The sequence below is a fragment of the Nicotiana tabacum genome, chromosome 15 (assembly GCF_000715075.1).
Source record: "Nicotiana tabacum cultivar K326 chromosome 15, ASM71507v2, whole genome shotgun sequence".
In the NCBI taxonomy this organism is placed as follows: domain Eukaryota; kingdom Viridiplantae; phylum Streptophyta; class Magnoliopsida; order Solanales; family Solanaceae; genus Nicotiana; species Nicotiana tabacum.
This window is the reverse complement of record NC_134094.1, coordinates 124,464,519-124,518,260: the sequence shown is the minus strand read 5'-3', so window position 1 is coordinate 124,518,260 and position 53,742 is coordinate 124,464,519. Positions and strand designations below refer to the sequence as shown.

At 40.7% G+C, this 53,742-nt stretch overlaps 1 protein-coding gene and 1 long non-coding RNA gene across 3 annotated transcripts; one reads left to right on the top strand and one right to left on the bottom strand.

Annotated features, from left to right (window-relative positions):
• Nucleotides 1–37,016: 37,016 nt before the first annotated feature.
• Nucleotides 37,017–37,778, bottom strand: LOC142169847 (uncharacterized). The gene has a single exon (XM_075231773.1). It carries the CDS (start codon nt 37,776–37,778, stop codon nt 37,017–37,019), a length of 762 nt encoding a protein of 253 aa, XP_075087874.1.
• A 2,279-nt stretch (nt 37,779–40,057) lies between these two features.
• Nucleotides 40,058–44,842, top strand: LOC142169496 (uncharacterized). 2 transcript variants are annotated; one of them, XR_012699446.1, is made up of 2 exons: nt 40,058–42,267; nt 44,463–44,842. It is a non-coding gene; the product is annotated as an uncharacterized LOC142169496 (long non-coding RNA). The 2 variants fall into 2 exon arrangements; XR_012699447.1 differs by lacking the exon at nt 44,463–44,842 and adding an exon at nt 44,012–44,352.
• Nucleotides 44,843–53,742: the final 8,900 nt, after the last annotated feature.

Below are 53,742 nucleotides of genomic sequence, written 5' to 3'. Positions count from 1 at the left end.
TCTCCGGGGCACATGGCTACATTAAGGGATGAAATTTTATCTTTCAAACAAGAACCCAATGAGCCATTGCATGAGATTTGAGAAAGGTATCGCACCATGGTCAAAGAATGCCCGAACAATGATATGACCGAGGCCATGATCCAATAGACCTTCAACAGGGCGATCAACACAACAAATCAGTATGTGGTAAATCAACTCGCTGGGGGTAACTTCATGAACACGCCTTATTCTGAAGCTTGTGAAATCTTGGATGAGATGGCGGACACCTCTTCAACATGGCAAAGTAGAGCCAATGTTCCTCAGGGTGACCCAAATGTTATTCACCTACACAAGGAGCTACATAATCATGGACAAGCTATTGCGGAGTTGACAACCACCATGAACCAATGGCCAAGGCTCAGCTTCAACAGGTTCAAGGGTCGAAACAAGTGAATGCTATGGAAGGGGTGAACGTGATGGTAAACAAGAGATGACAACGAGGTCAACAAGTACAAAACCATCCAGAACAATTTGAGCAAAGTAATAGTGGGTATAATCAAGATGATTCATATGATGAGCAATATGAAGAGGTTCAATATGTCAACAATTATCAAGGTCAAAGAAGCAATGCTCCAAATCAACAACAATGGAGATCACAAGAAAACCAAGGAAACTGGAACAACCAAGGCCACCAAGGAAATTGGAGCAGTGGTAACAACAATAATCAAAGAAATTGGGGTAATCAAGGTATTCAAGGCAATTGGGGAGGAAATAATCAAGGTAATTGGGGTGGAAACAATCAAAGAAATTGGGGGAACAACAATAATCAAGGGGGTTGGAACAATAACAATCAAGGAAATCGGGGGTCGAGTTTTCAGAGGTCCCCGATTTATCAACAACCAAACAACCCGCCTCCATATCCATCGCAAGGTCCTAGTTCTTCCAATAGTGAAATGGGATGGATTGAAAACATGTTTAAGCAAATAATGGAGAAAAATGCCGACTCCGATACCCAATTAACCTCCCATAACACTTCTATCCGCAACTTGGAGGTGCAAATTGGCCAAAATTTTCAAGCTTTAAATACTCACCCAAAGGGGGCACTACTTAGTGATACAGTGGTGAACCCCAAAGGTTGAAATACAGGGCATACAATGGCCGTAACAACAAGAAGTGGGAGATGTGGAGTTGCTAGTACCTCAAACCAAAGAAGACATGTGGGTGATGATGTGTTGGTACAAGATGATGATGGGACAAGCCATGATGTTCAAGCTAATGAAGAAGCGAGGATTGATATTGATGAAAATATGGAGGAGATGCAAGAAGAAGTGAACCCGTCTAGGGAGCACATGACTGACACACCCGAACCGGTAGTGCCAAAGGCTAAGGTACCAATGCCAAGGTCTCCTCATCCATACCTTCAAAGACTTGCAAATCAAAATAATGAGAATCAATTCAAGAAATTCATTGATATGATAAAACGTTTGTCCATAAATGTGCCTTTGGTTGAAGCCTTAGAACAAATGCCGGGATATGCCAAGTTCATAAGAAGAGATCAATGAACTGTGAAATGATCAAAATGACTGATCAAGTGAGTGCTATGGTGCACTCCATGGCTCCAAAATTGGAAGACCCCGGTGCTTTCACAATCCTGTGCACTATTAGGAGTGCCAATTTCGCCAAAGCTCTACGTGATTTGGGGGCAAACATTAACTTGATGCCCTATTATGTGTTCAAAACGTTGGGGATTGGGCAACCAGGACCCACATCCATGAGGTTGCAAATGGCGTATCGGATAATAAAAAGGCCATTGGGGATAATTGATGACGTGTTAGTTAGGGTCGACAAGTTCATCCTTCCCGCAAATTTTGTGATACTTGACTGTGAGGTTGACTATGAGGTGCCAATTATTATGGGGAGACCTTTCCTTGCTACAGGGAAGGACTTAGTTGATGTGGAAGCTGGAGAGCTCACCTTCAGGGTAGACGATGAAAACGTGGTATTATATGTTTGTAAATCAATGAGCCAGCCAAATAGCAACAAAGTGTGCTCGGTCGTGGACCTTGTGACCGAAGTACTTGTTTATGACACAAGTGCTATGATAAATATGGAAGATACCTTGGAAATTGTGTTGTTGAATCATGATGAGGATGAGAAGGAAAGCTTTGTAGAATGTGTCAATGCTTTGCAAGTAATAGGATCATATACTCATAAGCCCAGAAAACTTTCCTTGGATCTCGAAAATCGGAAGACTCTGCAAACAAAGCCCTCAATCAAGGAACCTCCCACCTTGGATTTAAAGCCTTTGCCTTCGCACCTCAGGTATGAGTTTCTAGGCCCATGTTCTACTTTACCTGTTATTATTTCCCCGTGCTTAACTAACGTGCAGGTAGATGCCACCTTTGCAGTGCTTCAAAGGAGGAAGAAAGCAATAGGTTGGACATTGACGGATTTTCAGGGTATAAGCCCCGCCTTTTGCATGCACAAAATCAATTTGGATAAGGATGCCAAACCCTCCGTAGAACATCAAAGACGATTGAATGAGGCCATGCAAGAGGTAGTAAAGAAAGAGATCATCAAGTGGTTGGATGCCGGGGTGGTTTACCCCATTTTCGATAGTTAGTGGACCTCGCCGGTGCAATGTGTCCCAAAGAAAGGAGGCATGACTGTGATCACAAATGACAAAAATGAATTGATCCCCACAATAACTGTCATCGGGTGGAAAGTGTGCATGGATTATAGAAAACTCAACAACGTTACGCGAAAAGACCATTTTCCGCTTCCATTTCTTGATCAAATGTTGGATATGTTAGCCGGACGTGCGTATTATTGCTTCTTGGATGGATATTCCTGATATAACCAGATTCTTATTGCACTTGAAGACCAAGAGAAGACCACCTTCACTTGTCCATATGGCACTTTCACATTCTCGCGGATGCTATTCGGGTTATGCAATGTACCAACAACTTTTCAGCGGTGTATGATGTCCATCTTCACCGATATGGTGGAGGACTTTCTCGAGGTTTTCATGGATGATTTCTCTGCCATGGGGGATTCTTTTGAAGAGTGCTTAGATAACTTGGATAAGGTATTGGCACGTTGTGAAGAAATTAACTTGGTGCTGAATTGGGATAAGTGTCACTTTATGGTCAACGAGGGCATTGTCCTCGGTCACATGATTTCCAAGAATGGTATTGAGGTTGATAAAGCAAAAATTGAAGTGATATCCAAACTCCCTCCCCCTACTTCCGTAAAGGGAGTTAGAAGTTTTCTAGGTCATGCAGGGTTTTACCGCCGATTCATCAAGGACTTTTCTAATATGGTAAACCCCTTGTGCAAACTCTTGGAGAAAGGTACCAAGTTACTTTTCAATGAAGATTATATGAAGGCATTTGAACTACTAAAGTATAAGTTGACTACCACTCCTATTATCACCGTGCCAAATTAGAGCTTACCATTTGAGCTCATGTGCGATGCAAGCGATGTGGCGGTTGGTGCGGTATTGGGGCAACGAATTAATAAGATCTTTCATCCATTATACTATGCTAACAAGACCATGAACGAGGGATGCCATGGTTTGCCGATGTGGCCAATTATCTTGTGAGTGGCATTGTTCCGAATGAGTTCTCCTCAAACCAAAGGAAGAAGCTCAAACGGGATTGCCTGGACTACTATTGGGATGCGCCATATCTCTTCAAAATTTGCACGGATGGTGTTATCCAGAGATGTGTTCCAGAAGAAGAGCAATTGGGTATTCTGGAAGCTTGCCATTCTTCGCCCTATGGTGGTCACCATGGTGGAGCGAGAACTGCTACAAAGGTCCTAAGCTGTGGATTCTATTGGCCTACCTTGTACAAAGATGCTAGCGAGCTCTTTACATATTGTGATGAATGCCAAAGGGCCGGTGGGATCTCCAATAAAAATGATATGCCTCTCACCACCATCCCGGAGATTGATATTTTTGATGTTTGGGGCATTGATTTTATGGGTCCGTTTGTGAGCTCATGTGGGAACACCTATATATTGGTAGCTGTGGATTACATTTCCAAATGGGCTGAAGCCGTGGGTTTGCCCAACAATGAAGCTCGGAGTGTATTAGCTTTCTTGAAGAAGAACATATTCACAAGGTGTGGTACTCCAAGGGCCATCATTAGTGATGGGGTTCACATTTTTGCAACAAAGCCTTTGACACTTTACTCTCCAAGTATGGTGTCACTCACAAGGTTTCAACGCCCTATCACCCCCAGGCAAGTGGACAGGTTGAAGTCTCCAACAGGTAGATCAAGAGTATTCTATCCAATACTGTCAATGCAAATCAGACTGATTGGTCAAGGAAACTTGTCGATGCTCTTTGGGCCTATAGAACATCTTACAAGACTTCAATTGGTATGTCTCTGTATCGGTTGGTGTTTGGGAAAGCATGTCACCTTCCGGTTGAATTAGATCATAAGGCCACATGGGCGTTGAAGAAATTGAACCTTGAATGGGATGTAGCTGCCAATCTTCGGGTGGAGCAATTGAATGAACTTGATGAGTTCCGGTTCCATGCTTACTCCAGTTCGTCCTTGTATAAGGAAAAGATGAAGTACCTACATGATAAGTACATTCGGAACAAAGAATTCAAAGAAGGTGACCTTGTTCTTTTATTCAACTCTCGGTTACGGATGTTTCCGGGAAAGCTTAAATCAAAGTAGAGTGGTCCTTTTGAAGTGGTACATGTGACTCCTTTTGGTGCTCTTGATTTGAAAAATAAGAATGGTGAGATTTTTAGAGTGAATGGGCACCGGGTGAAGCACTACCTTGGTAAGGTTGATGATGACCACGTTGTGGCATTGCTCCATTTCAAATGAATAATGGTAACATGCATCGTGCTGTGACGTTAAATCGGGCGCTTCTTGGGAGGAAACCCATGTATTTTTCTTTCTTACGATTTTCTTGTTAGATTAGGCATTGTTTTGGACTAACTGGTTGCGAAGTGTATGCAGGAATTGGGTGTGCAGTGCAGAAAATAGACAAGATAAAAATTGGCCAAGTAGTGAAATTGTGCGGACCGCGCCAGAATTATGCGGCCGCATAATTCTGTGTGTGGTCGCACAACTGAAAGATGGAAAATGCCAACTCTCTGAAGTTTGGCGTGACAAAATCCTTTAAGGATTCGCGGCCGGGATCAAAATTTTGTGGACCACACAGATTGTGCGGCCGCAGCCATTTATATGCGGACCATGTCACGAAATCAACTGCCGAGTTAGAAAAGGTAAAGAGTGCGGACTGCGCCAAAATTGTGCGCCCGCACTCAGGTAAGTCGGTGGGCCATAGTATAAATAGGAGTTTTTGAGATTATTCAGACTTTACATTCTCTGACCTCTCAAGCACAGTGCACTCTTTCTTGTTTTCAATCTCATCCCATACTCATCAATTGTTGATTTCCTACTACATTTCATTACTGGTATGTTAATTTAAATGAATTAATTTCATCCTTTTCTTTTCTTTCCTCCTTATTGTAGTTTTCTTTTTATCTAGGGTTAAATTCTTGCCAAAAATGTCAAATTGATGCTTAATTCTTGTTTAAAAGCATGTGGGTAGTGTTTGAATGCATAATGGGGTCTGCGGTTAGTAGCCTTTATTATTCAATTGCCACAAATCATGCCAAATTAGTGAAAACCCTAGTATTAATCGTACCTCAGTGCCGCTCTGATTTGAATTTTGCGGCCGCACACATTTTTGTGCGGTCCGCACTAGGGTATGCGGTCGCATACAAAATTGTGCGGTCCGCGATACCCTAGGTTGAAGGCACTTGTCATTGCTAAATTTGTGCAGCCGCACTCAATTTTGTGTGGTTCGCATTTGGTTTTTGCGGCCGCACTCAATTTTGTGCGGTCTGCACAATTAAACTTCAGAGACCCAACAAATCGATTATGCAGTCGCACTCAATTTTGTGCGGTCCGCGATGGGTTTTCGCGGCCGCACTCACAAGTATGTGGTCCGCGCTGAGGTAACTTCAGAGAACCAGTAGTCTGAACCTGGGATTTTTGCGACCGCACTCAATTTTGTGCGGTCCACGATGGGTTTTCACGGCCGCAATAATTTTTGTGCGGTCCGCGATGGACAGTATGCGGCGACACCCAATTGTATGCGGTCTGCGCTTCCCTGTTATGAGAAGCAATGTCTTTCTTTCCAACTATAATTCAATAACACATGCTGAATCCCAATTTTAATTGACTTTCACTACTTGTTTGTTGCAAACAATGGTGCGTTCACGTGGTCGAGGTGATGCTTCCAAAGGGAGGGAAGAATCCTCCCGAGGCCGGGGTAGCGGAAAGCATAACATGCCACTATCAGTCTAGAAAGTCTTAGGAAAAAAGTCTACTATCAGTAGACCACCTCCGGAATCCTCAGACACCAGTGAATACCTCCCATCTCGGGAAATGTCTAAGGGAGATTCTGTACAACCACAGCCGGGGGCACAATCACAATAATTCCCCGATAGACTCCGTTTAGTCGATGAACCTACCTCCTCCTCTAGTTCTTCTGATGGCTCAAAGGGAGGTAGTCAGGCATCTGGACCACCTGCCACAACAGCTATAACACCCGCCACAACAGCTACAACACCCGCCACAACAGCTACCCCAATCAATTTAGATGATGATAATGAGGTTCCGGATGACGGGAGAGGGGGTGACACAATCATGGGAGGTCTGGCTAGATCAAAAAGGTCGGAGGTGTGGGCTGATAGATTTGTAAATGAAAAGACGTATGGAAAATTTTGGGAATGGTGGCCCAAAAGGTCACTCACTCTTGAGCGACAATTCATAACTAAAAACCTAAGCCAGCATAATCTGAATATCCTACGGTAATTTACAGAGAGAAAAAGATGGAAATGGTTCACCTGCCGAATGCATGATGCAAATGAATACCTTGTCAAGGCATTTTTTGCCAATGCTTCCCATATCCAAAAGGGTATAAAGGTGACGAAGGTCCGAAACTTGAAAATCCGGTTTGATGGCCATACACTGAACACATATGTAGGGTTTGAGGATGTCGAGGCAGTGCAATACCTGGAGAAGCTAGCCTTGGGTGATGCAGTTCGCCCATGGCTAGCTGAGATACTTGCTATTCCAGGTACAACACCTGCATGGCTCACAACAGGAGTTCAAATTATCAGAGTCACCCTTAACTTTGAAGCAAAAGGGTGAGCAACATTCGTGTGTAGCCGTCTTGACCCGTGCCAGCATAAGAATGTCCTTCCACTCCCCCGGGCAGTATTGGTAGATTCCATTATGGCCGGCTATCCTATTAATGTGGGAAACTTAATGTCCTACAACATCTCCAATGCAGTCCAGGAAGAAGAGAGATCGTATCCCTACCCCAACTCCCTCACAGAGTATTTCCAAGACCAAGGGGTAGAGCCGAGACATTTTGATGTGGAAGTGAAGGCTAAAAAGCCTTTCTCATGGTACCACCTCCAGGGAGTGGACAACCCTCAATTCAGGGGTAAAGCCACTACCTAGACTGGCCAGTCTAAAAAGCCATGGGTAGTGGCCACCAGATCAGTTGTCGAGCCCTCCACATCAACCAGTACTTCTGCCGTAACAGCTGCCATGCCTCTTCCTCCCTCCGGACCTTCCATATCATTGCCACTGTCAGTGCCCACATCTTCTACTTTACCCTCAGACTACACTACGGGTTTCACAGACACTATCCAGTCTGAACAAATGGATGCAGGCAACTACCACAAAGCTGACTGCCATATCCAGTGCAGTGGTAGCATAGTATTCAGCCCATCAGAGCTTTAGGTACCTCCATCAGTGGAGGACTCTTTGAAGAAGATTCTGGACAACCAGAAGAAGATTCTGGATGACCAGAAGAAGATTCGTGAGACTTTTGATATACATGGGAGGATTATCAATGATTTAGGGAAGCAAGTGAAGAAGATGCGTAAGACTCAGGCATCTAAGGAGTCGGTGGAGAATTTGAGCAAAGAGGTTGAGAAGATTGCTTCTGCTGGTGATATCCCACTAGACCTGCTCATGGAGGAGACATTCCCATCAGCACATGCAGCAGTGCCCGAGGCATCAAATACAACAACCAGCCAGTCTGAAGAGCCGGCTACCACTGCACACACTGCTACAGAGCTGATTTAGATGCTTAGAAACCCCATAGTCCCCCAGTCAGAGGATGTGGAGATCCAGTTAGAGGATACAGATGGTTCTGATGACCCGATGCAGACATAGACCACATAGGGAGTTTTCTCTACTCTCTATCCCTTTTTCCTGTTCTTATTCGTTATAAGCATTGAGGACAATGCTATTTTTCATTTGGGGGTGGTCCATTTTGATTTGATGACATTTGGTATGTAATAACCATTATACTATTTTTCTTTATCTTTACTTTTATCGTTATTGATCTTTATTTTCACTTTTGGTATGTATATATTCTCACCATTCGACATATATATTCCTTCCCATTATGTATATATTCGCTTTACTTCATTTTGTACATTTTCAGTCTACTTTCTTTTTAAGTTGTTAGCTTCTTTTTACTTTTTGTGTGAGCAATAAGCCTTTGGTTTTCTTAATGCCATGGTTCTTTCCAAAGGTGGATGTTGTGTGAACCGGGTGGCTCTTCCCATGACAACCTTCTTAAGGGATTGGGTCCGTTTTCTTTATGTTTTTGTATATATAGTAGTAATGAATAAAAGTGTCTCAAGTAGGCTTCACTTGGTACTAACACATTTACCTTCGACCTTATGGTTAGAAACACGTTGATTGGCAAAGAATAGCTCTAGATGTGACCTTTAGACTCTTGTGTTGACTAAAATAATCATTGCGTGATTTCTTTGAGCCATTTGTGATTTTCAATCTTAGCTAGGGTTGTTGTGGGACCTCGAATCTATTCTCTTGAACAATCCAGCAGCTTGAGAGGTGACATATTGAATTGCAAGTCCAAGTTTCGTGCCAATAAGTCTAGACTCTTGTGTTGACTAAAACAATCATTAAGTGATTTCTTTGAGCCATTTGTGATTTTCAATCTTAGCTAGGGTTGTTGTGGGCCCTCGACTCTATTCTCTTTAACAATCCAGCAGCTTGAGAGGTGAGGTATTGAATTGCAAGTCCAAGTTCCGTGCTAATAAGTCTAGAACTTGCCTTGAATGTTTGTCTAGGTGAAATTCTAAGTGTAGCTCGACTTGAGAAATGATTGTAGGCTCTCCTTGATCCAATTTGAAACTTGAAAGCTTCTGTAGCCTACCAATGTGATATCCCTAGTCAACCCCTTTGAGCCGAAGCCCTTTTTCATTCAATAGCAATGTTACAAGCCATTATCCGTTTTATAGCCACCAAGAGCAGTGCACCGGGTATTGCCGAATGAGGGCTATGCAAGTGCAATAGTCCTTCCCCGGATTAGGGCGGACAACTTCTAAATAACCAACGTGATGCTTACACTGCTTGAGCAGCGGGGTTTCTTCACTGGAGCTCCACACCAAAATGCCTACAAGCATCTCAAAGGTTTTGTCGATACTTGTTGGGGGAGCAAGCAAACAAATGTCTCCGAGGATGCACTGTGGTTAAGGCTGTTTCCCTTTTCTCTACGGGGAAAGGCTTTGGACTCGATAGAGAGATAGCCCAATCATTCCATCCACACTTGGGATGAGTTAGCCAAGAAGTTCATTGCCAAATTCTTCTCTCAAGGGCATATGGCTACACTAAGGGATGGAATTCTATCTTTCAAACAAGAGCCCAATGAGCCATTGTACGAGATTTGGGAAAGATATTGTACCATGGTCAAAGAATGCCCGAACAATGATATGACCGAGGCCATGATCCAACAGACCTTCTACAGGTGGATCAACACAACGAATCAGTGTGTGGTAAATTAACTCGTCGGGGGTAACTTCATGAACATGCCTTATTCTGAAGCTTGTGAAATCTTGGAAGAGATGGCGGATACCTCTTCGGCGTGGCAAAGTAGAGCCAATATTCCTCAGGGTGACCCAAATATTATTCACCTACACAAGGAGCTACATGATCATTAGCAAGCTATTGCGGAGTTGACAACCACCATAAACCAATTGGCCAAGGCTCAGCTTCAACAGGTTCAAGGGCCGAAAAAGGTGAATGTTATGGAAGGGGTGAACATGATGGTAAACAAGAGATGGCAATGAGGTCAACAAGTACAAAACCATCCGGAACAATTTGAGCAAAGTAATAGTGGGTATAATCAAGATTATTCATATGATGAGCAACATGAAGAGGTTCAATATGTCAACAATTATCAAGGTCAATGAAGCAATACTCCAAATAAACAACAATGGAGATCACAAGAAAACCAAGGAAATTGGAACAATCAAGGCCACCAAAGAAATTGGAGTGGTGGCAACAACAATAATCAAAGCAACTGGGGTGATCAAGGCAATTGGGGAGAAAATAATCAAGGTAATTGGGGTGGAAACAATCTAAGCAATTGGGGAGGCAACAATAATCAAAGGGGTTGGAACAATAACAATCAAGGAAATCGGGGGTCGGGCTTTTTGAGGCCCCCGATATATCAACAACCAAACAACCCGCCTCCATATCTGTCGTAAGGTCCTAGTTCTTCCAATATTTAAATGAGATGGATTAAAAATATGTTTAAGCAAATGATGGAGAAAAACGCCGACTCTGATGCCCAATTAGCCTCCACAACACTTCTATCCGTAACTTGGAGGTTTAACTTGGACAAATTTCTCAAGCTTTAAATACTCACCCAAAGGGGGCACTACCGAGTGATACGGTGGTGAACTCGAAAGGTGGGAATACGGGGCATGCAATGAAAATGACAACAAGAAGTGGGAGAGGTGGAGTTGCTAGTACCTCAAACCAAAGAAGACATATGGGTGATGATGTGAGGTTAACTACGAGGTGCCAATCATTATGGGGAGACCTTTCCTTGCTACAGGGAAGGCCTTAGTTGAGGTGGAAGCTGGCGAGCTCACATTCCGAGTGGGTGATGAAAAATTGGTGTTCCATGTTTGTAAATCAATTAGGCAGCCAAATAGCAACGAAGTGTGTTCGTTCATGAATCTTGTGACCGAAGTAATTGTTGATGACACAAGTGTTGTGATAAATGTTGAAGACACCTTGGAAGTTGTGTTGTTGAATTATGATATGGATGAGAAGGAAGGCTTTGTAGATTGTGTCAATGCTTTGCAAGGAATGGGATCATATACTTATGAGCCCCAAAAACTTTCCTTGGATCTCGAAAATCGGAAGACTCCACCAACAAAGCCCTCAATCGAGGAGCCTCCCAACTTGGAGTTAAAGCCTTTGCCTTTACACCTCAGGTATGAGTTTCTAGGCCCTAGTTCGACTTTACCTGTTATTCTTTCCTCGTGATTAACTAACGTGCAGGTAGATTCCACAATTGCGGTGCTCAAAAGGTGGAATAAAGAAATAGGTTGGACATTGGCGGATATTTGGGGTGTAAGCCCCGCCTTTTACATCCACAAAATCATTTTGGAGGAGGATGCCAAACCCTCCGTGGAATATCAAAGACGATTGAATGAGGCCATGCAAGAGGTAGTAAAGAAAGAGATCATCAAGTCGTTGGATGCTGGCGTTGTTTACACCATTTACGATAGTTAGCGGACCTCGCCAATGCAATATGTCCCAAAGAAATGGGGCATGACTTTGATAACAAATGACAAAAATGAATTAATCCCCATAAAAACTGTCATCGGGTGGAGAGTGTGCATGGATTATAGGAAGCTCAACAAAGTTACTCGGAAGGACCATTTTTCGCTTCCATTTCTTGATCAAATGTTGGATAGGTTAGCCGGATGTGCTTATTATTGCTTCCTTGATGGATATTTCGGGTATAACCAGATTCTTATTGCTCCTGAAGACCAAGAGAAGACCACTTTCACTTGTACCTATGGCACTTTCACATTCTCGCGGATGCCATTCGGGTTATGCAATGCACCGGTAACTTTTCAACGGTACATATGGCCATCTTCACCGATATGGTGGAGGACTTTCTCAAAGTTTTCATGGATGATTTTTCTGTCGTGGGGAATTCTTTTGAAAAGTACTTGGATAACTTGGATAAGGTATTTCCAAGAATGGCATTGAGGTTGATAAAGCAAAAATTGAAGTGATATCCAAACTCCATCCCCCTACTTCCATGAAGGGAGTGAGGAGCTTTCTAGGTCATGCGGGGTTTTACCGCCGATTCATCAAGAACTTTTCTAAGGTGGTAAACCCCTTGTGCAAACTCTTGGAGAAAGATGCCAAGTTCCTTTTCAATGAAGATTGTATGAAGGCATTTGAACTACTCAAGTATAAGGTGACTACCACTCCTATTATCACCGCGCCAAATTGGAGCTTACCATTTGAGCTCATGTGTGATGCAAGCGATGTGGTGGTTGGAGAGGTATTGGGGCAACGAATTAAGAAGATATTTCATCTGGTCTACTATGCTAGCAAGACCATGAACGAGGCACAAGTCAACTATACGGTGACCAAGAAAGAACTCCTAGCCATTGTCTTTGCTGTGGAGAAGTTCCTCCCGTACCTAATGGGCACAAAGGTGATTGTTCACACCGACCATGCGACACTTCATTATTTGATGAGCAAAAAGACTCTAAGGCAAGGTTGATACAGTGGGTGCTTCTATTGCAAGAGTTTGATCTAGAGATTCAAGACCAAAAGGGTAGCGAGAATCAAGTGGTGGACCACTTGTCCAAATTGGAGGAGGAGGGGAGGCCACATGATAGCCTTGAGATCAATGATTCATTTCATGACGAACAACTCCTTTTCATTTCTTTGACTAGGATGCCATGGTTTGCCGATGTGGCCAACTATCTTGTGAGTGGCATTGTTCCGAATGAGCTCTCTTCAAACCAAAGGAAGAAGCTCAAATAGGACTGCCTGAACTACTATTGGGATGAGCCATATCTCTTCAAAATTTGTACTGATGGTGTTATCCGAAGATGTGTACCAGAAGAAGAACAATTGGGTATTCTTGAAGCTTGCCACTCTTCACCATATGGTGGTCACCATGGTGGAGCGAGAACTGCTACAAAGGTGCTAAGCTGTGGATTCTATTGGCATACCCTTTACAAGGACGCTAGCGATCTCATTAAGCGTTGTGATGAATGCCAAAGGGCCAGTGGGATCTCCAAGAAAAATGAGATGCCTCTCACCACCATCCTAGAGATTGATACTTTTGATGTTTGGGGCATTGATTTTATGGATCCGTTTGTGAGCTCATGTGGGAATACCAATATATTGGTATCTGTGGATTACGTGTCCAAATGGGTTGAAGTTGTGGTTTTTCCCAACAATAAAGCTCGAAGTGTGGTAGATTTCTTGAGGAAGAATATATTCACAAGGTTTGGTACTCCAAGGGCCGTCATTAGTGATGGGGGATCACACTTTTGCAACAAAGATTTTTTTACTTTACACTCCAAGTATGGTGTCACTCACAAAGTGTCGACCCCCTATCATCCTCACACAAGTGGACAGGTTGAAGTCTCTAACCGGGAGATCAAGAGTATTCTGTCAAAGACTGTGAATACCAATCAGACAGATTGGTCGATGAAACTTGACGATACTCTTTGGGCTTATAAAACAGCTTACAAAACACCAATTGGTATGTCTCTATATCGGTTAGTGTTCGGGAAGGCTTGTCACCTTCCGGTGGAACTTGAGCATAAGGCTATGTGGGCATTGAAGAAGCTTAACCTTGAGTGGGATGTAGATGCAAATCTTATGGTGGAGCAATTGAATGAACTTGATGAGTTCCGGTTTCATGCATACTCCAGTTCGTCCTTATATAAGGACAAGATGAAGTACCTCTACGATAAGTATATCTAGAACAAAGATTTCAAAGAAGGTGATCTTGTGCTTTTGTTGAACTCTCGGTTGCGGATGTTTCCGAAAAAGCTGAAATCAAAGTGGAGTGGCCCATTTGAAGTTGTACATGTGACACCCTTTGGTGCTCTAGATTTGAAAAATAAGAATGATAAGGTTTTTAGAGTCAACGAGCACCGGGTTAAACATTATCTTGGCAAGGTTGATGATGTCCACGTTGTGGCGTTGCTCCAGTTCAAGTGATTGATGGTAACATGCATCGTGCCGCTATGTTAAATCAGGAGTTTCTTGGAAGGCAACCCATGTGTCTTTTTCTTTTTCTTGTTTTTTCTTCTTTAGATTAGATTGGCTTTGTTTTGTACTAACTAGTTTTGAAGTGTATGCATGAATGGGTGTGCATTGCAGGACTGCACTAGAATTATGCGGACTGCACTGCCACTCTGCGGCCGCATAATTTTATGTGCGGTCGCATAACTGGGAGATGAAAAATACATGGTCTCTGAAGTTTGGCCTGTCAAAAATGCTAAACAAATTGCGGCCACACACATTTTTTGCGGTCCGCAGTGAGACTTCTCAAAGGCTTGTAAGGAGTGCGGTCGACATCAAAATTATGCGACCGCACTCAGGTAAAAATCTGGGCCCCACGGGTTCATTTTACATTTTTTGATTTTCTGAGCCCTGAAGCTAGACTAGCACAGTAAATTTCCCCACTGCTCTTAAATTGTCCCTTATTTCATCACTTGCATCTTCATAACTGGTATGTTAATTCCATCTATAGATTTTTCATTTTTTATTTTATTTTGTTCTTTGATTTAGGGTTAATTACATGTCTAAAATGTCAATAGTTAGTCTTTTTCTGCTTATAATCATGTGGGTAGCATATTAAGTGTTAATTGGGGTCTGGGTAAGTAGCTATCCATGTTTAATTGTGCAAACCTTGTCTATATTATGAAAATATTGCATTAACCCTATAAAGTTCCCGTGAATTTTGAATTATGCGGCCACACTCATTTTTTGTGCGGTCCGCACTAGAGGCTATGCGCCCGCACACACTTTTGTGCAGTCCGCAACTCTCTGAGTTAGGAAAATTGTGTGCTTGAATTGTGCGACTGCACTCAAAATTGTGCGGTCCGCAGTGGACTTGTGCGGCCGCACTCATTTTTGTGCGGTCCGCACTGATGAAACATCAGAGACCCCAGTAGTCTGAACCTGGGGCTGTGCGGCCGCACTCACTTTTGTGCGGTCCGCACTGCCCCTTCTGAGACTGCTTTACTGTAGTTGTTGTGCATGCACATGTGGTTTACAAATCTAACTGACTCTTATCCTTATGCATTGCAGACAATGGTTCGCTCACGTGGTCGATTAGATACATCGCAAGGGAGGTCAGAACCTTCCCGAGGTCGAGGTAAAAGCAACCTACCTCTAGCACTTCAAAGGATTATAAGTAAGAAAGCTACAACCAACAAACATCCCGAACCCTCGGAAACCAGTGAGTATGTCCCATCTGGGGAAGCTTCTGAGAGTAACTCTGTGCAATCACAGCAGGAAGACCAATCACAACAATTTCCTCGTAGATTCCACCTAGTAGATGAGTCATCTTCTTCTGCCAATTCGTCTGAAGGTTTGGAAGAGGGTAGTCAAGATTCTGAGTCCTCTTTCTTACATGCTCCAACTGACCCAATTAATATGGACGATGATGATGATATGCCAGACGATGGGAGAGGAGGTGATACTGCAGTGGGAGGTTTGGAGAGATCTAAGAGACTAGAGGTATGGGAGGATAAATTTGTCAGTGTTGTCGCCTTTGCAAAGTTTAGGGAATGGTGGCCACAAAGGTCGCTCACTCTTGAGCGACAATTTCTGATGAAAGATTTGAACAAGCACAACCCCAATGTCCTTAGGCAATTCCAGGAGTGGAAAAGATGGAAATTGTTCACCATCAGTGTCCTAGATGCAAATGAGTACCTGGTCAAGGAATTCTACGCAAATGTTGCTCACATAAAAAGGGAACTAAGGTGACAAAAGTGCGGAATTTGAAAATCCGCTTTGACACATGTGCACTAAACAAGTATGTGGGGTTTGAGGAAGTGGAGGCAGTCCAATACTTGGAGAAGCTGGCTATTAGTGACACAGCTCGCCCATGGCTAGCTGAGATTCTGGAAATTCGAGGGTCAGCACCTCAGTGGCTCACAACAGCAGTTCCAATAGTCCAAGCCACCCTAAACTTTGAAGCAAAATGGTGGAAAACGTTCATGTGTAGCCGCATTGACGCATGCCTCAATGAAAACATGCTTCCACTTCCCCGTGCAGTCTTGGTGGCTTCAATTATGGCAGGGTATCCGATAAATGTTGGTGCCACCATGTCCACCAACATCACTTTAGCTATCCAGAAGGGTGAAAGATCCTATCCGTACCCGAACTTCCTTACCGAATATTTCAAGGATCAAGGGGTGGAGCCGAAGCATAATGATACAGAAGTGAAGGCTAAGAAGCCTTTTTCATGGTACCAGCTTCAGGGAGCTGACAACCCGAAATTCAAGGGTAAAGCTACTACCTCCACTGGCCAGTCTGAGGAGCCAGCGGTAGTAGTTACTGATTCAGCTGCCGAGCCTTCCACCGCAACCGGTACTTCCACCGGGACAACATCCATGTCACCCTCATCTTTTGGTCCTCCTATTTCTGCTAGACTGTTAGTGCCATTACCAGTGCCGGCCTCATCTACTTATCCTCAGACTCCACTGCGAGTCTCCCAAACATTGGCGAGTCTCAATAACTGGATGCAGGAAGCTATTACAAAGCTGACCGATATATCCAGTGTTCTTACAGCACAGTCCTCTGCCCCAGCAGAGCCACAAGTACCTCTGTCAGTGGAGGAAACGTTGAAGAAGATTCTGAAGAACCGGAAGACCATTGTTGTTACTTTGGCGTCATATGGGAAGGTCATTAAGGATTTGGGCAAACAAGTCAAGAAGATGCGTATATCCCAGGAATCAAAGAAGTCGGTTGAGAAGATGAGCAAAGAGGTCGAAAGGATTGGATCTGCCGGAGATATTCCATTGGACTTCTTTATGGAGCAGAAAGTCCCAGTAGCACAGGCAGCACCAGCAGAGGCACCGGCCGGCCAGTCTGAGGAGCCGGTTGCGACTGCTCACTCTGCGGAGGAGATGATACAGATGCTCAACAACCCTGTTGTCCCTCAGCCAGGAGATGATGACATACAATTGGAGGAGATAGAGGGTGCTGATGATCCTATGCAGACTGAGACCACATAGGGAATTCTCTTAACTCTCTACCCTTTCCCTGTTCTTATTTTGGTTAAGCATTGAGGACAATGCTTATTTTCATTTGGGGGGTGGTATATTTTGATTATTTGACTTTGACATTTGACATTTGGGCTGTTATAACTCTGATACTATTTTTTCTTTCGTCTTTATTTTCCTTATGTATATACTCATTTGTCTTCAGTTTGTATATTCATTTATCTCTCTTTCCGTAGTTTATTTCATAGATTCTTTAGTTTGTTTTTCCTTAGTAGTATAACTTCTTATTTATGTTTTGTGTGAACAATAAGCCTTTGATTTTCTTAATGCCATGGTTCTTTCCAAAGGTGGATTTTGTGTGAACCGGGTAGCTCTTCCCAATGATGGATGGCGTGACAACCTTTTTAAGGGGAGATTTCATTTGGTAGATGAGTCTTCTTTAGCTGCCAGTTCATCTGAAGGTTCAGAAGATGGTAGTCAAGATTCTGAGCCCTCATCATCACATGCTCTAGCTGATCCAATTAATGTGAACGATGATAATGATGTCCCAGATGATGGGATAGGGGAAGATACTACAGTAGTAGGTTTGGAGAGATAAAAGAAACCAGAGCTATGGGAGAACAGATTCGTCAGTGCCGCTGCCTTTGGTAAATTTCGGGAATGGTGGCCGCAGCGGTTGCTCACTCTTGAGCGACAATTTCTGATGAAAGATTTGAACAAGCACAACCCCAATATCCTTAGGAAATTCCATAAGTGGAAAGGATGGAAATGGTTCACCACCAGCGTCCTAGATTCAAATGAGTACATGGTCAAGGAATTCTATGCAAATGTTGCTCACATAAAAAAGGGAACTAAGGTAACAAAAGTGCGGAATCTTAAAATTCGCTTTGACGCATGTGCACTAAACAAATATGTCGGGTTTGAAGAAGTAGAGGCAGTGCAATATTTGTAAAATCTAGCTATAGGTGATGCAGCACATCCGTTGTTAGCTGCGATTCTGGCAATCCCAGGGTCAACACCTATGTGGCTTACAACAGGGGTTCTAATTATCCGGGCCACCCTAAACTTTGAAGCAAAAGGGTGGAAAACATTCGTCTGTAGCCGCATTGACCCATGCCTCAATGCAAACATGCTTTCACTCCCCCTTGCAGTGTTGGTGGCTTCAATTATGGCAGGGTATCAGATAAATGTTGGTGCCATCATGTCCACCAACATCACTTTAGCTGTCCATAAGGGGGAAAGATCATATCCGTTCCCGAACTTTCTTACAGAATATTTCAAGGATCAAGGGGTGGGGGCCGAAGCATTATGATACAGAAGTGAAGGCCAAGAAGTCTTTCTCATGGTATCACCTTCAGGGAGCTGACAACCCAAAATTCAAAGGAAACACTACTACATCCACTTGCCATGCTGAGGAGCCAGCGGTAATGGTTACTAATTCAGCTGTTGAGCCTTCCATCGCAGCCGGTACTTCCACCGGGACAGCAGCCATGCCACCCTCATCTTCCGGTCCACCTATTTCTGCTAGACTGTCAGTGCCAGCCTCATCTACTTATCCTCAGACTGCGTTGCGAGTCTCCAAGACATTGGCGAGTCTCAACAACTGGATGTAGGTAACGACTACAAAGATGACCGATATATCCAGTGTTGTTGTAGCACAGTCCTCAACCCCAGCAGGCCCAGCAGAGCCACAGGTACCTCCGTCAGTGAAGGAAACATTGAAGAAGATTCTAGAGAACCAGAAGAACATTTTTGATACCCTGGCGACACATGGGAAGGTCATTAAGGATTTGGGAAAGCAAGTCAAAAAGATGCGTAGATCTCAGGCAGGAATCGGTAGAGAAGATAAGCAAAGAGGTTGAAAAGATTGCATCTGCCGGAGATCTTCCATTGGACTTGCTTATAGAGCAGACAGTCCTAGCACCAGAGGCACTAACTGGCCAGTCTGAGGAGTCGGTTGCGACTGTATACACTGCTGAGGAGATGATACAAATGTTCAGAAACCCTGTTGTACATCAGCCAGGAGATGATGACATACAGTTGGAGGAGACATAGGGTGCTGGTGATCCTATGCAGATTGAGACCACATATGGAGTTCTGTTAACTATCTACCCTTTCCCTGTTCTTATTTTTGTTAAGCATTGAGGATAATGCTTATTTTCCTTTGGGGGTGGTCTATTTTGATTATTTTGACTTTGACATTTGACATTTGCGCTATAATAACTCTGATACTATTTTTTTTTCTTTCGTCTTTGTTTTCCTTTGGTATGTATATATTGTCCTAATTTGATGTAGATATTCATTTTCCTTATGTATATACTCATTTGACTTTGGTCTATTTATTTTTTTATCTCGCTTTCCGTAGTATATTTTATAGCTTCTTTAGTTATTTTTCCTTAGTAGTATAACTTCTTATTTACTTTAGTAGCTTCCTTTTAATTTTCTTTAGTAGGTTCTTATTTTAATTTTGTGGGAACAATAAGCTTTTGGTTTTTTTAATGCCACGGTTCTTTCCAAAGGTGGATGTTGTGTGAACCGGGTGGGGATGGATGGCGTGACAACCTTCTTAAGGGATTGAGTCAGTTTTCTTTTATGTTTTGACAAAATATAGTAATAATGGATAAAAGTGCCTCGAGCATGCTTCACTTGGTACCAACACATTTACCTCTGATCTTATGGTTAAAAACAAAGTTGTTGGCATAAAATAGCTTTAGTTGTGACCTTTAGACTCTTGTGTTGACTCAAACAGTCATCGAGTGGTTCAGTCGAGCCATTTGTGATTCTCAATCTTAGCTAGGGTTGTTGTGGGCCCTCGAGTCTCTGCTCTCTTTAGCAATCCAGCAGTGTGAGAGGTGAGGTATTGGATTACAAGTCCAAGTTTCCGTACCAATAGTCTAGAACTTGCCCCGAGTGTTTTTCTAGGAAATATTTTAAGTGTACCTTGGCTTGAGAAATGATTGTAGGCTCTCCTTGATCCAACTTGAAATTGAAATCTTCCATAACCTACCAATGTGATATCCCTAGTCAACCCCTTTGAGCCGAAGCCTTTGTATTTCAATAACCAAGTTATAAGTCTTTATCCGCTCTGAAATGACCCTCTCTTGGCACACAATATTTCCTTAGCATTCTTGAGAAACAATTGGTAAGAACATAAGTTTGGGGGAGAGACGAGGAGTTTGTAGTGATAAAAGGCAAAAAGAAAAGAAAGAAAGAACAAAAAGAAAAATGACAAAAAGAAATTGAATAAAGTGAAGAGTTGAAGGGAATTCAAAAGAAAATGAGGATAAAAGGCTGAAGTAAATAAAAAAGGAGAAGAATGAATGTCATGATCAAGAAAGAGAGACGTTACGTCTCTCTAGTTCCCCCGAGGAAGAAGAAAATGACTCAAAGAGTCGAGAAAGTATGAGCCGAAAAGAGAAAATAGAGTGCTTAAGGAAAGATGAAACCATTCCTACCTTGGTCTAAAAGCCTTCATTACATCCCGCAAAATCCCTACATGATTTTAAGTTGAGTGAGCTTACATTAATGGTGATTTACATAAGGGGCAAGCTTATGGTACTTAGAGCCGGACTTGTGGCATTCTTTTGAGAGAGATGAGTAAACTTTTCACAATCCTTGTATCGAGTGTTGCATTATAAAGTGAGATGTGCTAATGGAGAGTAGTGGAGGAGGAGTTTGAGATCCACAATGACCTACGCGAAAGAACGAGCTTCCTTGATGAATAGAGTCAACTTTTGATGCTCTAGTGTCATATTAGAAAATCATTGCATTATTGATAATTCATATGTGTTGTGGGTAATTGTTGGTCACAATTGATGTGTGATTGACTCACCTTAGGCCATCTGAAATATCTCTTTTTCTAGTGGAGGTGGGAATTGCCTTATTTGCTTGAGGACAAGCAAAAGCTTAAGTTTGGGGGAGTTGATAAGTGGGGATTTTGACCGATTATTTGCCTTCTTTTACTTGCGATTTAGCTCAAAAATGCTTAAAGGCATTCCCGGAAACTAACAAAATGTGCTTACTAGCATGAATATTGGGACACGAGCCAAAGAAGTCAAAATCAACTCATAAAGGATTCAAAAGTAACCAAGAACCAAAACAGGGCAAAAAGGCAAGCAGTGCGGATCGCACAATTCTAGTGCGGCCGTAGAGGGGAGATTCAAAGAGTAGTTTTTGGGCCAGCTAAAGGCATTCGGACCGCACCGAAATTGTGCGGCCGTATTCATTATTATGCGGTCTACAATGAAGAATCAGAGAGTTGTGTCAAGTCCAAAAAAAGCAAGGAGTGCGGACCACAACAGTTTTGTGTGGCCGCACCCATTTTTATGCGGACCGCAGAAGCCCTCAAGTTCCAAGCCCAAGTTCCCAAGAATGCGGACCGCACCATAATTGTGTGGCCGCAGTAGCTCATTGTGCGGACCGCACCAGAATTATGCGGCCGCACAACCTTCGTATGGGCTTTTTTGTTAGATATTTTTAGCTTAGTATAAATAAAACTTTTTGTCATTTTTAGGGGAAGTCGAGTTTTTAGAAGTGCACCTGGGCCTTTTTCTTTACTGTATTGAGTAATTTTGTACTAGATTAACTTCTTAACATTAGATTTTCTTTGTCTAATCAATTATTATGCATTATATCTTAATTTCTTCTTGTATTTATTTATTTTTCATGAGTAGCTAAATCTTTAGCTAGGGTTGTGACCCAACCTTAGTGTGGGTATTTTATGGGTGTTTAATTTAGGGCTTGTTTTTGATTAGGTTAGTGATATTTAGCCTTGTTCATGACCTAGAATCAATGGTTGCAAATATTGATTCATGCCTATTTGACTTAGCCTCTACTTGAGAAAGAGAGATTAAGTCTAGGAAAACTTGGCTAACAAGAAATTAGGGTGAACTTAAGAAATTGATAGCCCCAATTAAAGGGTTAAACCTAGAGATAGTAATACCTGACTTGAACTAATATCACTTGTATTGTGCAAATATCCAATTGGGCTTGAGAAAGCGAAATTGGGCAAAATCACTCAAACTACCGAGAGGTATAGAGTGAGTACCCGGATGTGATTGCTACATCACAACCCCAACTAATCAAATTTGCCCTGGAGTTTACAACCCATTAGGTAACCACCTAGGTAGAAGTCACAACCCTAGTCCTTTTTAATCATTCGAAAAACTAAAAACTAAAAATATTGTCCTTAGTTTTATACTTGCAAACAATAGAGTCAAGTATAAGTAGAACACCAATCAAGTTTGTGGAAGTGTAATTTGAGTCAAAACTTGTAATTAACTTAGATATACACCTAATCCCATATTCTAACTCCCTGTGGATTCGATCCTGACCTTCGTTGGGTTTATTATTGCATCGACCGCCTCACTGCTAAATTGTGGTGTGGGTTTGGCTGAGATCAGGCATGAAGCTTATTTAGCATTGCCCAAACTAAAAGGCTAAGGCCATTCCAAGTTAACAACACTCGAGGGCATGAAGCATATTTGGAATTGCCCGAACTAAAAGGCTAAGGTCGTTCCGAGTTAACAACACTCGAGGTCATGAAGCTTATTTGGCATTGCCCGAACTAAAAAGCTAAGGCCATTCCGAGTTAACAACACTCGATGGCATACAACTTATTTGGCATTTCCCGAACTAAAAGGCTAAGACCGTTTCGAGTTAACAAAACTCGAAGGCATGAAGCTTTTTTGGCATTGCCCCAACTAAAAGGCTAAGGTCGTTCCAGGTTAACAAACCTTGAGGGCATGAAGCTTATTTGGCATTGCCCGAACTAAAGGCTAAGGCCATTTCCGGGTTAACAAAACCCGAGATTACAAAAGCTTACGAAACCTGAGCAAAACACACTCTCAACAAGTCATATTCTAAAAATCATAAGTATTCGGGGAACATTTCCCGGACAAACCGGATCCCACGATGAAAATCCTGTTCGGAACTCCGAACATGACTATTTAATGCTAAGGCAATTCAATCTTTGCAAAAACATAAAAAGAAAAGCAAAGGAAGAACTCAAGAATTATCAAAAAAATATAAAATTTGTATTTATGGAGTATTGTCTTTACAAAGGCCGAGCATCCTCGACACAGAGTACTAAGTACAAAAAGAAACAAAGTCAAACAGAAGTAGCCTGATCTTGGCTGAGCCCGCCTCGTCATCGGGATTTTTTGGGTCACCTCCACTCTTGGACCTGACTGATCCCTCGGAATCTTCCTCCTTGGGATAGGCCAGTTTCCTGGCCTCAGCTTCGAGCACCTTGGCATCCTCAATATCAGCCGATAAATCAAAACCCCGAGCGTGAACTTCCTCGAGGGCTAGCCTGTGAGATTGCTACTTAATATGCTCAGCTATATTTTTTGAATAGTTTTGAGCCGCTTCAGAATCGTCCTTATACTGGGCCACCATTTCAGCAGCTTCGGCCTTGACCACGACGACCTCTAACTTAGCTGTTTTATGCTCTTTGGCCAGATTATCTCGATCCGAAACGAAAGAACCGAGCCGAGATTGAGCTCCTTAAACCCTTTTGTATGAACCTCGGCCCTTTCCTTTGCCGCTCTTAGCTGGATTTCGGCCGAAGTTAGTTGTGCCCGAGCAGCCTCCTTTGTCGAGGCCAAACAATCCATTTTGACTCTCTATTCATCGGTTTCATCTTTGACCATATCCATTTCGGCCCGGAGCTGATCAATATGATCAAGTTTTTGCCGGACCTGCAGATGTTGACCATTAGTCACCGAATCAAATTCATCATCACTAACTTCGAAAATATTTACCTGTTCGACCAAGTCAGCATGATCCTTCCGAGCTACTTCCAACTCGGCACGGAGGTTCTTAGCCTCCCCTTCGAGCTGCTCACTAATAAGTTTGAAGGCGTCTCTCTTCTTAGTAAGCTCTCGAACATCGGCTACAAGTTGTTTCCGGTCATCCCGGTACCTCAAAAGGCCTCGTGATGAAGCACCGAAACCTACGAATAAGAAAAGAAAAGCTAAGTCATCTACGAAATAATCTAAATGTAAATAAACAATTCACTTAGGAAAGCATGAAGTTACCTGGTTCAGCGTCTGTTGCGCCTCGTTGAAAAGGCAGGGAGCATCCACCTTGTTCATCTTAGCTTGATTATCCTCGGTCACCAGGCACCGAAGATAGATGGCCACCCTTACGGGGCAAAAAGAATCCGAGTGTCCTCCGGAAGGGAAAAACTGATGGTGAATTTTCGATCAAGGTATGCACTCGGGGCAAGGAATCGATTGACCAATTTCGGGCTCGAGGAATGCCCGATTGCTTCAGAGGGTAATCTCTTCCTCGGTATCTCTAAATCGCCAAATCTGATGGCGTTTGTGATGACCCGATAGGTCATCTAAAATTTTAAACCTTAATTTTGTGTTTCAAAGCCTCCAATGGCTTCCTTAAGCCTTCCTCGATTTGCGTGTGTAGTCCGAGTGTTTTTCTGGAAGGCTTTTATGTTAACAATTGATAAAATATGAAATTTTGCTTTAAAAATCTATTTGAGTTGACTTCGATCAATAGTTTTAGCAAACGGATACGAATCCGAATTTTGACGGTCTCGGTGGGTCCGTATTATGATTTGGGATCTGGGCGTATGTTCGGAATCGAATTCCGAGGTGCCTAGCTCGAGTTATCACTTTTTGTCGAAATTTCAAAGTTTAAAGGCTTAATGACTTTAAAGAATTGACCAGTGTTTGACTTTGTTGATACCCGATCCGTATTTTGGTTTCGAAATTCGGTATAGATCCATTACTATATTTATGACTTGTGTCTCAAATTTTGTGAGAAATGGAGTTGGTTTGACATGATTCGGATGTCCGGTTGTTAAAATAGAAATTTTAAAATTTCATTGAAAACTTCATTTGATTTGGTGTCCGTTTCATAATTCTAGGTGTTATTTTAGTATTTTGATTGCGCGAGTGAGTTCGTATCAATTTTTTAGACTTGTGTTCATATTTGGTTTGGATCCCCGAGGGCTCGGGTGAGTTTCGGATAGCCCACAGACCTTTTGAACTTAGAAAGTTTGCTGGTTTTTCACTTTTGCTGGTTTCTGGTGTTTCCTTCTTCGCGGTCGCGAATATACTCCCACGATCGTGAAGGGTAAAATGGGCTGGGAAAGATTTTTTTCTACGCGAACATGAAACCTTGGCGGGCCTGCTCTTCGAGAACGCGGCCAGTCAATCGCGAACGCGTAGTGAAATAGAGGTGGGGGTTGGGAGTTGGCTGTTGTTCTATGCGAAGGCGATATAAGGATCATGGATGCGGAGGCTAGGGGGGCTAAGCCTATGCGAATGCGTAGATCAACTCGCTATCGTGTAAGCCATTGAGGCTTTGCTCTTCACGAACACGTCAGGTTTCACACGAACGCGATGCACATCTGACGACAGTGATTAAAACAGTCCCAAAAACGGGATTTTGTTCATTCTTCAAATTTTCAAAGCTAGAAAGCCCTAGAGGTGATTCTCCCAAGAACGTATCTTCCCCAATTTGTTGGTAAATGATTCTAACCTACATTCTTTCAATTTCTCCATTACTTTTCATAAGATTTCAACCTAAAATTTAGGATTTTCATGGTGGAAATTGAGGGTTTGGGAAAAATTAGGGATTTTTGTAAAATTGGAATTTAGACCTCAAATTGAGGTCGGATTTCAAAACAAAATACATAACCGGACTCAGTGGTGAATGAGTAATCGGGTTTTAGTCCGAATTTCGGGTTTGGACCATGCGGGGCCGGGAGTTAAAGTTTGTTGACTTTTTCAATAATGAGCTAAATTGAACCTTTTTCATTTGTGGGTAGTTCCTAAAGCTTATTTTGAATCGTTTGGTTGTTAATTTACTAGATTTGGTGGGTTCGGAGGCTTGTTCGAAAGGCAAAGCCGTGGTTGAGCTTTGAGTTGGCCTTCGGAGCGAGGTAAGTGTCGTGGTTAACCTTGACTTGAGGTATTAGGACTTGTTTGCCTATTTACTACTTGTTTAAATATTGGATACAACGTATATGTGAGGTGACGAGTACTTATGCATTATTATTGGGTTAAAAGCATGCGGGTGGGACTTGTTTCTTGTAATCTATCTCTTTTTTGATCCTAATATTCATGCTTAGACTAGTTAATTGATAAATTGATCGTTCTTTCCGTACTTATGAGCTATTTGTGATAATTGAGTATTGTTTCTGAAATTGAGATCGGTATTGTGGAACTATTGTTGACGTAAGACTTGATATTGCTTATTCCATCTCCCAATTTTTATATGTTCATTTTACATGGTAAGGGAGAGTGTTAAAGCATGAAGGGTGATGTCGTGCTGTATTTGAGAGTTAAAGCACGAAGGGTGATGCCTTGCCGTATCTATTGATTCATGATGAAATTGAGAATAAAAGCACGAAGGGTAATGATGTGCCGTATTTATAATTTTATGGTGAGATTGAGAGTAAAATCACGAAGGGTGATGTCGTGTCATTATTACTATTTCATAGTGAGGCTGAGTGTAAAAGCACGAAGGGTGATGTCGTGCAGAATTATTCATTATACTTGTTCATTTTGTTGATTGAAGGTTGATTGACTCATTCTTGTTATTATTCCCTGTTGTAGTTATCGTATCGTGTACCCTTTTCGCATGTACCCTCCCAGTTGTATTTGTTAATTCTTTATATGTTATTATTTTGTACGTATATTTCCGTCTGTACAAGTTTAATTACATGGGTATCTTGTCATAGCCTCGTCACTACCTCGTCGAGGTTAGGCTCGACACTTCCAGAGTATATTAGGTCGATTGTACTCATACTACACTATGCATTTCTTGTGCAGACTTTGGTACTAGTCCCAGTTGTTTGTGAGACGTACTATCTCAGATTGGTATTTGGAGACTCAAGGTAGATATGCTGGCGTTCGCAGACCTTTATGTCCCCTTCCATTTCCCCTATTTACTGTTCTTTTCATTCAAGACAGTTGTATTTATTTCAAACCCGATTTTGTAGAGATTTTAGAAGCTCGTGAACTTATGACTCTAGATCCAGGTTATACTTAGATATTATCGGTTTATGTCATTTGTATTCCGTTTTATTTTCTTTTCGGCTTAATTGGTTTTACTTAATTGAATTGATTGAAAAATTGGCTTAAGGATCCTCTAACGTTAGTTTGCCTAGCAAGTGAAATATTAGGTGCTATAACGACCCCGAAGGTGGAAATTTCGGGTCATATTTATGTGCCCAATGTAGATGGACTTCGTGAGTTGATTCTTTAGGAGGCCAACAGTTCCCGGTATTCTATTCATCCAGGTGTCGCCAAAATGTATCAAGATTTGCGGCAACATTATCGGTGGAGGATAATGAAGAAGGACATAGTTGCTTATGTAGCTTGGTGTTTAAATTGTCAGCAAGTAAAGTGTGAGCATCAGATACATGGTGGGTTGCTTCAGAAGTTGGAGATTCCTGAGTGGAAGTGGGAGCGTATCAGTATGGATTTATTTGTTGGACTTACACGGACTCAGAGGAAGTTCGATGCATTATGGGTTATTGTGGACAGGCTGACCAAGTCAACGCATTTTATTCCTGTGGCAGTTACCTATTCGTCTGAGCAGTTGGCTGATTTTTACATCCGCGAGATCGTCCGTCTTCACGGTGTGCCCATGTCTATCATTTCAGATCAAGGTACTCAGGTCATCTCGCACTTCTGGAGAGCGGTACAATGTGAGTTGGGCACGCAGGTTGAGTTAAGCACAACATTTCATCGTCAGACGGACGGACAGTCCGAGCGCACTATTCAGACATTAGAGGATGTGCTCTGCGCTTGTGTTATAGATTTCGGGGGTTCATGGGATTAGTTTTTGCCACTTGCAGAGTTTTTCGACAACAACGGCTACCAGTCGAGCATTCAGATGGCTCCCTATGAGGCACTATATGAGAGGCGGTGTCGATCGCCAGTTGGATGGTTTGAGCCGGGGGAGGCTCGATTGTTGGGTACAGATTTGGAACAGGATGCCTTGGATAAGGTCAAAATTATTCAGGATCGACTTCGCATAGCTCAGTCTAGGTAGAAGAGTTATGCCGACCGTAGAGTTCGTGGTGTTGCATTCGTGGTCAGAGAGAGAGTATTGGTTTGGGTTTCACCCATGAAGGGTGTGATGAGGTTCGGAAAGAAGGGCAAGTTGAGCCCTAGGTACATCAGATCCTTTGAGATTCGGGAGAGAGTGGGTGAGGTGGCGTACATGCTCGCATTGCCACCTAGTTTATCAGTGGTCCATCCAGTGTTCCATGTGTCCATGCTCCGGAAGTATCATGGTGATCCATCCCATATGTTAGACTTCAGCTCAGTCCAATTGGACAAGGATTTGACTTATGAGGAGGAGCCAAAGGCTATTCTAGCCTGGCAAGTTCGACAGTTAAGGTCTAAGAGTTATCCTTCAGTTCGAGTGCAATGGAGAGGTCAACCGGTCGAGGCAACTACTTAGGAGTCCGATTCGGACATGCGGAGTAGATATCCACACCTTTTCACCATCCCAGGTACTTTTTTGTGTCTGCTCGAGGACAAACGGTTGTTTTAGAGATGGAGAATGTGATGACCTGATTGGTTATCTAGAGTTTTAAACCTTAATTCTATGTTTTGAAGCCTCCAATAGCTTCCTTAAGACTTCCTCGATTTGCATGCACAGTCGGGGTGTTTTTTCGGAAGGCTTTTATGTTAAAAATTGACAAAATATGAAATATTGCCTTAAAAATCTATTTGAGTTGACTTCGGTCAACATTTTAAGCAAACTGACCCAGATCTGTGTTTTGACGGTCCCAGTGGGTCTGTATCATGATTTGGGACCTGGGCGTATGCCCAGAATCGAATCCGTAGGTCCCTTGCTCGAGTTATCGCTTTTTGTCGAAATTTTAAAGTTAAAAGGCTTAATGACTTTAAAGAATTGACTAGTATTTGACTTTATTGATATCGGGTCCGTATTTTAGTTTTGGAACCCAGTATAGGTCCATTACTATATTTATGAATTGTGTGTCAAATTTGGTGAGAAACGGAGTTGATTTGACATGATTCGGACATTCGTTTGTTAAAATAGAAATTCTAAAATTTCATTGAAAACTTCATTTGATTTGGTGTCCGTTTCATAATTCTAGGTGTTATTTTGGTATTTTGATTGCGCGAGTGAGTTCGTATCAGGTTTTTGGACTTGTGTGCATATTTGGTTTGGATCCCTGAGGGCTCGGGTGAGTTTCGAATAGCCTACACACCTTTTGAACTTAGAACGTTTGCTGGTTTTTCACTTCTGTTGGTTTCTGGTGTTTCCTTCTTTGCGGTTGCGAATATACTCCCGCGATCATGAAGGGTAAAATGGGCTGGGAGAGATTTTGTTCTACGCGAACGCGAAACTTCGGTCGTGAATGCGGAGCATTGGGGGGCATGCTCTTCGCAAAGGCCAGTCAATCGCGAACGCATAGTGAAATAGAGGTGGGGGCTGGGGGTTGACTATTGCTCTATGCGAACGCGATACAAGGATCGCAGACGCAGAGGCTAGGGGGCTAAACCTACGCGAATACGTAGATCAACTCACAATCGTCTAAGCCATTGAGGCTTTGCTCTTCGCGAACGTGTTAGGTTTCACGCGAACGCGAAGCACACCTGATGCCAGTGATTAAAACAGTACCAAAAACGGGATTTTGTTCATTCTTCAAATTTTCAAAGCTAGAAAACCCTAGAGGCGATTCTCCCAAGAACTTTTCTTCCCCAATTTGTTGGTAAGTGATTCTAACCTACTTTCTTTCAATTTTTCCATTACTTATCATAATATTTCAACCTAAAATCTAGGATTTTCATGGTGGAAATTGGGGTTTTTGGAAGAATTAGGGATTTTTGTAAAACTAGAATTTAGACCTCAAATTGAGGTCGGATTTCAGAACAAAATACATAACCAGGATATGGGTGAATGGGTAATCGGGTATTTGTCTGAATTTCGGGTTTGGACCAAGTGGGCTTAGGAGTTGACATTTGTTGACTGTTTCAATAATGACCTATATTGAACCTTTTTCATTCGTAGGTAGTTCCTAAGGCTTATTTTGAATCTTTTGGTTGTTAATTTGCTGGATTTCGTTGGTTCGAAGGCTTGTTCAAAAGGCAAAGTCATGGTTGAGCTTTGAGTTGGTCTTTGGAGCGAGGTAAGTGTCGTGGTTAACCTTGACTTGAGGGATTCAGACTTGATTGCCTATTTACTACTTGTTTAGATGTTGGATACAACGTATATGTGTGGTGACGAGTACTTATGCATTGTTATTGGGTTAAAGCATGCGGGTGGGACTTGTTTCTTGCAATCTCTCTTTCTTTGATCGTGATATCCATGCTTAGACTAGTTAATTGATAAATTGATCGTTCTTTCCGTACTTATGAGCTATCTGTGATAATTGAGTATTGTTTCTGAAGTTAAGATCGGTATTGTGGAACTATTATTGACATAAGACTTGATATTGCTTATTCCATCTCCCTATTTTTATATGTTCATTTTACATGGTAAGGGAGAGTGTTAAAGCATGAAGGGTGATGTCGTGCTGTATTTGAGAGTTAAAGCACGAAGGGTGATGCCTTGCCGTATCTATTGATTCATGATGAAATTGAGAATAAAAGCACGAAGGGTAATGATGTGCCGTATTTATCATTTTATGGTGAGATTGAGAGTAAAATCACGAAGGGTGATACCTTGCCATTATTACTGTTTCATAGTGAGGATGAGAGTAAAAGCACGAAGGGTGACGTCATGCAGTTTTATTCATTATGCTTGTTCATTTTGTTGATTGAAGGTTTATTGACTGATTCTTGTTATTATTACCTGTTGTAGTTACCGTATCTTGTACCTTTTTCGCATGTCCCCTCACAATTGTACTTGTTAATTCTTTATCTGCCATTATTTTGTACGTATATTTACGTCTGTACAGGTTTAATTATGTGGGTGTCTTGTCATAGCTTCATCACTACCTCGTCGAGGTTAGGTACACTTACGCAGTACATTAGGTCGGTTGTACTCATACTACACTCTACACTTCTTGTGCAGACTTTGGTACTGGTCACCGCTGTCCGTGAGGCGTACCAGCTCAGATTGGCATTTGGATACTCGAGGTAGATCTGCTGGCGTCCGCAAACCTTAAAGTCCCCTTTCATTTCTCATATTTACTGTTCTTTTCATTCGAGACAGTTGTATTTATTTCAAACCATATTTTGTAGAGATTCTAGAAGCTCGTGAACTTGTGACTCCAGATCCGGGTTTAAATTATTGGTTTTATGTCATTTGTATTCCGTTTTAGTTCCTTTTCGACTGAATTGTTTTTACTTAATTGAATTTATTGAAAAATTGGTTTAAGGATTCTCTAACGTTGGCTTGCCTAGTAAGTAAAATGTTAGGCGCCATCACAGCCCTGAAGGTAGAAATTCCGGGTCGTGACAGTATCCTCTGTGGCTGTCGAATCCACACTGTCAAAAAAATCACGGAATGGGTTGTTCACTCTATGGGCCCCCTCGATGGGGCGTTCTTTTGCGACTTGGTCCTCGTTAAACATTGACTTTGTGAATGAGGGCGACTCGGAAATCTCTATCGGGTTGGGTGCTTCCTGTGAGACTTTGCATGCATCTCGGGAAGCCTTATTTCCTACCTCCACCTCGACCTCCCCGACTTGATGAAGAATAGCCTCGCCTCCCCCTGGTTCGGAGGTCCCTTGCCCTATGAGTTGTGGCGGCATACTAGCCACCAGATCGAAGGCTTCTCCTTCCCCCTCGGACTCATCCCTTAATCGATAGAGTGAGTTCGGGGATAGTGCTCGACCACTGGTGCTTCCCTTAGGTTTACGCGCCAATCTCTTCTTTGGCTGGGATCAGATACGAGATCTTCACTCAGAGAAAAAGACCTAACCAGTCTCGGTCCCTATCTTCATCGATGCTGGAAAACGGAGCCTTACTGGCCCGACGGGCCAGCTTAATCAGTCCACCTCGATAAAGTCGGGGCTATACAAATGCATAAGATGATCGATGGTGAATGGACACCCCTCGATCTTGCTCACGAAGAGGCGGAGGAGAATTACTATCCTCCAAAATGAAGGATGAATTTGACCAAGGGTCACCCCGTACCTCTTACATAAGGCAATGATGACCGGATCTAAGGGGCCCCACGTGAAGGGGTAAGTGTAAACACTTAAAACACCCTTCACATATGTAGTAATAGCGTCCTCGGGCGTGGGGATCACTACGTGTTTATCCGTCTACTTGCAATCTTCCTTGACCTTGGCGAGAACACTATCGATGACCGAGCATATATATCTCGAGACCGGCTCACACCGATCCGGTACCGAGGAGGTTTTCACGACCTTGAAATCAGCTCTGGTTGGGCACCCCGTAGGGACAAACATTTGCATAGGAGGTTTCGGTGTCGGTTCCTCGGCAGCGACAGACGAAATATTTTTCTCAACAACCGGCCGCGAAGCAGAGGGAGTTTCTTTTTGGGGAACAGATTTTGAAGTTTTTGCCATTTCTTTTAAATAGTGAAAAAAGTGGAGAAAGGAAGATGTTAATGAAAGAGAAGGTATGATTGACAGATGAGCAACTTTTGCGGATGTTTTCAGAAAATCGGAAAGGAAGAAGTTTGAATGTAATAAAACCAGAGAGTGAGAGTAATGAAATTTCTTAAAGCACAAGAGCAAAAAGTTTGAATGTAAAGTTCAAATGAATAGATGAGAGGATATTTATAGTTTTCCAAACGACGATGCACGTCTTGGAGTGGCCGACCATTAACTGACACACATTTAATGCCTAGAAGACTGGACTGATGGGACGTTTCAACTGTTCTTATCGCTTACGTCATGATTTTGTCGTTTACGTCATGATTTATCGAAGAGAAAATTGGGAGCTCACATCGTTTCTCGTCATTTACTCTCCGAAAAATAAGGGGACTATCTGTATACGGGTAAAATCAAACTCAGGATTTGACCGAGCATCCAACACGACAATTTGGGATCTAGAGATGGTGATAAAATTTCGGAGATCGGTTCTTGCCTTACCAAATTAGCCATCGGAACCACTAGACTTGCCTTCGGGTTTATCGAGGTCAACACCGATTCCGATCATAACGGTCTCAAAGAATTTATTGCCAGCTTATCCGACAGGGGTCTGAAATTCCCGTAACTAACCGGGGATTATGGCGAAAATCACATAACATACCAAAAAAGGGGCCAACGGTCAACAAATCAAGGACCTTTTACCTTTTATGGAATAATAGAATAATACCTTAAAAGTAGGTTCCTCTAATATATAAAGGATGTCTCATAATTCATGAAATATATTGTAACATACATTCAAAAGTAATACATTACCGCTACTCTTCTAGTTCTGATTCTTTGGTGCCTTGTTGTCAATAAAAGTATTTTCGGCCCGAGGGTGGCCAGCTTTCCTAGGCTGAAATTGTTCAATTCGCGTGGTTTGCAGTTAGTTTATCGTTATTTATTTCAACTTCTATCTAATTTATCGTTCCGTATCAAATTAATCGGCATATCTTTTAAATCACTAACTAATTCAATTGTTATCCGATTTTGATGGTAAACAATAACTCATTTTCATGAGCTCGCTTATTACATGAACTAATGAGCTCTTTGCTAGCTTATTACATGATCTCGATCTCTATTAAAATTCCCTAAGCTCATTAATGGGGAGAAATTAAAGATGGTCCAATATCCACGAAGCTAAAACTTAATCAAATTTTGTTTGAGAAAATACGTAACTATGATATCATATTGGATTTAGTTATATGCATTGACGGTTTAATGATTTCTTTTAGGCTATTAGTGTAATTCTCTTATAACACTTACTTATTATTTATTCTAAATTATCAAACTACTAAAAATTACATGTAATTAAGTGATACGATTGTGATAAGTAAGTGAAAAAACTCTTTCTAATTTATTGCATTACGAGTTCAAACTCCCTGGAGTGACTCAATTAACGTTTTTCTTTCTCCCATATTAATTATGGTAAAAAGAAAAAATGAAAATGTTTCAGTCTCCAGCATTTTCAAAAGAATAAATTATACTTAACCCCCTTCATGAACTTGTGAATGGAAATGACTCTTGAACAATATTTCCAGCGAGCTTTAACCTTAGTTATTACTACTTACTACTAATTCAAAATTTTTTGGTGAAAAGAAAAGTTTCTTATTAATCACCTACTAAAACAACCAGTTACAAAGATGTTCTCTATCTCCTGCCGCTAGTATCTACAAAATTACAACTGCATATCCTATGTGATTATGTAGTTCATCTATTCTACACTGTCTCTTTAATTCTATTTATACAAATTTTCTATCCATTCCATTTGTCACTTGCTTGTTTTTCCTCTATTCTGTATCTTGTATCTATATTCCTCCTTTATGTTCCTACATATTACTTGTTCTCTTGTCACCACCTGATTCCATACAGCATAATTCATGTTCTTCCATATTGTATATATCAGTGCAGCAAATACTGAGGGTACGAAATTTCTGCATTGCTTCCCTTTTGTTGTCCTGTTCAATTTTTTCCACACTATTTCAATTGACTCACCATTTTTCTGCATTCCCAACCAGTTTAATAATTCCTTGGCACATCGTTTAGACCATGTGCATTCAAAGAACAGGTGTTCCCTTGTTTCTTCCTTCTCACCACAAACTTGACATGTGGTTTCAGTAATTATCCCTATCTACTTCATTCTATCCATAGTCAACAACCTTCTATGTGCTGCCAACCAGCATATGTAGCTATGTTTTGGTGTATTTCCGGAGTTCCACACTCATCTGTTGTCCTGCCAGTATTCTTCATCCCTCATTCTCCATTTATATCCACTAGCCACAATGTATTTCCCGTTTGGAATCAACCATCCTTCTTCCTTGAAACCTGTTTTAAAGATATATCTGATATGGCATATCTTTTTCCAATACCACCACAGTCTTGAGGGTGTTTATACTGCCACCAATCTGTTCCTTTTATGTATATATGATTTACTCATTTTATTCATAGGTTGTCTTCTTTGTTTGCTATATGCCACACATATTTGTTTATTACTGCCTCATTCCATAATACTCAATCATTGATGCCCAATCCTCGTCCCTTTTTTCCTTTGCATATTGTCTTCCAAGCTATCAGCGGGACTCTATTATTGTGCACTTTCCCATCCCAAAAATAATTCTTGCATATCCCTGTGATAATCTTCATAATCTTTCTTGGCAATATAAATATTGAGGCCCAGTAAACATAGAGCTGCATCAGCACTGAGTTGATCAATTGTGCTCTCCCTGCATAAGACATATTTCTGCTCCCCCAGGTTTTAATTTTGCTTGGCATTTTCTCCACAAGCACTTTACAATCCATACTAGACGGTGTTTTTGGTGATATAGGTACACCTAAGTATTTAAATGGTAGTCTCCCTTCTTTATACCATATTAACTCACATATCTCATTCATCTGTTGCCTATTAATATTGGCACTGAAAATATTGGACTTTGTACTATTTGTTGTCAACCCTGATGCTTAAGAGAAAGATGTCAGACCTCTGATTAACATTACTGCATGTGGTTCACCTTTGCAGAATAGAAGTACATCATCTCTAAAGCATAAATGGTTCAGCCCTAAACTCTTGCATTTTGGATGATATGCAAACCCTTGTTGTTGTCCAACCATCTCCATTATTCTTGCGAGATATTCCATACATATCACAAATATCAATGGTGAGATTGGAGCCCCTTGTCTCAATCCTCTCTTCCCTTCAATGTTCCCATATAAGCCCCCATTTATTTCTAATGAATAACTAGTAGTGGTGATGCACTCCATAACCCATTGAATAAATGTTGTATGGTAGTTCAGTGCCATCATTATTTCCTTGACAAACACCCATTCCACACTGTCATAAGCTTTCTTCAAGTCAATTTTTATCAGACAACTACTTGTTGTGGCCTTTCTGTTATATAGTCTAACTAGATCATGGCATATCAATATATTTTGTACTATTGATCTTTCTTCAATAAAAGCACTTTGACTTGGTGATATTATGTTTGGCAAGCTTTCTTTTAGCCTGCTACACAATACTTTTGAGATCACTTTGTATATAGTACTACATCAAGCTATTGGTCTGTAGTCTCCTACTAATTCAACATGTGTCCCTTTTGGAATCAAAGTGATGACAGTTTTGTTCAGAACTTTCAGCATCTTGCCAGATTTAAAGAATTCAGTTACATATTCCTCTACATCTTGCCCAGCTATGTTCCATACATCTTTGACGAACTGGCTACCATATCCATCAATCCCTGGTGATTTCTCCCCTGGTATACTCCATAATATTTTTTTAATCTCTTCTCTTGTGACTGTTTTCACCATTTTCTATTTCTGAGCTTCATCAATGATTGCCCCTTTACTTATAAGTGCATTACATACATGTGACCTCTCCTTATTTTTTGTTCCTAGTAGCTTTGTATAAAACTCAATAAAAGCTTGTGCCACTATTTCTGGTTAGTCCTGTTCTGTCCTAGTAGTATCTTTGATGGAGAAAATCCTCTTTTCATTCCTTCTTGCCTTCACATACCCATGAAATATTTTAGTATTTTGATCTCCATATTGCAGACATGTGATCTTACTTTTCTGCCTTAGGAATTTCTCTCTTGCATGTTGCCACTGCATGCATTCTCTAGCTTAGTTGTGCTCCTCCTCCTTTAGGCTCATATTATAAGAGTCCTTTTGTATCCTCATCTGGCACACCTTGAGTGTCTCCATACTTTGTTCAGCTTTGATTTATACTACTGCAAATTTTCCTTTGTTCAAGTTTTTCATTACTCTTTTCAGTCTGTTTAGTTTTCCCATCATTTGATACATTTTAGTCCCTTTGATGTGCTTTTTCCAGTTCTCTTTTACTTTTTCATGGAAGTCACTAGCCATGCTCCACATATTAAACTATCTAAATATTTTTTGTTGTATCTTTCTTGGTTGCTCCCATCTTACCAATGATGGGCAATGATCAAACAATCCCCCATTTTGGTAGTGCACTTCCGAGTCTGGTAGTGTAGTCATACAATCATTATTTGTTAATACTCTATCAATCCTGCTCATCGCTTTATCTTCTCCTTCCTGTTTGTTGTTCCAGGTATAGAAGGATTCTGATGATTTCATCTCTTGCATCTCACATTTTAGCATACACTCTTTAAATCCTTTTATTTCTGCATAAGTAACTTTGCTTCCAATTCTTTCATCTGATTGCAGTACATTATTGAAGTCACCCATTATTGCCCAAGGTCCTTTACTTTGTTTATGAATTTCCTTTATGTCTTCCCATAGTTTTCTCCTCATGCCATTGTCATTGAATCCATATACCCATGTAACTTCCATTTCCTTTTTTGTTCCAATGTGCTTAATAGCACAATGAATCACATGTTCACCAGTTCTTCTAATGTCCACCTTATAGATATGAGGTTTCCATAATAGCCAAATTCTTTCACCCGGGTGTTTATCCAGATTAGTAAAAAATGACCATTCCCTACAAAGATTAAGAAAGGCTTTTAAAATCTTTGTTCTCTTAATCCTTGTTTCTAGGAGCCCAAACATTCCTACTTGAAAGTTATGCATAAAGAGCAGCACATCCCTCTGTTTTTGAGGTCTGTTTAGGCCCCTTACATTCCATAATCCTAACTTATCCATGAGGAAGGGGCCCTGCCCCATTGCCTCCACTTCTTGGACCCTCCCCTTTTTTTGTCACTCCTGCATTTGATGTACTAGTTTCCTGAGCCTTTTGATTACCACCAGTTATTTCTTTTGTGTTCCTCAATGCATCGAAGATGTTTCCTATTGTTATTGGTTTCCTTACTTGCCAATTCAATAACATCTGATTTCTGCCTTTTTCTACCCCTCCTTGTTGCTGCTTTGTGGCTTCTTGTCTCTCATTTCCTTATTTGATTTGTCTTGTGTTTCTTTTGTTTGTGCAGGTTTTTCCCCTTGCTTCTGAATTTTCATCTCCTTGCGTGTGTCTTCTCCATTATTTTACTGTGTTTGTTTTTGCCGTTGCATTATTTCATTCCTCCTGCATTCCTCGATGGTGTGTCCAAAGTTATTACATTTCGTACACAAGACTAGTTTCCATTCATATACTACTTCATGTTCCACTATCTTCCCCGTCTCATTTTCAAACATCACCTTGGAAGGATACTGTTGATTTGGTATCATTTCAACTAGTACCCTCGCAAATGTTAGCCTCTCCTTCTTTGTGGTTGCATTATCCGCACGAAGAGGTTTACCCATTAGCCCAGCAATTTTTGTTAGAGCACATTTTCCCCAATATTTGATGTCCAGGGCCATTAAACGAACCCAGACTGGAATTCGTTCAATAGAGTCTTTGGTACATTCCATATCCAGCCTCCATGGTTTCACCACAATTGGCTTTCTATCAAACATTTGTACTCCCTCCTCCACCACCTTATTCGGACTCTCTAATTTATGAAATTTTACAATAAACACCCTATATTTATTTGCACAATTTTATCAATTCCTAGTGTACCCCATATGCGCCGAAAATATCCCTCCATTACAATTTAGGAGGATTGGGCCCAAGCACTTAGCAGATCACTGTTGTGTTCCAGTATTCAACTTCTTCCTGAATGTCATCCATTGTTATTTTCACATTGATTACCCTTTGTTCCCCGTTAGCAAGTCATTATCAGTTTTCTCTGGGATCGGCCCAACAATTTTACTCCATGATGAACTTAGGGTTTGTGATTTACCTTGTCCTGAGCTTTCCGCTTCTTCTTCTACAACATCCGCCCATGATTTGGTGGATTGTTGTCTCGGCGTTTGAACTAATTTTCTTGTTTGATTGATTCGTACTGGTGTAACCATCTGCTCAATCGGTAATGGTACTATCCCTTGTATCATATTTGGATTTTTGAATTTTCTCGCATCTGCAGTTTGAGGTCCATTCCATGGCTGTTGATTTCCCCCACTTTGTGTGTTTTTTCCCCTCTCGATTTTGTATTCCTCGCCATGGTTAACTTTCACTAAGGATGAGTGCTCATTCTAGAGAGAGAAGCTTTTAGATTTTAAATGTTAGTTATCGAATAAAACTGCTAAAACTGTTTGATATATTGCTAATTCAAAATTCTAACTCTTGTAATGTTCAGTAACAAGCCGAGCATTATGAGTTTTGTTACTCCACGAAAAGCTTTTTAAAAATTAATCGAGTTAATATTTAAGAAAAATATTCTGTTAATTATCTACTTATTTAATAAAAGGGTAAAAATCATTTTGATCCCCCAACTCTACCTTAAAAATCAAACGACTACTCCAACATTAAACAATATACATTCTACTCCTCCTACCATATGCATTGTCTATTTTTCCCTTGACATTTTCAATTCTTTATCTCTGCACATAATATTTTTATATTATATAAGTTATACTTTATCGATATATTCACAAGTCTTATTATACATTTTATAATTAAACTCAGTAAAATATAACTAGAATAGTACTTTTATGAATTTGTAACAAAATTTATTCTTACTCCTTTTTATTGTTACTTTAATATTAAGTATATAAGTATATATATAAATTTAAGTTTATCTTTTATTCTCTATTTTATATATATATATATATATATATATATATATATATATATATATATATATATATATATATATATATATATATGTTTGAATTTTTATTGTCATTAACGAAATATTTCTAAATTATAAATTAGAGAACATTTAAGGCATAAAATATCTAATCTTTAGGAATTTATTACTATAAAATTTATCTCTATTTTAATTACTATTTTTTATATTACTGCACTAAGTATATCTTTATGCAGTTCTCACTAATTTTTATTATCAATATGCATAAGGAGCGTTTTGAGTTTTAATTGATATTAATAAGATTTTTTTACTCTATTATTTTAATGGAGCTCACTTATTTTATTATTCAGTTTCAATTAAATTTAATATGATTGATAACTATTTTTCACTTCTTTTTTTTAAAAAAATCATTTTTTCTACAGGTTAATTCATAATATAGATCAACAAAAATATTGTGATATTAAAAAAGTAAAAAAATAAATAGATAAAGACATGATAGACTTGAGGGTAAAATAGATATTTTAAAAATATAATTGAGTTTTGAGTTTGGAGGAGCGGAATGTCAATTGTTTATAGTTAGAGGAGAAGTTTGATTTTTAAGGTAAACTTGACGGATCAAAATAATTTCCACCCTTAGCAAAATCCATTTAATTTATGAAAGTTAATTAACAGATATATTGCGGTAAATTAAAATACTAACGGAGAATACCAAAATGGCAATTTTCCTAATTTATGTTTCCTTAACAAATTCTTCATCAGTCTATAAAGCAGGCAAGGACTCTCCTCGCCGATAAAATTCCGAAAATTCAAACGACTCTTCGTAATCAAACAATCCCTCCACTGTCACAAAATCACCGTTACTGTAGACGCCGTAGCTATTTCCGTCACCGGCTCCAACGTTCATCCCGAACTCGAACGAGTCAAAACTCTGTAACTCGCTCTCAAATCTAATTCCAGCGGCATTCTCCGGCGTGTTAATTCTCGCGTTAACATGGTCATCAGAAGCTGAAATGGTGGGAGGGAGGCCGAGATCGTCATCCGAAGCTTCTAGAAGGTAGCCTAGGTCTGGTTGAGCAGGCTGAGTTGACGGATGAACAATCTCTTCTTCGAAGCTCCTGATTACCGAGTCAAGATCCTGAACCTCCGGTAGATGGTCTGTAACAGTTTCCGGTTCATCTAAGATGTCCAGTATTTCTTCTCTGATCTGCTTGACGTCCGGCGAGTACAAGCCTAGGTCGGCATCGGTCTCGGCGGAGTTAAGGTTCACCTCAGGCTCCGAGTTAACTCGGTTCAACTCGTGTGAGTTGAGAACTGCCTCCTCCTCCTCTATATGCACTCGCTTTGACCCGGCCGAGGCCGACTTCGAGTCTTCTCGGGATCGCTTGTTACGGTTTATCTCGGGTTTACCCACCTCCATAAGGTGAATGGTAAATTAGGAATTAGATTGATGTAAGGGGATATTTTAGTAAAAGCACAACAGAAATGAAGGGTTGGTTGAAGTGAAATGAAAAAAGTGGTTAGGAAAGTAATTACAGTCGTTTGGTTAAAGGTTATATATTTTCTAGTCTACTAGAAAGACAAAGAAAATGGTTAAAAATGCTAAGATTATGCTTGTAGGGTTGGATTTGTAGAGTAGCCAGTGAGGGAGAAAATGAAGCAAAATATTGGGTTATATAGTAGGCAAGGATAGAAATGCAAATGATATAAATTTTGAAAGTGACAGAGATATGATGTTTGTTTGGTTGAGATGGAAACATGTGACTGAGAGGAGTGGGTGGGGCTTACGTGGATGGAGGGAAAAAAGTATTTTGAGGGGGCATTTATATTTGATAGAGAGGTGGGTGGGGGAGGAATTTTAGGGAGAGATTCAAATTTTTGGGTGGTATTTTAATAGTGGAAGGAAAATTGCAAGTCCACACCTTCACTATTTCCATCCCTATCATCACAATTTCACATACATCTTGCCTTATTCTTTTCCTTTTCTTTTCTTTTTTTTATACTAAGAAGATTTGGATTCTCCTTTTTCTTGTCACTTTCTTGTTTCTGCAAGTAATAAATTCATAACATTTTACTTCCATTTGAGTTCCGAATTTCAAGTCCGCTTCCGAGACCACTGTTTTCGGATGGGTTAAATTGGAGTAATTGAGTCGGAATTTAAGATTTATGGGTTCAAATTTATAATTTTATTACATCCTATATAATTTAATAAAATCAAAATTTATTACTTTATTATATATATATTTAATAATTTTTTGAATAAAAATATAAGGTATGAGTGACGAAGACAGATTTATAGTCCAAATTATGGGGTACGAGAACCTATGATCTTTTTGTTAACTGAATATTTTATGTACATATTTTTAGTATTGGTTTAATATTATTAGTTAACGCCTATTGAGTTATTTATTCAAAAGAACATGAGTAGATACTCATATTCAAAATATCCAGAATCCGCTTCTAATATTAAGTGAAAATATATAGACCCATAGCCTCTGCACTTCCTTTTTCCACAAGTTGGTTACTGTGGTGATTTGAGCTGAGGTCTCTCAGAAATTGCCGCTCTATCCCTCTGGGATATGGGTAAGGTATGAGTACATTATATTCTTCCTAAATCTCACTTGTGGAATTTTTCTGGATTGTTATTGTTGTTGTTTATTGGGGTGATCAGTTTCAGCAGACTTATAGCCTGTTTGGCCAAGTTTCTGTTTATTTTGAGAAATATTTTTTTTCAAAAGTGTTTTTTTTTTTAAAATTCTTTGGTGAGAATCGGTTTGTGTTTGGCTAATTAATTTAAAAAGTACTTTTGAGCAGTAATTAGTGTTTCGCCAAACTTTTGAAAACTGCTTCTAATTGTATTTTTGTCAAAAGTATTTCTCAGAAAAGTGCTTTTGGAGAGAAGTTACATTTTCTGCTTCTCAAATTCTGTTTCTGCTTCTGCTTCTCCTCAAAAGCATTTTTTTCCTTAAAAACTTGGCCAAACACCTCAATATTTAGCCAAAAGTACTTTCGGCAAAAAAAAAGTATTTTTGACCCCAAAAAAAGCTTGGCCAAACATGCTAATATTTCCCTAACCAACGATCTTTTCTTGTTTAATTCCTCTATTTTCTTAAATTATTCCTAATAAAAATTTTGACAACGTCACATTATCGGGATTATAATCTTACTATATTAAAAGTAAGAAGACCCTTAATAAAATATCGTTCGCCTTTTTTATCCTTTAAAAAATATATTTTATATTGGATAAATTTATAAAATCATAAAAATTACCTAATATTTAGGAGTTCGAAACCAAATAAATTTGTTTCCAGTATAATTCTGTATTGGAGATCTTTTCCTAATAAGTCTGCACGAAATATTAAGAAAATAAAAACGAATGCAAAAAATTAGGGGAAACGTTTCTTTTCCAACAAGAACTCGCCCATTTGTGTAAATCTTTTATTTTTTGTCCTTGTATTTATTCATACCGGACCAATTTTGCCTCTTTAATCCTTTCATACGAACATTTCGTTGTTCTTAAGATTTTAATTATAAGTATTCCTTAGAAGCTTGGTTGTTTACTCCGTTTCTTTTCTACTCTTAGAATCTACTAAGACATGCTAGAAAGAATATCTACCATTAGGTTTTTAAAATAGTAATTATTGTTGAAAAAATAGTAATAATCATTAATTTGTGATAAAATTTTAATTTATCGTTTGTTGAGGAGGAAACATACAAGTTTGAAATATCATTTAAAATTTAATGCATATTCCCGTTAAATAGATGGAAAATGTCTTTGTCTTTTGGTAAAAAAGAAATTAATATTTACTAAAAATATTTATTACATAATTTTCCTAAAAAATAGGAATTAGCGATAAAATTCATCTTGGCTTATAGGAATTTGGATAATATGTCGTTATCGCCACTAAATAAAATTAGCAATGAATTTTTATTATGTAAGTATAAAATTTATTCGTCGCTAATTCTTTTTCTTTTTATAGTTGACGTCTCTAGAGTACATATATCTAGATGATCATATTGATACGAAACTAAAACAAAATAACGGGATACATAATAAATCATCCATATGCTTTCAAATATATCTTGGTTACATGTTATCATGCGTAGTTAGGCAATCCGTTATTTTATTGACTAAATAAGATTAATATTTATCATTTTCAAGAGCTTAAATTTTTTATATTTTATTTTATAACTCATATAAATTTTAATAATATCTTTATGTAATTTTTATAAATTTATACATTGATATATAGTACAAACGCATAGCCGCGTATAGTAAAATTAGCTATTAAAAAAATATATGTGACTAGTCAACTTTTGGATCCATGCAAGGTGCCACGTCTTTAATCAGAACCACCACATGGCCAAATATAGCGCAATATCCGCTTGCAAAGGGCAGAGATTGGCCTTTCACCTTCCTAATGAGTTGGGGAAAACAGGGGACTCGTCTTACGCAACGACTGTTGTGTATATTTATCATTTTCATAAACAAACCAATATGATGATGTACTTGCGCAGAGAAATTGATGACAGCGCCGTTTTATAAAGTTTTAGGTTGGTGTTATCTTTTTCTTATTATATATTACTCCACATAAACCCAACTAATAATGTACACAACAGATGATGACACCATTTTCATTGGGTTATATTTTGGTGCAGTGTTTTCTTCCAAATGGCTTTTGGTGAAAGGACTTTAACTTTTCAGAAATCTAAAAACGAAAAGAGAGAAAACGGAGAGATTTTTATTTTTACACATTTTTTTTTTTTTTTTAATATTATGAAGGGTTTGTATTGGGTAAAATATGCTACGGCACGTGGCCAACAAAGAAGAGGATATGTGGAACCAAAGCCGGGAGGACATAAAACCGGGCGCAGCTATTCCGTGTGTCACCGAAAAAGGCAAGTTCATAAAGGCATTAAGCACGATGCACCCGGTGGCAACTAATGAAAAATATTTTACAGCATTAAAAAGTAACGGCTCGTTACAAAGTTGTGAGCATTTTTGTTTACCGTTAGGTTTTCATTATCGCACTTCAATAATTGTCACTAGTGGTGAACCCTACCATTATGCCCACTGAGCTATAAATAATATGCTCAATGCCCATTGTAAAGACAGGTTTTTAGACATTAAAGAATATATTCTAACACAACATCTTGATACTATTCTTCTCTCTCGAGCTTGTTGATTATTGTACCCGGAGACTCTGTCCTCGGGCTCATCAGATCTACAGTTCCATCTGTATTTTGAGCTAAGTAGTTCGCATCCAAACTAATTAATTCATCACTTCTTCGGATCAGACCAAACTATCTGTCTAGAAACCACGAACAAATTCAACTGTACCAATTTTTGGGTAAACAGTTTGGCGCCCACCGTGAGGCCTAGACAGCCGTGCGATTAAATTGGTCCTTATTTTTTCTCCATTCACAAGCTTTGATCGTTTTCTATCTTAGCAAAAAATCACAAAAAATGGCAATCAATACCGTTAACAACGCCCACAATCCCGAAATTCAAGGGGGACATTCTCATTTTGAGGACTCAATCAGCAACACTCGCAATGAGGGGGATGACGCTACACCGCTATATGGCGGGAGATACCCTAGACAAGTACGAGAGGCAACTCATGATGGTGCCGACGAAGGGCGCGTGGCGGATGCAGTAAGGATCCTGCAAGAGCAACAAGCAATCATCCTAAGTCATCTCACGCGACAAGATTAGGTTATGACGGAACTAAAGCATGCACTGTCAGGTGCTTCAAATAATGCGAACAGGCGAGATCCAAGTCCTCATGTCGTTCCTGCAAATCAAACATCGTAGAGAATCGACAACAACACTCCCAAGGGTGAAGTTGGCTCCGACGGGGCTGTGGGGAGTAGATCTGGCCTCAACAACGACAACGACCCATTTAAGGAAGAACTTTTGCGGTTCATGAAGGAAGTTAATTCCCACATGGATCAGATCTCGGGCGCACCACCGATATTGAAAGGTCCGAACTCGAATAAGTATATTCAATTATCGTACAAGCCGAGTGCGGCCCCGGAACTAATCCCTAAGCGGTCTAGAATACCTTAAGTGCCCAAAAAGGATAGAACTTCAGATCCACATGAGCACATTACCACATATACAACGGCGGTAAAGGAAAATTATTTGGCTCCTCACGAAATTGAGTATGTATTATTAAAGAAATTTGGTGAGACTCTCACGAAGTGAGCCTTGACACGGTACTCATTACTGCCCGAGCACTCCATAGATTCCTTCGAAATGCTCGCAGATTCATTCATCAAGGCCCATGCCGGTGCCAGAAAGGTACAAGCCCAAAAGACTGACATATTCACAATCACGCAGGGAGAATTCGAGTTATTACGAAGATTCGTTTGCTAGTTCCAGAAGAAAAGGATGTTGTTACCGGCTGTCCCGGATGAATGGGCAGCTGAAGCGTTCACTAAGGGTTTAAATCCGAGAAGTTCAGACGCTTCCCGGAAGTTGAAGGAAAGTCTGCTTGAGTTTCAAGCAACAACTTGAGCGAATGTCCACAACCGGTACGAGTCAAAAATTAGGATCGAAGACGGTCAGGTTGACTTTTCGTCATCGACAAAAGGACGGGAGAAGAACAAAGAAAAAATTAAAGACGATGTTGACTCGGATAGACGAACTCCAGGGGGCCGGTTTCTGCCCTACAGGCGGATGGAAGGCCGTGGCAGGTAGGGTTGTGCATAATTTGGTAAATACCGAATTACCGTACCAAAATCAAAAATTTTGGTATTTGGTATTCGATATTTTGGTATTCGGTATGGTATTTGGTTTAAGTTTTAAAAAAATATGGTATTAGGTATTTTAAAATAAAATACTGAAATACTGATACCGTACCGAAATATATAATATATTACACGAAACATATAATATTAATTATAACATAAATATAAAAAATTTAAAATTTTTCTTTATTCTCTAAGTTCATCAATTTATTCTAAGAAAGTAAGAAGACATTTCTAATGATCAAATTTATTCCTCTATGTGTAGTTTTTTCTCTCTAGGTTGATATTTGATGATTTTTGACTTAGTTTTGTACTTTTGAGTACTTTAATAAAGAATATTATAGTCTATGACTCTATGCATTTGTTAGTATTCAAACCGAATAAACTGAAGTTACCGAACAAACCAAAACTGAAAGGATAAAACCGAACCATACCGAATTTAATTAGGTACGGTATTGGTATAGCATTTTGAGAAACAGAATACCAAAAATACCAAACCGAAATGTCTAAATACCGTACCGTATCGACCGACGAACACCCCTAGTGGCAGGGATATCCGGACGACAGACAAATTCACCGTTGACAAGAGGATCGATCGTGGGCGGAACAACAGATCGCTTCAAGATAGAGAAATCTCAGGACCATAAGGTTCTTCTTATCCAAAGTTATCAGAATATAACTTCAACGTCAGCGTGGTGGAATTAGTCTTGGCCATCAGATATATCAAATAGGCACGATTTTCGAGAACTGTGAGCTCTGACCCCAGCCAGAGGGACCTAAATTTATGGTGTGAATACCATGACACTAATGGTCATCGGACTGGAGACTGCCGACGCCTCCGGGAGGAAGTGGCAACGCTGTTAAGGAATGGTCACCTCAGAGAATTATTGAGTGACCGAGCCAAAAATAACTATGTCCAGGACAGGGCGATGCGTAAACCTCGAAAGCAGGAGAGGAACCTCCCGGCCAAATGATCAACGTGATCTTGGGGGGGGAGAGGGGGGAACGGGATCAATGGGATCACCTTTTCGGCCGCAAAGAAGATAAAAGTATCAACAACCCATAGTATGAGGCTCCGGGAAGATGATATCGCATTCAAGGATGAAGATGCAGACGAATTACTACTGCCGCACGGAGTCGGAACAACATCAAGTACCAAGGTATTTCCAAGTACCGGAAGAAACAAACGCAACTAAGTCCACGATAGAAGAACTAGAGCAAGTTGCGCTGTTCGAAGAATTCCTAGAAAGGAAATTTCATTTGGGAACAGGACTACGCCCGGAGCTCAGGTCTACTATTATCGAATTCCTTAAAATTAACGTTTATTTTTTTGCATGGCCATACGAGGCTATGACAAGAATCCCGACAGAGATAGTTGTGCATAAGTTAAGCTTGGATCCGAGCATACCTCTGGTAAGACAAAAGAAGCGCCCTATTGCAAAAGCAAGGAATAAATTCGTCAGAGAAGAGGTAACCCGTCTACTTAAGATTGGTTCGATCCGAGAGGTAAGATATCCAGATTGGCTAGCTAATATAGTAGTGGTTCCCAAGAAAAATAATAAATTTTGCATATGCGTAGATTATAAGGATCTTAATAAGGCATGTCCAAAGGACTCATTCCCATTGCCGAATATCGATCAAATGATTGATGCCACGGCCGGGCAGGAGTTAATGAGTTTCCTCGATACCTACTCTGGGTACAATCAAATCAAAATGAACCCAGAAGACTGGAAAAAGACTTCGTTTTGGAACCTATTGTTATAATGTAATGCCCTTCGGGATAAAAAACATCAGGGCCACTTACCAATGACTTGTGAATAAAATGTTCGAAAAACAAATAGAAAAGACTATGGAAGTATATATAGACGATATGCTCGTTAAGTCTTTGAATGCAGGTGATCATCTGAAGCATCTGCAAGAAACATTTGACACATTGAGGAAGCATAATATGAAGCTTAACCCCGAGAAGTTTGCATTCAGGGTCAGTTCAGGTAAATTCTTAGGATTCCTGGTCTCACAAAGGGGAATTGAGGTAAATCCCGACAAAATCAAATCCATAGAGGACATCCCGGATCAACGATTCATCGTAAAGGAAGTCCATAGACTCACAGGCAGACTAGCGGCTTTTAGCAGATTTATTTCCCGAACATTGGAAAAGTGTCATCGTTTCTTCGCACTGCTTAAAAAGAAAAATAATTTCGAATGGACGCCAGAGTGTCGACAAGCCTTGAAAGAATTAAAGGAATACTTGTCAAGCCCTCTGTTTCTCTCGAAGCCAAAAAAAGGAGAAACACTGCTGGTCTACCTGGCGGTCTCAGAAGTTGCGGTAAGCGCAGTCTTAGTCCTGGAGAATAAAGCTACACAATTTTCCACTTATTACGTTAGCAAAATTTTAACAGGAGCAAAAACTCGCTATCCGCATCTGAAAAAATTGGCCTTAGCTCTCGTAGTCACCGCTCGGAAGCTGAGGCCTTACTTCCAATGTCACCCAATAGCTGTGGTGACCACCTTTCTTTAAGGAATATACTCCATGAACTCGAGCTCACAGGTAGATTAGCCAAATGGGCCGTTCAAATGAGCGAGTTTGACATAGAGTATAAACCAAGGACATCAATTAAATCATAAGTCCAGGCTAACTTCGTGGCCGATTTCAACCCGGGACTATTGCCCTTGGCCACCAAAGAGGCAATAATTGTATCGGAACCGACACCGGGAGTTTGGACCTTGTTCACAGACGGAGCTTCAAATGTGAAAGGGTCCGGGCTCGGGATAGTCTTGGTCACGCCTTAGGGGGAAATCTTAAGGCAAGCCATCAGAACGATTCCTTTAACTAACAATGAAACATAGTACGAAGCTTTGATTGCAGGGCTCGAATTGGCCCGGGGGCTCAAATCCAAAGCCGTCAAAATCAAATGTGATTCAGAGTTGGTGGTAAATCAGGTCTACAGATTTTTTGACACCAAAGATGAGCGTATGCAACAATACGTAGTAAAGGTCCATGCTTTATTGTCATGATTCCGAGAGTGGTCAATAACCCATATCCCGAGGGAAGAAAACGGAGAAGCGGATGCATTAGCAAATCTAGGTTCATCAATAGAAATCTGAGGACCAGAATCAGGTACGGTAGTACAAGTGATGAACTCAGCCTTGGACACAGATAGTTACTACGAGTTAAATTCGACTTGTCTGGTTTGGGACTGGATAAACGAGATAATTAATTATCTCAAGCATGGAAAGTTGCTCGAAGACCCCAAAACATCGAGAGCGATGCGCGCCAAAGTTGCACGATATAGCTTCAAGAAAGGCCAATTGTACAGAAAATCCTTTCAAAGCCCGTTGGCCTAGTTCTTAGGTGCATCAAAAGCCAATTATGTCATGAGAGAAGTCCATTAAGGGATATGCAACAACCAGTCGGGCGCACATTCTCTGGTGCTGAAGTTAGTCCGAGCAGGATATTACTGGCCCCGTATGGAATAGGATGCCAAAAACTTTGTACGAAAATGTGATAAGTGCCAACGCCACGCACCACTAGTACATCAATCGGCAGAACCCCTAAATTCAGTTCTGTTCACGTGGTTGTTCATTAAATGGGAAATGGACATCGTCAGACCATTACCACCGGCTCTTGGAAAGGTAAGGTTTCTTTTAATTTTGACTAACTATTTTTCAAAATGGGTGGAAGCATGTCCTTAACAAAAGATCGGAGAACGCGAAGTGGTCGACTTCCTGTGGGAAAAACATAATTTGCAGACTTGGAATACCGAAAGAAATTGCATGCGACAACGGGCCATAATTTATCGGCGCAAAAGTTTCAAAATTCCTCAAAGATTTGAAGATAAAAAACATTACCTTTTCACCTAACCATCCAAGCGCAAATGGCCAAGCAGAGTCAACAAACAAAATAATTGTGCAAAACCTAAAGAAAAGGTTAGAAGCAGCGAAAGGCCATTAGCCGAAGAATTACCTGGGGTACTATGGGCCTATCGAACAACGGCCAAGTCAAGCACATGAGAAACCCCTTTTTCCCTTGTGTACGGCGCAGAAGCTTTGATACCGGTGGAAGTAGGGGAACCAATCCTAAGGTATTTTCAAGCAAACGAAGAGTCAAACAACGAGGCAATGCTAATCAAATTGGAACTGGTTAAAGAACACACGGACTTGACACATGTCAGAATGGAAGCTCAAAAGCAGAGAATGGAGCGATATTACAATCAAAGAGCCAACCTCCGTTATTTCAAAGTGGGAGACTTGGTCTTGAGGAAGGTGACTGAGAACACCCGAGAACTCAATGCGGGTAAATTAGCCTCGACATGGAAAGGCCCTTACCGGGTTTCAGCCATCACTAGTAAAGGATCATACGAGTTGAAAAACCGAGACAAGCTGCCCAACAACTGGAACATGGCTCATCTCAAAAAATATATTGCTGACAAACAATAGTCAAACGGAAAGTATGCGCTACAAGGTTTTAAACGAGGAAGCAACGGCAAGCATACTACAAAACCAGCAATGATAAAACCTTCGGTGACAAGGCAAACAAACAAGTTTTCACTTGGGGACGATAACGTAATCTTTGCTTCGATAGAAAATTCCCACCGAAAAGTTAAGTTTGCTACCGAACAAAGGTTACACGATCGTTCACGAGCACAAACCACTAGAGGATTGTTAGGTATTCTTTCGCTCGACAGAATTAATTCCTTAGGGAAAGCAAAATATGTTACCGGGCGAAGGGTTGCGTAGCTATTCAATGGTGGAACCTTCGAAGATACAAGACTTCTAGTGTTCCAATTTGCATTATTCACATTAGAACACTGGGGGGATAATGATATAATGATATAATTATAAGGAAACACTGAATGCCACGTCAACCGGGAACGAAAATCCGGCAAGGCAACACTGAATGCCACGTTAACTGGGAAACAAAATCCGGCAAGGCAACACTGAATGCCACGTCAACCGAGAACAAAAATTCGGCAAGGCAACACTGAATGCCATGTGTCATCGGGACCGGGGACTGCACAGACAGCCCCGAAGAAACAAGTTGTACAAGAAAGCCACAAGTCATGGCAACTTCTTTTCTACATAGCAAAATGCCTATGTAAACTATAAAAACATAAGGAATAAAATGAAATCCTTTTGCTTTTATCTAGTTTCTTGTCTGAACGATGAGCTAATTTTGTCATTTGAAAGTTAAACAAGTACTTCTAATGTTAGTGCCGTAATGAATAGGAGACGTCCTCTTCAAGAGCACCGCAAACATAAGATGGCCCTCTCTTATAAAAACCCTCCTGTTAAAGGGTTGGTTCCGGAAGAATATATGCCCGAAACCAAAAATGCTATCAGGGGAAAATACACCTGAAGCCACATATGAAAAAGACGTAGAACCCAAACTTACACAAATACTTATTGAAACCCTCATGTAAAAAGGATAATTCTCGGAGACAGAAGTACATCAAAGAAAATGCATCTGATACCACATACATGAAAATATGCACAGATATTCAAGCAAAAGTAAGACTTGATCAAACATTTGAGCAAAAATATGTCTTCATTTACAAGAATGTGCCAAAATCTTCCCCAGTTTGATCTGGAATCGGGAGGAAGAGAAGTATCCATATCCCCGAGAGAAGTAGACGGTTCAACCGATGGCTTAACATCTTCCCCAGTTTGATCTTCGGCATCATCACCTTCCCATTCCTCTTCAGTGTTCGAAATCTCGGAACCGGAATCAGAAGAACTTGGAGCATCAGATCGCACTGGAGTCCTTTCTTTGCAGCTAACTCAAGATCGCATGCCTAAGCAATTTTAGCATTAATATCAAAAACGACAGCTTTGGCTCCTTCCAAGGTCTTTCTCCTCATGCTGTACATGGCGTAAGTTTTTTCAACAACGTGGGCAGCCTCTCGGCACCTGAGTTCTTCTTTGAGTTGAGTGAGCTCGGCAGAAAGATTGTCTCAGGCGGACCTAGAAGATCGGAGACTAACATTAAGGTCATGGACAGTCGAATTATAGAGCTTGTTGTGTTCAATAGTTTTCTTATACTTCTCCTCCAACAGGGCATGTATCGCCCCCACGGCAGCAAGCTCTTTGGCCTTAAAATTCAAGGCTGCTTCTAAATTAGTTACCCTTTTAGTAGCAGCAACCTTACGATCATTGGCAGCAAGAATGGCATTCTGGACTTCAGCCCATTTAGCCTTGACTTCATCAAAACCGGCCCTCAGCGGCCCAACTTCATGGCTGAGGGTTACCACTTCCTGCTCACTTTGCTGCAAACGGGATTCCAAAACAATGGCCTCAGTGGCCCTGGTTTCCAGTTCCGAGAGGCGAAGAACAATCTGGTCATGTTCCGCCAAAAGTTGATCCCGTTCAGAAGAGAGTTCCTCCTTCTCGCGGATTGACCTTTATAGGCCCTCGGAAGCAAGAAAATTAGCCTGCGAGATCAGAAGAGGTAAAGCTTAAAATTCACTCATTCAGAAGCTGGAAACAATAGGAGAGAAAGGAATAAACATACCGCTGCAGCATTATGCATAGCATTGGTCAACATACACTCTCTAGAGAGTGTCTAAATCTTTTCCCAATCCTTCTCTGTGAAGCCAAGGGTTTCAGATAATTTGCAAGCTCCACCGGCCGGGAAAGAAGGTTGCATCCGGTAGAGACTGAGAGGGTAACCTCCTCCTCTGAGGATCTTCAGAAGGGGCAACATAATTTTGCCTCAAATTCCCATGAACAGGGGATTGAGGTACAGGAACGCCTTCAACACTGTTAGGTGCGGCCGTTGGATATGTTGTTATTGGTGGAAGTGTAGATGAAGATAGAAATGATGTAGCAACTGCTGGTGGCGAAGAAGGTAGTGATAAAGCTGATAAAGGGGAAGAATGGGAAACAACTACATCGAAGGCAGCACTGGGTGTTGGGTGCTCACCAACCGAAGACGTCAAGGACCCGATACTCTACCCCACAGTACCGGGCATAGCAAATAGGTCCTGAGAACGGGAGTTGGCATTTTCCACTAAATCAAATTCTCCCCAAAGTGTCGAGACATCATCCTCAGCAGATGTGACTGCATCAACAGGTTGAGCACCCTGTTGAGAGGATAAGGATCGTTGTCTTCTATGTAAAGAAGCTCTCTCATCACTAGCTTCTTCATCATCATCGATCATCATAATGTAGATGACCGGCCCAGAGGGAGGACTGACCATCGTCTCCACCAGGGATGACTCGGGAGCATCAACCTTTGCCCTATATTGTTTTTCTAATGCCTTCTCTTCAGTTGTTTGCTCTCTGGCCAGGGGCTCTGTAAAGACACGTTTGCG

Excerpts from the sequence above, each read along its gene's own strand:
- LOC142169847 (XM_075231773.1), bottom strand. The coding sequence starts at position 37,778 with ATGGGGCAGGGCCCCTTCCTCATGGATAAGTTAGGATTATGGAATGTA.